The following is a 72,089-nucleotide window of genomic DNA, read 5'->3' as shown; positions in this document are numbered from 1 at the left end:
TTTTGTTGAAATAAACCACTAAGTAGTCTTGATTTCTATTTTCCTGATGACTAATGATGCTGACAATTTTTTAAGTGTTTTTCAGCTATGTTTATTTCCTCTTTTGACATGTGTTTCTTTAGATCTGTATGCCATTTTTAAATTGAGATATTTGTTTTCTTGATATATAATTTTTAAGTTCTTTATTTTTCCATTCAAAAATTTACACTTCCTCCCCTCCTCCCATTCCCCTCCTGCTCCCCCACTCATCCTCCTCCTTCCCCTTCCCTGCTTGAGAGAGGGCAGGAAATCCTGCCCTGTGGGAAGTCCAAGCCCTACATTCAGGCCTAGGAAGCTGTGTGTCCATATAGACTAGGGTCCCAAAAAGCCAGAACACGCTATAAAAACAAGTCCCAGTGCCTTTATCAATGGCTTCTCAGTCAGCCCCCATTGTCAGCCACAGAGAGGCAGGTTTGATCACATGCTCGTTCAGTCCCAGTCCAGCTGGATTTAGTGAGCTGCCATTCGAACAGGCACACTGCCTCAGTTGGTGGACCATCCCCTTGCATTCTTGACTTCCTTGCTCGTCTTCTCCCTCCTTCTGCCCTTCAACTGGCCTTTGGGAGCTCAGTCCATTGCTCTGATGAGGGTCTCTGTCTCTACCTCCATCCATTGCCGGAAGAAGATTCTATGGTGATATTCAAGATAATCATCAATGTGATAGTGGGGCAAGGAAAGTTAAGGCACCATCTTCTCTGCTGCCTGAGTACCTAGGTGGGGACATCCCCGTGGACACCTGGGATTACCCCCTAGAGCCAAGTCTCTTGCCAACCCTAAAATGGCTCCCTTAATGTAGATGTCTTCTTCCCTGCTTCTATATCTGCCCTTCCCCCATACCCACCCTCCCACTCCCCCAAGCTCCCCTAGTCTTTCCCATCTCCCCTCCCTTTCCCCCTCTTCCCTTCTCCCAACCTCACCCCCACCTCTACTCCACCCTTATGTTCTTTATATATTTAGATATTAGCCTTCTATTGAATGTGGAGTTGTTAATTTTTTTCCCCATTCTGTAGGTTGCCACTTTGTTCAAATGATGGTGTCCTTTGCATTATAGAAACTTCTCAGCTTCATGAGATTCCATTTATTAATTGCTGTTCTTGGTGCCTGTTCCAATTCTATTCAGAATTCTGTTCAGTTCTTCTATCCAGAAAGTTGCCTCCTGTGCCAATGAGTTCAAGACTATGCCCCACTTTTTCTTCTATAAGATTCAGTGTATCTGGGTTTATGTTGATACCTTCGACCCATTTGGACTTGAGTTTTATGCAGGTTGATAACTATGGATCTATTTTCATTCTTCTATATCCAGGCATCCATATTGACCAGCATAACTTGTCAAAGATACTACTCTCTTTATTCAATGTGTATTTTTGGCATCTTTATAAAAAAATCAGTTGCCCTATGTGTGAGAACTTATCTGGGTCTTCAATTTGATTCAATTGATTGACAATTTTTTCTGTGCCAACAAGACAATTATTTTGTAATAATTATTATATCTCTCTTGTGCAGCTTGAAAGCAAGAATACTGAGATCCAGTATTATTATTATTATTATTATTATTATTATTATTATTATTACTTTTAAGATTGTTTTAGCTATCCTGGGTTTTCCTTTGTGTTTCCATCTGAAGGTAAAAATTTTCCTTTCCTGATATGTAGAAAATTGTGTAGGAATTTGGGTAGGGAATTCATTTACTCTGCAGATTTCTTTGGTGGGATGGTCATTGTGATCACAGGATACCTTTTCATCTTCTGATAGCATCTTCAATTTCTTTCATCAATGCCTCCAAGTTGTGGTTGCTGTTGTTTTGATTTGTTTTATCATGCAAATGTTTAGTTTGCTTGGTTAGTGTTACTCTAAGATTTTTTTTTATATTTTAGGCTATATTAAAATGTTATTTCCCTGATTTCTTTCCTAGTCTATTTGTCATTTGCATACTTGAAGTCTACTGGCTTTGTGTGTCTTAATATAGTATCCAGCTATTTTACTGGAAATATACATCAGCTGTACGAGTTTCCTGATGTAATTTTTAGTATTACTTATTTAAGCTATCATAACACCTGCAAATAAAAATACTTTTACTTGGTCCCTTCCAATTTGTATTTCTTTCATTTCCCATATTGCCAGTACTATATTGACTAAATATAGAGACAATAGAAAACTCTATCTTGGTCCTGATTTTAGTGGAGATAATTTGAGTTTCTATCCATTAAATTTGAAGTTGAGTATAAGCCTACTGAAAATTGGCTTTATTTAGTTGAAGAATGTCCCTTGCACACCTAAACTCTCCAGGGTTTTATCCAAAAGAGGTGTGGATCTTGGTGAGGGCCTCTTCTTCATCTAAGGAGATGGTCATGAGGTTTTTATATTAAGGTCAATTTATAAGATAGATTACATTTATTGATTTATGAATGTTGAACCATCCCAACATTTTTGAGATGAAGCTTATCTGAACATGGTGGATGATCTTACATATGTATTCTGGATTTCAGCTTCCAAATAATATATTGAGAGTGTTGCATCTATGTTTTAAAATATATTAGTCTTAAATTATTTCTTTTTGGGTATTTATGTGGGTTGGATGCCAGAGTAACTGTCCTAAAATTAATTGGACAATGTTTCTTCTTTTTATATGTTGATATTCTTTGAGAAATATTGTGTGTTAGCTCTTCTTTGAAATTCTGGTATGATATTTAGCCCTGGTTTGCTTTAGTTGGGAGACTTGTATTTATTATTTCTATTAAACTGGAGGTTATGCACCTGTTTGAATTGTTATATAATCTTTATTTTTGGTGGTATATGCAAGAAAATTATCTGTTTCTTCCAGAGTTTTCAATTTGGTAAAGTCTTAGTAGGATTTCTGTTGTTGTAATGAAACACCATGACCAAAAGCAAGTTGAAAAGGGGTTTATCCAGCTTACACTTACGCATTGTTGTTCTTTCTTCCTTTCTCTTTACCTTTTAATTACTTTGTCTAAATGATTATCAATCTTCATATTTCCAAAGAACCAATTCTTTGATTTATTGATTCTTTTTATTGTTTTTGCTTAGTTGGTTGATTCTATTTTATCAATTTCAGCCATAAGTTTGATTATTTCTTGTTATCTACTCCTTTGGGGTGTGATTTCTTCTTTTTGCTTGAGAGCTTTTATGTGTGCTGTTAAATTACTAATATGAGATTTTTTGAATATCTTTATATGGGCACTTAGTTATATGAACTTCCTCTTCGAATGTTTTTATTATGCACCACACATTTTGGTATATTGTGTTTTTATTTCCATTAAATTCTAGAAAGTAATAAATTTTCTTAATTATTAGCTGGATTTTATTTTCATTAGTTTATGAGTTGCTCACTTTGCATGAGGTTGTCAGCTTTGTGTTATTTCTTTTGATATACAGCTTTAATCCACGGCAGTCAAATAGGATGGTGTTGTGTGATAATGGTTTTACCTGTAAAGATTCGTTTCTTGTACTTGTTGAATAAAATGCTGATTGGACAGTAGCGAGGCAAGAAGTAGAGCCAGGATAATGAGAACAAGAAAATTCTGGGAGGAGGAAAGAATCAGTCTGCAGTTGTTATCCTGCCACAGAGGAAGCAAGATGTGATTGCCTTGCTGAAAAAGGTACCAAGTCTATGGCTATAATAGACAAGAATTATGGGTTAATATAAGTTATACGAGTTAATAAGAAGCCTGAGCTAGTAGGCCAACCAGTTTATAATTAATGTAGGTCTCTGTGTGTTTATTTGGGACTGAACGATTATGGGACTGGGTGAAACAGAAACCTCTGTCAATAAATGACACCAATATGGACTGCTAAATCCACTTACAACCTGAGAGAGTTTGAGAAATAACTCTAGACAAAAATGAATAAAGTTAAGCTTGGCTTCTTGGTAGCATTTTCTCAGGTGGGCTCTGTTTTCTAGAGGCAAATGCATCTCATTTAAGAGAGGTTTACTGACTTAGCCCTCCCATCAAAAAACACTTAAATGGTGTTTATAAATTGGTGACAGCATGCTTCTTGGTGGTATCAGGGACTTTGAAAGTCCATAGAGTCGTGACAATAAACAAGGAAACAGTCAGTACCTCTGCCATGAAGCTAGGCTCTCAGAAAGTTAAGAAATGGGTTGGATCCAGATATTAAAGCCATGACTTTAACACTTCTCATATCACTTGGCAAATTAAAGACTCACACGGTCAGAAAAAGGGAGATATACAGTAAGAATAGATTCATAAAAAGAAAACCTCTAAATGAATTATAGTGTGTTTAAAAATATATATAGCCTTGGGAGAAGAAAGAAAAATGATAGATTCCTTAAGATAAAAAAGAAAGAAAAAGAGTAGTTGTGTGTGGTGGTGCACACCTTTCTTTAATCCCAACACTTGGGGGGCAGAGGAAGGCAGATCTCTGTGAGTTCAAGAACAGCCTGATCTACAGAGTGAGTTCCAGGACAACCAAAGATGCACAGAGAAACCCTGTCTCAAAATGCCAAAAATTAAAAATAAAATAAATAGAGTTTAAAATAAAGTCACGTAAAGATAAAAAAATACATATAGAGTATCTTTGTTATGTATAGTTATTGCTCTGATTATTATGTAAACAGGGGAATTATTTTTCTGTTCTGATCTATTTAGTGTTCTATATGCTTCTTGTGCCTTCTCCTTCTTTAAGTTGAGTGGAAATTTTTTTTATCATTTTGTTAAACATATGTTCTTTGCCTTTGACCTGGGCTGCTTCTTCATATTCTACTCCTACTATCTGTAGAATTGATCTTTCCAGATATTTTATGCCTGTTTTTGTTAGCCTGTCTGTGCTTTTATTTTTTTTCTTGAATAAACATTTCCCCTATCTTGTCTTCAATGCCTGAGATTCTCTCCTTCATCTGTCATATTCTGCTTGTGAGTCTTGTTTCTGAGATTCCTGTTTGAGTTCCTAATTTTTTTTTCATTTCCAGTTTTCCCTCAGTTTTCTTTATTGATCCCATTTCCACTTGCAAGATTAGGTCTGTTTTCCTCATCTCATTGCACTGTTTTTGTTTGTTTGTTTTGTTGGTTGGTTGGTTTTGTTTGTTTCATTTTGCTTTGCTTTTTTCGAGAGGTTTATCTGTGTAACCCTGGCTATCTTATAACTCCCTCTGTACCTCTGTCTTCTTGCTGGGATTAAAGTCATGTTCCACCACTGCTAGGCAGTATTCAGTATTTTCATAGATTTCTTTAATGGCTTTATTTATTTCCTCTTTAAGTTCCTCTAACTAGTCAGAAACGCTATTTTGAAGACTTGTATTCCAACTATATTGTATTTTTTCAGACCCATTGTAGTACACTTTGGGGGCCTCAGTGAAAATGTATTTTGTTGCCTGTTACTGATTATGTTTATATGCTGGCGTGTCTAGTCATCTGAATTTGGAATGATTTTAATTTTAGGTGCTGATATCTCGTGCTAAATTTGTTGTTTGGGGGTTCTATCCTTTTGTTTATCTTGCCTTTTCTGATTCTTTGTATATTATGGTGGCTGTGGGTGGCCTGGTAGGGGATGCTTCTGACATTCTACCAATTGTGACTATTGGAATTTCTGGTTAAAACATATTTATGGATATTAGGAAATGACACTTAAGTATGGAGATAGACTAGAGGGAGTAAGGCTGTGCATGCATAACAGGAAGGATGAAAGCAACATATACCACCAGGATCTGCTTAGTTCCTGAGACAAGCCAGAGAGAGAGGAGAGGTAACAGCCAGTAGTTTGTTGTATACTGGGGATGAGGCAACAGGATTGGATGTGGAAGAAAAGAGGGCATATGAAATTGTGAAGATTGTCTGCTTCCCTGGTCTCTATGCTTCCAGACATCAAGGATGGGGTTTCTTGAGGAAGGAAGATGGGAGTTGGAGCCTGTGACAAAAGGATAGGGTGTCCAATAATGCTGTAGTGAAGCTCTTTATAACCTGCTAAAACTTTGTTGGTAGGCCATGACCTCATGGTGATGCACAGATTAATGGAGATGGGTTAAATTAATATGTAAGAGCTACTAAATAAGAACCTAGATCTAATGAGCCAAGCAGTGATTTAATGAATATAGTTTCTATGTGATTATTTTGGGGCTGAACAGCTGGGAACAAACAAGCAGCACTTCCTCCAACAGTATTTTGCTACTTTACATCATATATGTTGATTCACTTGGGGTGATGATAGTGTGACCTTAAAAAAATTTGGGTATTTATCCATGTCCACGATTGGCTGTCATTTCCATAAAAGCAGACAGATAATGTTGAGTAAGAGCTAGGAGGGTGCTTAGCTATGCTGGTATTACATGGCTCCTTTTCAGTGTAGTTACCATTTATAATGATGATTTTTGACTCATAATTGGAATAGAGTTATAAAATACATGAAACTCTCATTAATTTGTTCTTGAATCTTCTTTATTTCTTATTTGAAAGAAAATCATCAATTTTTGTTCACCAGTGTGCATCCTGCTGTGTTTTAGAATTGATTCCTACTTTCCAGTTCAACCTTGCTTGCCATAATATTAATCACACTTATTTTGTCTCCGACATGGAAAGAGTTTAAATAACTTCACTTTCTATCCAGGATCCTGAAACTCTAATTGAGCTAATGACAAACCCAGTGCCACTCTGAATAATGTGCTCTAGAATGCAGGCACCTTGCTGCCTCCCACATATCTGCTGTCTTCGGTCATTCCTTATTTGTTTTCATAAAGAACTGCACTCTAAGACTGTCTCTTGGGCACAGTTATCTGGCCAATTCTTTCATCTAATATTTTAATAGCCAAATCTAGCATTATCATCACACTTAGCTTCCTCATTCTTTTCTAGTAAATAAAAAATTATAGCTAACATATTCATGATAATATTTATTATTACCACATAACTGAGAAGTGATAGCTTTCTTGAACTATATTTCAATCTCTCCTTTATGATAAATTTTGTTCTGACTCATGTTGAGGTTTTCTTAAAAATGGGAACCTGAAGCACACCTATACTAGAAAGTTAAATTATTTGGGTTCTGAAGAGAAGCAGCACAAAGAATAGGCAGAGAGGAATTTAAAGCCTTGTGGTTCATTATTCAGGTGTTACTCGGAGCACAAAAAGAAACCTTCCCTAGGGGTGTTCAGAACCTTTCCCTGAAGTATTTGCCTGCAGGTGGGAAATCTGAAATATTTATGCACTCCTCCATTTCTCTTTGGTCAAGCTTTACCTGGAGGAGGAGTTGGATGCTTTTGCCTTCTGGTCTGCCCTTTCATAGTAGACTGAATCATCAAAAGAAGTCCATGAGATAAAAAGAAGTTACCTTGGCCTGTACTGTGGGGTCAGTTCCTAAGTGTAAAGTGAGGCTGTGTTTGCAAAGACAATTGTTCACTACATGAAACTAAACTAAAATATGATTTAATGTATGTGAAGGTGGATTTTGTCAGAGACTGAAGAAAACAGGTCAATACTAGAATGTGGATAATACTGCAATCTTAAGGCCTTCTTGACAAAATTTTACAGATGAAGTTACCCCAACCAGGTGAACACTGGGGAAACTTAAGTAAAAGAATAACTAATGAGAAATAGATATGTAGTTAGGGATTTAATACTAACAATACATAAAAAAGAATGTGTGAATGTTGAATATCTTTTAAAAATAAAATAGCACAGGGTGGTGGTGGCACACACTTTTAATACAAGCACATTGGAGGCAGAGGCATAGGGAACTCTGTGAGGTCGAGGTCAGCTTGGTCTACAGAATAAGTTCGAGGACTGGCTCTATAGATACTAAAAAAAATTGATGAATAAATAAGTACATAAATAAATACAATAAAAATAGCAAAACCGAGTTACACATAGGATTCAAAGAAAACTATTTAAATGTATCCAGACACATTATTTGGACAAGAGTAATAGAATGAGAACCAATAATATTATGGGAAATAAGAAAAACTAAAAGTTTTCACTGTAGAACTTAAAAATGAACTATATAGGAAAATAACCCAGGTAAATAAGAATTAATGTGGTAGAATTCTGAACAAATCCTTCCATTCTGCTCATCAACTTAACTGGAGTCTGCTTGAACACAGAAGAAAGGGATTCTCAGGAAGTCCAATATAGAGAAAACTTCAGAAACACATTGTTTGCTCAGTCATTATCGGAATATGTTCAAGTTGAAAGTAACTGTCTTTATGGACTTCTTCATATCAAATATGTGCAAACAGGAATTCATGAAGAATCGATTAGGGGAGTGGAATTTAATACTTAAGAAAGTAGTGCAATAGTCCATAGTAATATTCAAAATCAGATTAGAGAACTGAAATTAGAACATCATTACATAATTCAACAATATGGAATACATCATCTATTGATTCTTAATCCATGAAATAAAGTGCTTTAGAAGCCAGTCAAAGATTGATTGCTATATTCTTTACTTATTATTTCCAAAATGGAAAACAAGTTTTATTATTATTAATATTTGCTGTACACTTTAAAACCAAGTGACCTGACCTTTTGTCGGAAACATAGGTGAAGCTGCCATTGTGTGATTTTGTGTCTCCAGGTGGAGTTAACATAAGTACTCCATCTAAGGAACCGTCTATGGTGCATCCTTGCCCAAAAATTTAAACAGAAGATAATTACTGAGAACTAGTTGAATAAGATTTTAAGTGTTCTACAAAATAATTAAAGTGGGATACTTTCAAATAGAATGATTATCATATTAGATGTCAAAATAATTAAGTCAGCTTTCCAAATAAAAATTTAAATACAAGGCAGTAAAACCAAATGCCACACGTGAATATTGATTCAATCCTGTATGCAAAACACAGACCTAAGGATGTATTTAACAGAACCTGAGATATTCAGCGCTGATTATATACTAGGCAATATTGCAACAATATTCAGATAATATTATTATCTGAATATGTCAAACATGTATTATTGTCAAGTGGGGTTGAATCTACTTTCTTATGGAATACACATAAAAATCAAGTTGTAAAATTTCAAAATGTTTAAGCCATTAAAGTTCCATCAAAACAAGTGTATGCACGTATTATATGTGTGTGAGTATCTTACAAAACTAATAAAGAGAAGAGAGAATGCTTAAAAGTTAACAGTAAATGAATGAAAGTAAAATGTGCAATCTCATTTATTATATTGGTATATTATTATATATTCAAAATTTCATAGTTGAGAAATTCAGAAATTATAAGGAATATTTCTATGTCAGGGAATTAGATCAATGACTAATTTGATTTATTCTGTCTTGAAAGGACAGCAAATATAACATTGTTAATATCTTCAGAAGATCTTAGTGTAGCAATCATTTGCTGAAATACACTACTATTTTTCTGCTGTTGAGGAAGGGTAACAAAGTATTGAAAACACTGACAGGAGTTTATCTGTTCATCAAAAGCAGCTTTTATTTGAAGGCGCAAGTACCAAAAAAGAAGACAAAATCAATGACGAAACTGAAAAAAAAAATCATTCTTTAATTTCTTAGTTGCATTATTGCTAAAGTATTTTATGATATTACTTTTATTTTTATTTTATGAAATATATTAGAATTTTAACATTTTATTGTGTATTTTATAAATTTTTAAGTAAATCAGGAGTACATTCATTTTTAAAGCCACTATAAACCAGAGTATATTATTAGATATATATTCTAGTGGATCAGTTTCTGTCGTGTGTAACCTTTCTGATTTATTTCTCCAAGAATTGTGGGTTAATCTTATTCTACACTGTAAAGATGTGTCTCTGTCTAGGGCGTCTTCTGATTGGTTTAATAAAAGTTGAATGGCCAATAAGCAGGCGGAAGAGAACAGGTGGAACTTCTGGGTAGAGAGAAGAACTCAGAAGAAAGAACCTAGGCTTACAAAGATGTCAGCAAGACATGAATGGAGTCAGACATACAGAATGAAGGAGAGGTAAAAAGCCACATAGCAGAATGTATATTAATAGAATCTGGTTAATTTAAGTGGTAAGGGCTAATGAGACAAGTCTAAACTAAGTCCAAACTTTAATCATTAATAATAAGTCTCCATGTCATTAATGGGGAGCTAGTGATGCAAAGAAAGTTAGATAAGAAAGATGTACTACATCCAAGCTTCATATTTTCAGCTGCAAAATTAAGATAATATTACCCATATTATGTGGTTTGGTACTTTAAATGGTTATGTTTATAAAATATACATTATTGATCACAAACCTATTAAGCATTAGTTTTAATTATGAGGAATTGCATGTGCATTATTTAGAATGTATTCATTTTAGGTTGATTCTATTCATATGTATCATCTTTATTAGTTTGTTTCCTGTTTACTAAGAACCTCTCCACAGATGTGTATCTTATAAATTATATATAAATATGTGTGTATACACACATAAATCATATATATGTATACACACACACACACACACACACACATATATATATATATATATATATATATATGCTTTTCATAGTTCTGTTTCAAAATTTGCATGTCAAATTTGGTGAGGCATTTCTTTTTGTTATTGTCCTGAGAAGGTGTAAATGTTCAAAGAAACAGGAACGTGTAAACATGTCTATTCCTTTTCCTCTCCACAACAAAATTTCAGAAAGTGTTATAAAGAGAATCACCTATGCTTTGTTCTTAAGACATCAGGGTATTTAATAACTCACTTTTTATCTGCAACTTGTGCCTGTTTCTAAATACTTGCTATTCTATGTGCAAACAGTTTTATCTAAAGGCTACTTAAAACACTCATTCTTTCCTGTTTTTCTCCTAATCTTGATCACATCAGTCTCAGATTGCACCAAATATTGGACACTAGAAAGAAGGCTGTGGAAATCTTGGAAAGCAGTTAATTAAGATAGAATGGACCTGTGGAATTGGAAGTGCCCTGTTAATTCGGCAAGAGGCTGAATACTTCACACCTCCCAGGAAGGCTCTCTCAGTGTTTCCCTCTGACAATTTGGAATCAGCCACATGCTGAGAACAATTACAGTGTTGCCTGGTATCAGCTGAAACACTCCTGGAGCTGAAGTGCTGCTCATTACCCTGCACTATCTCCTGGAGATGCTTGGTACCTGGAAGCAAATTTTCTTTTCTTTCCTTTCTTTTCTTTTTCTTTTCTTTGTTCTGTCTCCTTCCTTCCTTCCTTCTTTCCTTTTTTCCTTCCTTCCTTCCTTCCTTCATTTCTTTCCTTCATTCATTTTTCCTTTCTATCTTTCTTTCTGTCTCTTTCTGTCTCTTTCTTTCTTGCTTGCTTTCTTGCTTTCTTGCTTTCTTTTCCTTCCTTCCTTCCCTCCCTCCGTCTTTGCCTTCCCCTCCCTCCCTTCCTTCCTTTCTCTCTCTCTCTCTCCCTCCCTTCCTCCCTGCCCCCTCTTTCTTTCTTTGTTTTCCCTTTCCTATCCGAAATGAATGCTAACTTTTTCTTCAGGGTGACAAATTCATACATAGAATTTCAATTTGGAAATTTATTTAATGACTTTGATACAATAAATTGTTTATTATATCATGACTAAATTAGAATTTATATGCATTTGCATGGGCATATACACTTATGTGTGTGATATACCTCCTAATTTTGAAGAGGTGTTCATGTTCATGTAATTGCTGTAAGAGGAGGTTCCAGCTCTTTGATTAACTGAAAAAGTACATAGTAAAGAACCGCCAGTGCAGTCACAATGGGTTTTTAAACCTCATCCCAGGGCAGGTGTCTTATTGTCTGGAGCAGTTGGTCAAGACAAAATGGTCTTTTTTTTTTAATGGATCATTTTCTTTTTCTTCCTTTCTTTCTTTTAGAGAAAAAGAATATGAATTAGATGCGTAGGTGAGAGTATGGTAGGAATGAGGAAAGGGAAATATATGAACAAAATATGAAAAACTTAGAGTATAGTTTTTAAAATTAATTATGAAACATTTCTCATACATAGTCTAGTGAAGTATTTACTTAAGTAAAATATAGCCATTAATTAAATAATAAAAATCATTGATGATTTTAATCATCATTTGTTTTGTTTAAATTATTTATTTTATTTTGGTTAAATTTGGGCATTCCATATGGATTTAGAAATTATTCATTTCTTTGTATGTTTTCTAATTTTGTGCAGTAGAAATTTTTAAGATACCTTTTCTTGATCTTTTTCTTAATTGCATGGTAACCATTAGTCTCCTTTCCATCTCTAATTTGTTAATCATGGTGTTCTTTTTATTAATTTTCTAAAGATTTGTTAATTTTGCTTATCCTTCCAAGAACTGTTTGTTGTTTTACTAACTCTTTGGGTTTTATTTCTATTTTATTAATATCTGCACAGAGTTTGATTATTGGCATCTTCTGTCTTAGAATTTGGCTTGCTCTTGATTTTACAGGGCCTTAAAGGGATTTACTGATTTATGTGAGAGTTTTCAGAATTTGGGATGTAATCACTTAGTGCTAATACTGTCTTCATTTGTTCCATCAATTTTAATATGTTATGTTGTTATTTTCATTCAACTTTAGAACAATTTATTTTTTTTTCAGTGACTCCTTGAGTTTGTGTAATTTCTGTAGTTTCTTTTGCTGTTGATAACTGTTGTTATTCTTATATGTTCAGATAAAATACAAGAGTTTAGTTTAGTTATCCTATATTTGTTTAGACCACCGTTATTTCTTCATAAGTGATCAATTTATGATCAAATTTCATGGATGAGAATGATGTATATGCTCTGTAGATGTCTCATAGTTTCATTTGAGTTATGATGCTATTTAACGTCAATGTATCTTATCTTTCTGTAGCTGACATTCCTACTGGTGAGAATGGAGTTTCAAGGTCATCCAATATCATTGTATGGTTATTAAAACGTGTCTGTTTGCTTTATGGGATGGGCCCATCTGTAGTTAAGCTATGAGTGTCAGTTTTATGTCAACATAGCATAAGCTAGTGTTTTCTGTGAAGAGGGAATTTACAATTGAGAAATGCTCCCACTGAATTGACCTGTGGGCAAGCCAATGATTCATTTTATTGATTGATGGTTGATGTACCATCAATCCATGTATATGATGTATCCATATGTGGATAGTACCACATATGGACTAATGGTCCTGGTTCTTATTAGACAGCAGACTGAGCAAGTACTGAGGAATAAGCCAGTTGGCCGTACTCCCCTCTGAACTCTGCACCACTGTCTCTAGTCGCTGCTTTGGAGGCTTTCTATGACTTCTTTGTGTAATAGATTACAAACTGTAAGGTGAAACCTGTTTCTTCCCAAGCTGATTTTAGTCATGGTGTTTTATCACAGTAATAGAAATCCTACCCAAAACAATTATGTGCCTGTTTACAATTCTAAGGCCCTCCTAATAGTTTTGTTGGTGAATAAAATATTTCCCCTTTTGTCTTGTTTATTTTTGGTTTTATGTCTAATTTTTCTATGTTACAGTAGTATTACCTGTTTCTTTCTTAATTTTGTTTTCTCAGAGTACCCTTTTCATGGTATATCTATGTTTGCAGTTGAGTTAAATTTCCTGGAGACAACGAAAGATACAATTTACTTATAAATCCACTCTGCTAGTCTGTTTGTGTTTTTATTGTATAAATGAGACTGTTGTTATTCAGAGATAAGATTCAAAGATGAGTATGAATTCATTCAATATTGTTTATTTTACAGTGTTTTATTAGACCTCTTTGGTTCATTGTGCTGATGTTGGCTATTTATGTCCTGTGGCATCTTAGGTGTGTGTATCCTTAGTGGTAATAAATTCTTTAGATACAATTTTATCATTGGAGTTTTTATATTCCTTCAACTTCAGTAGATAATTTCTGAGTATAATAATCTAGATTTATGGCTGTAGTTTTTCAGCATATGTATTCTATATTTTCAGGCTTATGGCTTTAAATATTTCTTTAGAATAATTAGGTATTGTGATAATGGGTCTACATTTATATGTGACTTTAGCCTTCCCTCCTGTAACTTTTAATACTCTCTTCTATGTTTTAGATTTTTAACTATAATGTGTCATAAGGAGTTTAGTATGTTCTCCTGTCTGTGTGGGTCCTATCTGTAGGGCTTTATTTACCTGGTTGAGCATATCTTCATCCAGATTTGAATAATTTTCTTAATTTGAATTTTTATTTTTCTCAATATATTCTCCACATGTCTTACAAATGAATATGACTAATATAATTAAGTGAAAGAAATTCAAATTTTCTCTGTGTCTCTGTTTCTCTCTCTTCCTCTCTCTTTAAACCCTCTGTTTATCTATGATTTATATACCATCTATCAGTCTTACTTAAGATTTTACAAAGGAGCAGAACATGGATCATGCAGCTTATTAGTACAAGTAATATAATCAGAGCCTGCAATTCTTCACAATGACTTTTGGAGGACAGAGAGTCCTGAAAACAAATAGTTTCCCCAATCAAGAAGCAGGAAGTCCCATAACAAACAAGACTAACCATGAACACCATTACTGCAGTAGAAGGCATTTTGTGGACATACACTGTGTGAGGCTATGTGTGAATGACTGAAAGCTTATAGTCTGGTGTCTGCATGTAAGACCAGAAGCAAACAAAGCATTCACTCAATAACCAATAAAGGAACATGAGTGACTGGTGTGGGAGGTCTTTCTGTTTATGTGTTGTTTTTATGGGTTAATGAATAAAGAACTGCTTTGGTCTATAGCATGGGAGGAGGAAGACAGAGTCAGAGAGAAGCCATGTAACCCTGCCAGAGACAGACACCAGAACTTTTCTGGTAGGCCACAACCTCGTGGCGATACAAAGATTAATGGAGACAGGTTAAATTAATATGTCAGAGTTCACCAAGAAGAAGCTAGAGCTAATGGGCCAAGCAGTGATTTAATTAATACAGTTTCTATGTGATTACTGTTGGGCTAAGCAGCTGGGAACCAACAACTGCTCTCTCCTCTTACTTTTTGGTTCTATTTGTTCCTCTGATCATTAAAAGTAGCTATGTGTATTCAGGCCAGGCTTTCTCTCCTAAGATCAATGATCCAAGGATTAATTGCACATGGGGAAACAATCTTGCTTTGTCCATTTTGAGTCATCTTTAAATTCATTAAAATTGATATCTTTAAAGGTGTAGGAGGTCCTTCTGCTTATGTGTTGCTTTCATTGGTTAATCAATAAAGAAACTGCTTGACCTGATAGGGAAGAACTTTGGTATGTGGAGAAGACAGAACTGAATTCTGGGAGGAAGAAAGCAGAATGAGAGAGCCATCATGGAGATGTCAAGTCAGACATGCTAAATCTTTCCTGGTAAGCCATGACCTCATAGTGAACACAGATTAATAGAAATGGGTTTAATCAAGATGTAAGAATTAGCCAATAAGAGGTTAGAGCTAATGGGCCAGACAGAGTTTAAATTAATGCAGTTTCTGTGAGGTTAGTTAAGGTGTAAGATAGCTGGGCCACTAGGCTGACAAGCAGCCTGCTCCTGCTGTTACGATAAATCTATCCATCCATCATCCATCCTCCTAATCACTCATCCAACCATCCATCTACCCATGCATTTTCCCATCCATCAAATCTATCTGTGTATGTATCTTTTATTATCTACATGTATTTTCAATCAAGTAAGAAAACGAAGTAATCACGTATATTCTAAATGTACACTTTAAACAGTTTGTCATAAATGCTATTTCCCATCTCCACATAGTGAAAAAAAGCAAAATTAAAAAAAAATCCTTTCTTTTTTGCTTCCAAGAATCCTGGGCCATGACAAAAGATTGTTATATGTAGGGAAATGAAGTTTTCCTCTAAATATTGTCTTATATTCTAATTTTGTAAGAAAATAAATTATGGTATGCATATAAATTTTTCTGGATTAAGACTTATGTCATGTTCATTATTCTCCATCATAATCTGCTTTTATGTTTATGATTTTTATTGTTATAATTATCACATATGTTTTTATTAATGAACATTGCCTGAAATTTTTATACACTATACATTATTCCTAAAGGCCCAGCATTGATTTAAGCATATCAAAAAGACAAAAATAAAATGTTTGTTTTGTTATTGATTTTTAAATGACAATATATATGCATATATACATATATAGATATAGATACCCCAAATATTTATACCCACTGACATATGGGTTTTAATGTAATAACTGTGAAAAATGTTAAACATACATATATATGGGACTGCATATAATATGTATATAATACCAAATATAAAAGTCTGGCACATTTTTTTAAAAAAATTGGAATCTTATTGTGAGTTTTATTTTTACAATTTTAATTCAAGTATAATTATATCACTGCCTCTGCTTTTTTACTTCAAGTCCCTCCCTTGTCACCACCCAAAAATGGTAGCCTATTTTCTTTGATTATTATTGTTACCCCCACACATTTGCATAAATGTGTAAGTATAAGCTGTTCAGTTGATTTTTGTTGTTTTTGTATATATGGATTAGGTTGATCAATTTGTATTAAATAACTAGTTACAGAGCTCATCTCTGGGAGAGGCTGATACTGATTTTCAGTAGTCATTAGTTGTCTATCAATCCTTACCTAGGGGTGGGATTCCATGATTTTTTTACCCTTCTGCATTAGCATCTCTGTTGATATTGTCATTGTTCAGGTCTTGTCTATACTACCCTTTCAAAGAGAGTAATCACACAGAGGCTTCCTGCATTCTGTCACCTGCAGTCTTTTTCCCTTTATTCTATGACATATTCTGAATCATAGATGCTTGAGCAGCACTGCACATGTACCCCTGGGGCTGGGCTCCCCACAATCCATTGATCTTTGTATTTTGTTCTGTAAAATTTTCTGTGATGGTTTCCATTTGCTGTAGACGGGAGCTCTTTTGATATGGATAATAACCACATTAATCTGTGGTATAGGGACATGATTTAAAAGTAGTTAAGAATTTTTGAACCTTTACTGTAGCAGCTAGGTAGCATTCTATGATTTCCTTTAGATCAGTAATGTAATCAATGTCCTTTATGTTGTTACTGTTTTGATATTTTTATATAACAATGGCTAATTAATAAGGTTTTATATAACATATAAAAGAATTTTGTTAATATATAGCAGTAAGAAAAGAGTTTTACATCCATAAAAATGATAAACATATATATCACAGGAATCTGTGTTTGGGAATAATAAAGAGAGGACTATATGCATATGTTGATGAGTTATTTATTTATTAATTAATTCATTTATTTGATGTTCTTCCATGAAGTTACTCATAGTTAACAACTTGATGTGCTTCCGGATATATTTTTCAAACTGCTCATGTTCACATAGATACACATTTCGCCTTTTCTGATATCTTTATGGGATATATTGTATGAGGCCTCTGTATGAGATGAAACATGAGCTTTGTCCTAGTTAGTCCTACAGTCATTCTAAATCATGTTTAGTATAGTGTCTTGTAATGAAGAAGCAAAAGAGCTAACACTACCACTTTCCAACTCTTTGGGATTCTTATACGTTACAAGGATCATTGAGAAGAAACTGTATTCTTACAGAGAATCAGAGCAAATGGATTCACCACCAAAGCCTTAAAGAAACAAATGGAGTGGTTTTATTACTGCAATATCTAGATATGATATTTATGTACAAAGGGGATAGATAAGCGTTAGAAATAGGCATTTTTGAAATTTTAACCACATGATGAATCCAGTTTTATCTGTGTCAGGACATGTTATTGGAGAAAATCAGAAGATTACGTTACTGACAGATGGTGGTAGAGTCCATATTGCTGATTATATTACATTAACTAATAGAAACTGTCCAAAATAGTTGATTGTCCCTGCACCAATGTGCTTTAGGGTTGCGTCAAATTTTCCTTTTTGTGTGTCATTACTTAGTCTCCCTCGATAAACTATTTCAAGAAATGAATGAACATTATCTCTCAGTATTCTTTAAACAAATGCACAATCACACATCCATAAATAATGGATAATGTCTTAAAACCTTTGCCATGTAAATAGTACTAGTCTCTTACAGGATTTGTTTTCTTACTTTAGGCAATGTTTCTTAGAATAGTACTATTTATACAGTATTCAAATTTGAAAATGCATTTATAATTTCCATATTCTAGTGTGTATATACACAGATGTGTTTTAATTTAAATCATTTTAATACCAGGATACATATTTATTCAAAGATCTTGACATTATGCTTATAATTTGAATAAATATTTATATTTACTGGGCACATGTGAAAAATTTCTTCCAGGTTAAATATGTAAAATAGACTTGTTGGCTCACGGGGTGTGTAAATATTCATTTTACTATACATTCAAATTGCATTCCTAGGAAGTTATCTAACCCTAGTTTACTGGCTCATAATACAAAAGTACCATTCCTCCAAATATTGCCAGTATATTGTGTTCTGAACCTTAAATTATTTCCAATTAAGGCATAAAATTGCATTAATTACATTCTCTTTATGACTCTTCTGGTAGTAAATCATTGATGTATAGTCTGTTAGAAATATTTTTGTATTTTTCTTGGTACAGTATCTCTCACTCCCCATTGGCTACCAGATCATGAGGGCAAAGGGCACAGAAATTCCAGGTGAGGCCTTGTCCAGCCACTAAGTATGGGGGTAATAGCCTTCTGGGATAGATTCAGTGAGGCAGCTCAATTTTATTCCAGAGTATAGAGGATATATAGAATTTGGAACCGTAGCTGAGTTGCATTAAGTGCCCTCCTCCTATCATATAGGTGGATTGGTAGCAGCATAGCCTTATCAAAATAGTTACAACATGTCATATAATTATAATATGGACAGCCGGGGAAGATCATTTGCAGGGAGCTGTGCCAAGAGCTACACCAGAGATAAGTCAGCAATTCAGGCCTAGAAACATTCTTCTGATATGGTCAGATAGAGAGCCGGAAGCCCTGCACAGGTGGTGGGAAAGGCTCCCATACTGCAGAGATACAAGAGAGTGTTTAGTCCATGAGCATTGACCAGTCAACCTCTGACTAGGAGACCTCCCAGCATCTTGCATTTTTTTCAGCTTTTTTAGAATATCATTTTTTAATTTACTTTTTAAAAACTATCTTTTTTTTTCATTTTACATGCCAAATCCATTTCCAATTCCCTTCCTCCTGCTTTCTTCCCCTTCCCCTCCTCCCACTCTGCATCTCACCCCCCATCCACTCCTCAGAGAGGGTACACTTTCCCATGGAGAGTCAGCAAAGTCTATCACATTGCTTTGAGGCAGGACCAAGGCCCTCCCCCCTATATATCTACACTAAACAAGGCATCCTTCCAGAGAGTATGGGTTTCAAAAAGCCAGAACAAGCAGTAGAGATAAATCCTAGTCTCACTGCCAGTGGCTTCACAGACTGACCTTGCCATACAACTGTCACCCACATTCAGAGGGTTTAGCTTGGACCTATGCTGGTTCCCTTGTTGTCAGGCCAAAGTTTGAAGGCCTCCATTAGCTCAAGTAAACTGTTTCAGCGGGTATCCCTAGTTTAGATCAAATTGACCATACTTTCCCAACTCCTTTTTAATCCATAACCCTATTCCTACTTATCTCAGTTTGTGGACTTTTTATTTTTTAATTGTTTCAGTCCATCAAGTACAATTTGTACTGTCCATACAATCTTGGATACATGGACTACAATGGAGCATCAACCAGGGTATATGATCCTAAGGAAAACTTAATCTTCTCCCAATAGCTATCAGTTATATATAGCTCCTTGGCCAGGAATAGGATGCTTTGTCTATCTCCTCTCTCCACATTAGGATTTTGTTTAGCTTGCTCTTGTGAAGTTCTTATGTAGTTTTACAACAACTATAGGTTCATGAATACAACTTTCCGGCTGTGTCCAAAAAACATTGTGTCCTTAACATCATCCAGTTCTTCTGACTTTTATAATCTCTCTGTCTCCTCTTTAACAACACCTCTAGTGTCTTGGGAATTGGAGAACTGATATCTCTTTCTCTATCCATCTGTCTGTCTGTCTGTCTGTTTGTCTGTCTGTCTGTCCATCCATCTATCCATCCACCTATCCCATTTATCCAGTTATGTCTGAGTTTTCCATAATCCCTTATTGTTTTCATCCTGATCATTTGGGATCTTGGTGTTTACCATCATCTACATTAAGAAGTAGTTTCTTTGGTGAGTTCTGAGTGATGAAATAATTTATGGGACTAATGATAAACCATTACTAGTCAATTTAATGTTATGTCTATTTAGCAGAATATTAGTAGCAGGTTGTGCTCAAGGGCCGTCTATGATCTGTCAAGGAATAGGCTCTTAGTCCCTGAAAATCATATCAGATATGGGTTGCAAATTGTGGAGCAGGTCTTAAAAGCATTTGGAGATTTTTTTCTAGGACATCTGTGCCATATGGCATATTAGACTGGTCTTATTTTAGTTCAAGGATTTGCAAACAGGTAAGATTAATGATTACTTTTCTCTTCTGCAGTGTGTAAAACACCTTCCAGCATTATGAAGAATAATTAGTGGGGTTAAAGGGCTAAGTAAGGACCAGCTTGATTTCTCTGTGTTCTATTGCTTTTTTCTTGAATTTTTAAAAATTTATTTATTTATTTATTTATTAAAATTTCCACCTACTCCCCACCTCCCTTTTCCTTCCCCCTCCCCCTTTCCCCCTTCTTCTCTAGTCCTAAGAGCAGTCAAGGTTCCCTGACCCGTGGGAAGTCCAAGGTCCTCCCCCCTCCATACAGGTCTATAAAGGTGAGCATCCAAACAAACCAGGCTCCTACAAAGTCAGTCCATGCAGTAGAATAAAAACCCAGTGCCAAATGAGGAACAGAAGGAGGAAAACATGAAAAAGGAAATCAGGACCGCGAGGGGTGTGATCACCCACTGATACAAGGGGACTGATTTAATGAGAGTTCACCAAGGCCAGTTGGACTGGGACTGAACGAGCACGTGATCCAACCAGATTCTCTGAATGTGGCCGGAGTCTCTGAATGTGGCTGGCCCGGAGTCTTTCTGAAAAGTCATTGACAATGACACTGGGATTTGTTTCCTCTGCATATACTGGATTTTTGGGATCCAGTCTGTTTGGATACTCACCTTCCTGGACCTGGAGGGAGGGGGGAGGAACTTGAACTTCTCACAGGGCAGGAAACCCTGACTGCTCTTAGGGATGGAGAGGGAGGAGGAGAAGGAGGAGGAGAGGGAGTTGGGGGAGTGGGAGGGTGTTGGGAGGAGGAGCAGAAATGGAAACTTTTATAATTTAATAAACTTTGAAAAAAAAAGAGGACCAGATATTCAGTTAACATAAGAACAAAGCAAGGTAACAGTGAAATGCTGTTTGGATACTCAACTTCCTGGACCTGGAGGGAGGGGGGAGGAACTTGAACTACCCACAGGGCAGGAAACCCTGACTGCTCTTAGGGATGGAGAGGCAGGAGGAGAGGGATTGGGGGGAGTGGGAGGGTGTTGGGAGGGGGCGGAAATGGAAACTTTTATAATTTAATAAACTTTGGAAAAAAAAATCCAGTGCCATTGTCCTTGGCTTCTCAGTCAGACTTCATTGCCACCCACGTTCAGAGTGTCCATTTTGATCACATGCTCCATCACTCCCAGTTCAGCTGGCCTTGGTGAGCTCCCATTAGATCAGTCCCACCGTCTCAGTGGGTGGTCGTACCCCTCGTGGTCCTGACTTCCTTGCTCATGTTTTCCCTCCTTCTGCTCCTCATTTGGACCTTGGGAGCTCAGTCCAATGCTCCAATGTGAGTCTCTATCTCCAACCACCGCCAGATGAAGGTTCTATGGTTATATGCAAGATATTCATCAGTGTGGCTATGGGACAAGGCCAGTTCAGGCACCCTCTCCTTTGCTGCCCAAGGAACAGTCTGGGGATCTCTCCTTGGACCTGGGAACCCCTCTAGAGACAAGTCTCTTGCAAACCCTAAAATGGCTCCCTTAATTAAGATAGAGAGTGTCACCGGACATATGTAAGAGGAGATGGGTAGAGAACATGCCAGGAGTACTTGGAAAATCATTCTTTTGTTGGCTCTTGTCTAAAATAATAAGAATTTAAAAACCTAAATTCATTTAATAATCAAAATCAAAATTAAAAATCAAACCTAAACAAAATCACTCAAAAACTTTAGTGCAAAACAATCCTCCCAAACTGCATTTTTTGGTCTTTTTTGTTTCTTTGTTTTCTTTTTACTGTTGTTGTTGTCATCTTTTTTTTTTGTTTGTTTTTTGAGGCAGGGTTTCTCTGTGTAGCTTTGGTGACTGTATTGGAACTAGCTCTTGTTGACCAGACTGGCCTCAAACTCACAGAGATCTGCCTGCCACTGCCTCTTGAGTTCTGGGATTTAAGCTGTATGCCACCACTGCCTGGTCAAAACTGCATTTGTTAACCAGTATTTATAATGGAAACACTTAAAAACTTGATGAAAGCCACGATCTTTTGTGTAGGACTTTAAAAGCAAATGCTAAAGAATGAAATGTGGCAAATACTGTTACGTCAAGAAGACAAGCCTTTATAAACAAAAAGAAACAACAGAATGGAAGCATACCACACAATTGAGAAAATATTTACCAATTATTACCTGATAGAGGTAAACACACACTGTTTAAAGAGCTCAAATTACTACCAAACAAGTAACAAAAAAGGACAAGTGTTCTTAAAAGATGCTTCCTAAAGAAGAAGAGATAAAACCAAAAGCTCAACATTATCCATCAAGAAGATGCTAATCCAAATCCAGACCCTACCAAGATAGCATCATAGCACAGTTACAGCATCTATTTTTCTAAACAGGCAAACACAAAAAAAGGATCAAAGACTCTTAATGATGTTGATAAAAAAGAAGCTTTATACAATATTGTTAGAGATATAATTTATCAGAGTTATTGTGAAGGACAGAATGTAGACTCATGGGAAGACTGGCATAAGCCTCTCATTTGACCCAGCCAATCCACTTCTGTATCTTTATCTAGAAAAAATGAAATAAGCATACCACTAAGGTTATATGTATGGCCACCTTTCTTACAGAAGAAATCTTAATAGTTAAGAAGCCACTGAAATCTATTTAGAAATCCACAAAGTTGATGCATAGTAAAAATGTGGTCTATGTATAGAACATAGACTATCTTTTCCATAAAAAATTTAAAACCCAAAATTTATCCTCAAAATGACAAGAAATAAATATAAATTACTACATGAATGAAAATAATCTGGACGAGAAAAGCAAGATCTCCTTGTTATGTAGGAGATAAAAAAGTAGACTCAAAACTTGATAAGGGGACAAAACTATCCCTTAGCAACAGTAGGGTCACAAAACAAGATTATCCCATAATGAGATAATTTCCTCCAGAAGTCAGAGCAGGTTTCCCTACATGAACTGACATTGTACCCCTTCTAGAAAGCAGATGTTTTAGGAAAAAAAGAAGCAGCCTCCTCAGTTGATGAAACTGATAATTTCTCTACAGCCAGAAACAGCAGAAGGATGAAGCAGGTCAGCCCAGAGCAGATTGGCTGTTTTGTCAGCTCAGTCATTCCCTGAGCTCCACAGTTCTTCAACCATGGATTTTACTCACCTCTTATATGAAGATAGTGACCCAGTCAGCTGCTCAAGACAAAAAGAGAAGACCACCAACTTTGTTATCTATTTTTGTCAACCTGGTCACATTGATTGATACTCTTCTTACTGTCCTTCACCACTTCTCCTGCACTGTTCTAGTCGGTGGCCATGCTTCATATGCTACAACTACAAAGCCTAGGGTTTTTGCTCTGAATCTCTGGCAATGCAAAGTTGTAACAGGACTTTTTTTTATTATACATTGCATGACTGCTATTCTTCTTTTAATTTATTATTAATTATTTCAAACAACACAATTGCTTTCTCTAATGCATATATTATGTATGTTCTCAGATCAATTATACAATGTAATATAGTAACCAATATGTTTTATGACTTTCATCAGTCACTTATAAACCATATATCAAGTTTAAATGTCTTAATTTTGATCACTTAAAGTCATTCAAATTTCCCGCTTTGAATTTGTAAATCCTGCTTTTACATTTTGCTAATGGTAAATTACCATTCTTGACATTTTAACTATATATTTATTTTCTCCTGAAGAAACCATTGACTGGAATGATAAAAACATTAGTTTATGTCCCTAGAACCTAATGATGTGAAATCTATGAATCCAGATGTGTATTCCCAGCACTAGATGTGGGGGGTCAGAAGTAGGACGATTCAGGAACTTGTTAACCTACAAAACTAGTGAAATAGAGTGAGATCTGTGATTGATATGAGACCCTGTCTCAAAACATGAATAGTGATAGAGTGTAATGACACCTGATATGAACTTTTGCCTTTGCCCATGCACAGGTGAGTTATCAGGTATGCACAAACATATAGAGGAGGAAGGGGAGAGGAAAAGAAAGAGAAATTTAAATATTGAACTGTAGTAGGAGGCCACTTGTTTGTTCCCCGCTGCTCAACCCCAAAATAATCACACAGAAACTGTATTATTTAAATCATTGCTTGGCCTATTAGCCCTAACTTCTTATTGGCCAACTCTTCCATCTTAATTTAACCCATTTATATTAATCTGTGTATTGCCAAGTGCCTGTGGCTTACTGGGTAAAGTTCCATCTAGCATCTGTCTCTGGCAAAACAACATGGCTTCTCCCTGACTCTGCCTTCTTTCTCCCAGCATTCAGTTTAGTTTTCCCGCCTATCTCTGTTCTGCCCTTTTCTGCTATTGGCTCAAAGCAGTTTCTTTATTAACCAATGGTATTCACAGCATACATAGGGCTATCCCACATTACCTCCCCTTTTCTGTTTAAATAAAAAGGAAGATCGTAACTTTAACATAGTAAAATTATATATAGCAAAACAGGTATCAAGTAAGAATTATAGTTACAATATTTATACCTACTTTATCTTTTATCATAACTAACAAAAACTATAACTATCTATTCTTCAACTCCATCAAAGACCACAGAAGGATATAATATTATCTAAGTAAAAAGGAAGTACACTGTAAGCAACTTCCAAAACTTTAGAATTTACAGAGACATCTCACTGTCTGGACAGTCACCCAAAGTTCTTTCGTATCATTGGGGTGTTCATATTCAGCCGACAGGCCCATAATATCTAGCATACTTTCCCACGAAGCAGGACATTCAAAGACAGTTCCACCTGTATTGGCAGTTTGTTAGTCACTTTCTTCTGTGTTCTGCAGAATATCTGGTAGACTCTTTCATAAAGCAGGAACTCCCGAAGGACCATCTCACCTTAAGGCAAGTTTAACAGTCATTTTTTTGTGAGTCCCTCATGTCTAGCTCAAATAGAATAACATTAAGCAGTCCAGGCAAGAGCAATTTCTTGCTCAAATGGCTAACCAACACCATAAGGAGCCTCTTCAGTGCCCATCATCCTCTTGAAGTAGATTGGTACTGTCAGGCACAGATGTGTCTCACTGTCATGAAAAGTCCTACATTCTTAAACATTATAAATACCAATATAAAATTGTAGTCTTTAAAAGGTTTGAAAACTGCCTATCCATCTGAAATATATCTCTGTACATCTAGAAAATCTAACTGACTACAAATGACTAATATAAATGATTATCTATTTGATGTGGGATTACACTTTGTATGCTGTGATTTTCATTAATGATTAAAGAAACTGGCTTGGCCTGATAGGGTAGAATAGAGCTAGGTGGGAAAAATTAACTGAATGCTGGGAGGAAGAAGGTGGAGTTTGGGAGAAGTCATGTAGTCCCACCATAGCCAGAGGGAACTTTGCTGGTAAGACACTGCCACATGGCGATACACAGATTAATGGAGATGGATTAAATTAAGATATTAGAGTTAGTCAGTAAGAAGCTCGAGCTAACAGGCCGAACAGTGATTTAATTAATACAGTTTCTGTGTGAATATTTTGGCGCTAAGCAGCCAGGAACTAACTAGCGGCCTCCTCCAACATCTATTAACCTATTTTTTAATTATACATTACATTTTAAAATAAATTGCACAAACTTAATACCTTATAGACAAGACTTATCCTGTTCCTGTTTTTTACCTTAAAATTTTAATTTCAATTTAAATTTATTTCCATGCTATTCTTTTGCAGCCATGAAACTCATGATATTACCGTCCTATTTAATAATACCTAATCTGAAGGCATCAATCTTATGAAACTCCAGATTGGCAAAGAAGATATAAATTTTAAGAATGAAATCATGTTAATGGGTTTACATTTTGTGCTCATATATTTATATATATCATATATTAATGTCTTATTAACTAATTTTATATTTTATTTTCTTAGAAATCCTAAATATATATAAAATGAATTAAACTTTTTGTGCCTAAAGATACAGAGTTGGCCCCTATATTTACATCCAGGGACAAATAATTTTAATAATTTTCTCTGTGCACCTTAAAGAAAAAAACTGTAGAAATACTGTAGAGGAGATCTGAAAAATACTTAATAAAAAAGATAGAAGATAGTATAAATTTATGCATGATCAATTTAATTTCAGACTCATAGAAGTAATTTATTTTTACAAATGTTAATCAAAATCTTATGATGATTGTATATTAGATAAGATGTAGCAATGACTCACATTTAAAATTATATATGTGCATGCATAATTTTGAGCCATTAATTTTAGTAAGAGGTTAGCTAAGATATTTTCTAAGGACATAAAAAGTATTGCTAAGATTGTATTTTAAGGTAACATTAAAAGCAGAAGCCAGAGGCATAGCTTAAGGGCAATAACACTCATCTTACAGACAAATAGGAAATGAATTCCTAACTATTGCTAATAAAAGAGAATGCAACATTCATTGATTAATGGTTGCCATTATTGTTGGAAGAAAAAGAGCCCAGAATATTTTTAGGAAAATATTAACCTATTTCTCCTCAATTGTTGATGAAAGATCTGGGCCACAATGAGTCATGCCTCAAGACTTGCTTAGCACGCAAATTATGAAAGCAATATGTCTCTGTCTGCCAAAGACATCAGTAAACTCTGCGTTTTCTTCCAAGTTTTATCACTTAATATAATATTACAGCTTTATTTTAGTTGAAAAATAAAGTGAGAATTTTAAAAGTATGCATGATCTGTAACATGTGCATGCCTGTTTTTTTTATTGTTTTATGTTTGTGTTTACTTATGATGGATGATAGATTAAAAACATCTACATTAATTTGCATAAAAGATATTTTATCTAATAATCATGAATGCATATAATATGTACTGATCTAATCTATTCCACATTTCTTCTCTTCTAATTCTACCCCATGCCCATTTTATTCAACATTTGCCTCTCAAATTCATGTCTCTCTCTCTCATCCTCTCTCTCTCCTATTCTCTCTCTCTCTCCTATTCTCTCTCTCTCTCCTATTCTCTCTCTCTCTCTCTCTCTCTCTCTCTCTCTCTCTCTCTCTTTCTTTTTAATACACACTCCCACCAAGTCCAATGCCTGGGTGTGCAGGCTGTGTGACCAGATACTATAGAATGGGTGACTTCTGAGGAGCCGCACTTCTGAAGAAAAGTGTCTCTTTATCACCCACCATCAATTAATTTCTTCTAACTCTTCAGAATAGAGACTTTGTAAGTGCCTCCCCATTCATGTTTGGACTTTGGCTGGTTCTATTTTGTGCATGTATTACACATTCATTCCAAGTTCACATGGAATTCACATGTTCACTATTATGTGGAGCAAATACTTCTTTACTACAGATACCACACTTCCAATATTATTTTATTTTACTTTTAGGTTAAACTTTGTTTGTAAAACAATAGAACCAGAAGAAATAATATATCTTGGCCTCATGTATATTGAGACTACCAACCTACAAATAGCTAATTCTTATTTCAAACATACAACTTTTTAAGTTTTATATGGTTTCCCTACGTGTCAATGAAAATAATGATAGTTAGATTTCATTTTTTTCCTGTATACAAGGAAACCTTTAACGTGGATAGATAAAAGTTGCTGCCACAAGTAAGTTGATAGGATAGAAATGGTATCATTCTTTTGTTAAAGAATAAACAGTCCACTGCTGAAATTTAAATCTCGTTACAAAATCATGAAGTATTATTAACCAAATGAGAAAGAATCACAGAGTTTGCATTTGAACTCCAACTTTCCTAATCTGGTTGTCCTTATGAACCATATTGAATGCTTCATTGCGAGTGTAATGGAATATGAGTCATACCATTTTCCTCAGCTGTGACTTTTGTTTCCCCTTATGTGCACATGATTGTGTATAAGCACAGGAGAATTGTGCAGTAGTAGGAGTGAAAACTCAAACTCTACACAGTTTCCTCTCTGTCTCACTCTCTTTCTAAGTCTCTTTCACATATATGCACAAATGCACACACACATTCTCTCTCTCACTCTCTCTCTCTCTCTCTCTCTCTCACACACACACACACACACAGACACACACACTAACACACACACACAGAGGACATAGAGAGAATGGACGAGGGGAGAAGGAGAGAGAGAGAGAGAATCAGAGAAAGATATAAAGAGAGAATATGTTAATAATCAGAGTTATTAGTTTTACTGCCCAAATACTACCAAGGACCATTGTAAGAGCGAGGAGTTCATTTAATTAGAATTCACTAATTATACACCCACACTAATGAGCTGGAATTTAAAAAAAAATAGACTTGAGAAGTATTTGTGAAAGCAGGAAATTTCTTCACCATTCACTGATTAGTACCTGAACTGAGATGTGAGACCTAGGTTTTGTTCTTCACCTGTGTTTATTTTTACTATAAGTATAAACCAAGCTTCAAGTTATTCATTTTCCCAAGGATACCACGATAGTACTTTTACATAAATTTTTAACCTTTTATTAAATTACGGTTATTATTAGTCCCATACTTTACATTTATGCTTAAGGTCTTTCTGACGATTTGAATAAAAATGCCCCACTATAGACTCATATGGAGTGGCAAAACTGAAGGTGTGGTCTTGTTGAAGTAGGTGTGGCCTTCTTGGAGGGCGTGCCAGAGGTGGTGAGCTTTGATTACTAGGAGACCAGGCTTGTTTGGGAAGATCAAAATTTAAGTTATGAAAAGCTACTCTTCTCATTCTATGACAAAATACCTGACAGAAGAGAGCTCATTTCAGACCACACATGAGAGTTCAGTCCATCATAGCAGAGACAGCATGTTGGCAGAAGTGTGAAGTGGCTAGTCACAGTATGTCCACAGTCAGGAGAAGGAAAAGAAAATGTTGATTGTTCATTTGAATTCTCACATTCTACTCAGTCCAAGATCTGAGTCTTTAGTAGGATAAACCCAAATTCAACATCCTCTTTCCTTAGTGATATCTCTGTGGAAACACTGTCATAGGCTCACCCAAAGGTACATTTTCCTAGCAGTTCAACATCCAGCAAATTTTCAATGAAGATTAATCTTTATATGGAGCTATCCTGTAGAAACTTAGAAAGTCAAATTAGAGAGATTACATTTCATGAGTGATGTGTAAATGGAAGGTAATGTGTTTCATGCACAGGATTGTGGATTTTGTCATGACCTTGAATAAATTAATCAAGAGAATGGGTGAAACTTCAGAATAGTTAAGCTCTGTATACAGTAAATTGGAGACACCAAAACACTGAGACAAAACTAGATAGAACAACATTTAAAAGTCTGATGTCCCTGAATTTTAAGTCTGAGTTTGCATGGTACCTAATACTTATGCTTTGAATATTTAATCACTAACTATGTCATGAAAAAAGTCACCCTTGAAAAAGAGTCTACCATCTAAAAAAGAGAAGTTTCTTTCTAATTTGAATATTCAAAACTCTCAGTTGATATTTTTCTTTTCTCAGTAGGCAAAGCTAAATCATTCTTTTGGAAATCTTTATTTCCTAATTTAAATAATCCTGTGTTGTTAAGAAATCCACTGAAGCGTAAATGTGTAGTACTGTAGATAGTGTTGGCTGCTGGCACCTGAGTGGGTGTGGGTTAATCAGAGGAACCTGAGAGACTCATGGATGATGATCTTGCAGAGCATGCATTATCTAAGAAACAACTCGAAAAAAAAAAAAGCAAGTGTATGGGAAGACTTTTTTGTTTGTTTTGTTTTTGTTTTGTTATTTAAAGTGGTTTCACGGAGATCAGAGTCTAGAATAGTCATCATCAGAGAGGTTTCATCCAAAAACTGTGCGGAGCAAATGCAAAGACCAACAGCCAAATCCTAGGCAGAAACCAGGGAACCTAGAAGAATATGGCCCACAGAATCAACTAAGTAATCAGCTGCCTCATAGAGACTCACAGAGACTGGAGCACAAGCAACGAACATTTATGAATATGACCTAGGTCCTTAGAATATGGATTATAGTTGTGTAGCTTGGCATTCTTGTGGAATTTCTAGCTAGTGTTCCCAGAGTAAGGACTGTCTCTTATGCCTGCTTTTGGAACTTTTTTCCTCTTCCTGGGTTGCCTTATCCTGCCTAAATATGAAAGTATGTTGCTTGTTTCATTGCGTCCTGTTTTTCTAGGTGTGGTTGGTATCTCTGAAGCCAAGCTCTTTTTTGAAGGGAGATAAAGGAGGATTGATCTGTGGGAGAGAGAAGGTAGGGGGAGAGGGACTGGGAAGAGAGGAGGAAGGAGAAACTGTGAATGGGATGCAATATACGAGAGAAAAATAAACTAATTATTTACTATTGAAAAATTCCTCTGTATGCTGTGAATATGTTTTCCTCTCAATGGTTAATAATAAAATTTTTTTTGTAGAATAAGGTTAAGCAGGAAAGCCAAATGGAGACACAGGGAGATAGAAGGGCAGAGTCAGAGAGAGAGAGAGAGAGAGAGAGAGAGATGTAAACCAACCTCCAGAGGAACAAGATGCGCTGGAGAACAGGTAAGGCCATGAATCCACATGACAAAATATAGATGAATATAAACGAGTTAATTTAAGTTGTAAAAGTTGGTTAGTATAACTATAGGCAAAACATTGTGTAATTAATAAAAGTTTTTGTGTCTTTACTAAGACTGGGCAGTTGGGACAAAAGAAAAGTTTCACCTCCATTTACAATTAATTGAAAAAGATCACATAGCAGAGATGCACGTGTGACTGAGAGAAGCTGAACTATAGATGAACACAATGACTGCATGAGGTATTGGTGGAAGAGTCAGGCCAGTTATGAATCTACTGAAGAGAGTCTTTAAAAATTGTGCTAAAGATGCTTAAGTGCAGCCCTTTAGAGTTGATTGTTTTGGGCAGGGGATGGGGTTGGGGAAGTGGGGAATGGATTGGGGAAGGACTCGTTTATCTTTAAGGTACTGGCTTCTTGTGAATATATAGGCTCTGAAAGTTGGAATGTTTTTAGGGGGAGGGCACAAAGTAAAAGGGTGGATCTGGAAGTAATGGTAATTGAGTGTGATCAGGGATCAGGATGCACTATATGAAATTCCAAAATAATAAAAATACTATATAGGGGAAATATTTCTATTTTATTTATTTATCTATTTATTATTTACTTATTTACATACATAGTCTCTCTATATATATTCAATAGATGTATATCTCAATTACTTTTCTATTGATGTGATGAGTTGCCATAACCAAGAAACTTCTAGAAGAAATAATTTATTGTAATTACAGTTTTAGAGGGTGAATTTGGGATCTTCATGGCAGGAAGTAGGAGGCAGAGAACACTAACTGGAGTGGTGTGGGCTTTTGAAACCTCAAAGCTTACCCCTAGTGAAACACCTCCTCCAACAAGACCCCACCTTCCAAACCATCCTAAACAATTCTACTACGTTCTACTAACTTAGCATTTAAATATATGTTCCTATGGGGCCATTCTCATTCAAACAATCAGAATGTATTTATGTGAAATCTTTTATAGGAACGAAAAATTACTATGTTTTTGCTAAAGTTTGCATTAACATATTATTTTAGAAAAGCTACAATTTTATAATTAAAGTTTGTGTAAGAATAATGCAACTAATAAAAATATTATCAACTTATTAATCTATGAAACATTGTGATAAAAGGAACTTGATATGAATTGCTTCACATAAAAAGAAATAACTCTTGAATATGTTCACAAAAATAAATACCATAATTAAGATGGTCCTGAGAAGCAAATTTCAAGAAGCAAAATAATAATACCATAGAAAATATTTATAAAAATATATAGTATAAAGTGTAATTTTCAACAATATGCAAGAATTTTTCAAATTTAGCAGTAGAAAATAAACCAATTAAGGTAATGAACCAATAACCTCAACAGATGCATCCCCGAAGATACTACAAAGATGGCAAACGTGAGAAAGGCCACAACTCCACAGCATATGTTATCAGAAAATGCAAATTAGAACAATGAGGTATCATTATGTACCTATTAGAATGACCAATTTCCAGATCACTTACAACATAGAATGCTGGCGTGGACATAAAATGTTGACTGTCCTCAGTCTCTGCTAGTGGGAGTGTAAACTGATACAGCTGCTTTGTTAGATAGCAGGTCGGTTTTGTAGAAACTAATTTTAAACATAAAAGAAGTAATTAATGAAAAATTTAAAGCAAGAGAACACTGGATTTCAATGCAGCCAGACCTTTTTAATTAGAAATTTCCTTAAAATCAATATAACTTTAATAGAAATAAAGGGGGAAACAGACTGAAGTTATCATTAGAAGGGATGAGCAAGGAGCTGTTTCTGTTGGCGCTAAAGACAATGAAGCAATAGAAAAAAGTTAATGCTAACATCTTTTTATGAGCTCAACAAATTCCTTGAAAGAAACCATTAATAAAACTCAGTCAAAAACCATTAGATATCTGAATATTTCTCATTTTACAATTACGCGTGTGTGTGTGTGTGTGCTTGTTGTGGTGTGTGTGTTTGCACAATGTGTACGCATTCATGCCAGTAAAAGTGTAGAGGTCAGACAGAAACTAAATAGATAGAGTGTGGAGATCTGAGAATAATTACATGTGGAGTTCAGAGGAAAACTTGTAGGCACTGGTTCTAGGCTCTTTCCTAATAAAACTAAACTTGTAGATTAATTTTTTTCTAAAAAAAATTAAAAACTAAATGACTATTGAAGAAGTCAGAGATCTAAAAGAGTTCTAAAAGAAAAAGCTATAAGTCTCAATTCTACAAAACTGAAAACTGTTGACTTAACATATATCAGAGTTTCTCATTGATTTAGATTCAAAAGTTATCGGTGATTTAAAATGTATTCATAAAATAAATAAAATAAAGGAAGAAGGTAAGCAAGGAGAAGAGAAAAAGTAAACTATGTTTGTCCTGAATGAAAAATTAGTGTCTTCCCTAAAATTCAAGGACAAGACAATAACATTACTATCATCATTATCATACTAGAAGGCTTACCTAATTCACTAAATCCAAGAAAAACATGGACAATCATCGAATTTACAGGATTCAAACCTTAGTGCTTAGATGCAAAATATCTATAAATTGATCTATAGACTTTACACAATTTGTTTATTGTGGAGACACAGAACTGGCTTAGAGCGCAGGCTCCTCCTGGGACAGATGAGGCGAAGTTGAGAAACAGTTGCTTGGCAAACCAAGCAAAGATGAAAGCAAACTCCCTCTGCCCATTTCTCAAACATTCTGTCAGAATCTGTACCATGCATAGGGAAGTGGTCTTTGAGCTCAGTTCTTCACGCTCTACCGGTTCCAAACAAGTGCTTTGCTTTTGTATACATTTTGCCTTGTTTCTATGCACTTCTTTTCATTTTTATTACTGTTATTAATTGAGGTATTGTTTCTTACAAGGTGAGGCAAGAGTTTCTCATGATCATGTACGTGAGTAAAGGGGGGTTTCAGAGTTGAGGAAATGCTTTTTAGTCTGTAAAGCCTACTTTGTACGTAAGCCGTACAAAATAAAGCTTGCTGCGCAGTTATTCATGCTCTACATCCCCTGTGTCCTGATTTGTGTGAGAGCCTTACCCAGGGACCCCAAGGCACTAGACAGTGACAGTTTATACATGGTCACATTTTATAACATTTCTATAGGAAGGTAAATGAAGAAATAATCATCTTAGTTCTTACATGTCACCATTTGCAGAAGCAGATATCACCTGAGAAGAGGGCCCACCTAGACTACAAGCATTTTATGTTAATGGAGAATAGTATGTTGGGAGGGGGAGTCATCAACATCAAACCACAAGCCTTTGGTGATTCTGATTCTCAAAGTCTTTATCTCTAAACCACACTACCATCTTTATAGTTAAAGTCCCGTGAATACTTAGTTTTAGTCTCAGTCACCTCAAAGGATCTCCAGTCTCTCTTCTCTTCATCCTCTCTATTCCTCTTCGGTTTCTCACTACTAAGAATAATTGATTGATGCTCAGAATTGAAATACGAGGATTTGCTTTTCATGAAAACTTCTGTTCTCCTCTCTCACTGTATTAGCTTTGTTTTAAGTTCCTAATTTATGATTCTCTTCTTTTGCCCTCCCTTTTGGTTATAACTTTATAGAATCATTTATTTATTATCAATCTTTACTTCTCATAATTTTGATAATTGTTTCACTTGGGGCAACAAGAAGGAAATATCTTTTTAAAAAATCATAGTGAGATCAGGCTAGGCTGCCTGAAAATTAAGCAAACTAATGCCAAAGCTAAGTCCAGCAGCTTCAGAACTATGAAACTGTTGAGTCTAAAGCCAAATAAGTAAGATTATGTACAAAACCTGGGTTTGAAGCTATGAATCATGAAGCTCTGGTTTCCAAGATTAGAAAATGGGATACTTGGCTCTAAATGATCAATCATCTACTTTTCCTACATTTGTTCATTCTGTCATATCTAGGCTCCTGTGGTGATTAATTATTAGTCAATTTGTTTGGATTAATATTTTCACAGGTGTACCTTTCAGAATCACTGGATCATTAGGGTTCTGATTTCATGGGGTTTAACATTCTGTTGGATAAGATTCACACCTAGGAATGGTGTTTCTTACCTTGGTCCCTTTTTGTGCTTCCTCTCTGATTCTTAGATTCCATGAAGTAAACACTTTTTCTCCGACATACCACCTACCATGGCTTTCCTTCATTTATAGAGCCTAAAATCAATAGAACTAGCTAAGTATGGAGTGGAATCATGAATCAAAATAAAGATTTTCCTCCTTTAAGTTATTTATCTAAAGTATTTGCCATAGACAGGAAACAAAATAGCAAATGTAGTTACATCGAAGGTGGAACCTACCAACAGTATTAATTGATCTTTTCTACTCAATGCACCTACACAATCGCCAGTGTCTTTGGGAAACACTCTTACACACAAACCAGCAACTGCTTAGTCATTCTGATCATAATAAATCCACTAGAATTCCTTTCCATCAGAAGAATGATTTGGTATTTATGATGGCACCGAGAATAAATAAGGCTTTTGAGATATCTGAGAATCCATGATTGGGTCAAGCTGACACTCAAAAACAGCCATATCAATGTTCCTCCTAGTTGTGAATTTATTTTCCACTTACTGAATCAAGAATATTTGTTTTACACACACATGAGAATTTCTTTTTAAACTAAAATCCAAGTCTGCAATTCTACACTTTAAATTCTTCAAGAGAATACGGTCTTTTCCAAAATAAAATTTTTGTCATGGCAAAAGCATTATATTTGGTAAACTCCCTGTCTACATTTTCATGCTTCACTCGTGTGTTTGCTCATATTATATCCACATCTTTAATCATGAATGGAGTTCTCTACCTATAGAGAAAATTAACCCTAATATAAGAAGAATATTTTATATATTAAACAACTTCCCAGGTTGTATTATTAGAAAAGGTTTTTGTTGTTGTTTGTTGGTTTTGTTTTGGTTTTAGTTTTTTCCCAGTGTGTTCTAAGAGGGTTGATTAATGGCTGTGATCTTAAATCTGGTATCCATTAGGAGAAGGATCCATCAATGCAGTGGTTACAATGGGAAGTTAAATGAATATTGACTGAAAATTATAAATTATCCAGTATGGTATATGATTTTTTTCCAATAACAGGGATAAAATTGAAAGGAAAACTTTTAAAATAATAATTTACTTTCCAAAGCTTTTTTGAATTATAATATAATATATAATATATATTATATAACATATATAATGTATAATATATAGAATGGATTGATCGAGGATGGCACCATAAAGATATGCAATCTGCTCTGTACTTTGAAAGAAAATAAAAGTTTTATTGGGCAAAAGTTATGACAGAAGATTGAGCATTCAGGAATTACATAGAAATTACAAGTGTGCTTTATTTATTAAATGAATCATAGATTGGAGATAAAAATTTTCAAATTTTATGTTTACTGAATATGCTAAACATCCTGTTGTGTATAAAATGGTTATTGAAAATGTCTGTGTGTGTGTGTGTGTGTGTGTGTAGAAAAATCAAGAGAAAACTCAAGCATAGGACTTGAAAAGTGAAAGATAGAATGTGAATATATCTAATATGAATAACACAAGTTCCCCAAAATTTATGGAATATAATTAAAAGAGAATTCCAAATGTCTATTCTCCTGATACAATGGGGAGATAAAAAATTTAAGAAAGTTGAAAAAAATAGCATTAATGATTCTGACAAAATCAAAGACATTAAGGATGAAAAGAACATTAGCTTTACCAAATGGAAACGGGAATTTTGAACATATTCTACTAGAGATAGGGATGATTAACAAGGCAATGAATTGACCAAGAAATTACTACCACTTGGGGTGTATTAATGTGAAAGGAATGTTGGAAATATGATAGACAGCCAAGAAAGTTAGTTGAAAATATTTCATTTGCTTTATAAAATTAGAAATATCTATTTAATTTTATAGTACTATAAGACCATGATTTACATTGTGATTAAGTTAAAAGGATTTACTAGCATTAATATCTTGTTTGTTTACATCCTATGATATTTCAATGACATTTTAAGATTTATGCTGCTTAGAACACTATTTTTCCTTATTTCCCTGGTTTTTGCATGTGTAATATCTGATGAGTCTCTAATATGTCACAGTTATTTATAGAGTTTGGTATATCATCTCATGGCCAAAAACTTTTGGAAATCTTTCAAATTTAAAACAAGACTCAGTGTCAAAGACATAAAGAAATTAGATGAACATAAATTTTTACACTAAAGCAGAAGAGCAAGTAGTTGACTTCAAAGAAATTCATCACAACTGTATTAGAAAGAGATTTGTACAAATAAGACCATTTAGGTTAGTTCTGAAGCATGTTTACATGTTGCGTTATACATATTTTAGCATTATTGCAGAAAAACTGTTGAAGATTTTAACAAAAATATTATGAAAGATTTTTTTGGTTATTATAGGAGAAATTATTGTAAATTATATATCTGAAGAGGAGATGCTTCTGAAGTCGTATTATAGTATATAGATTAACAAATGAAAAAAATAAAAAAACTGTATCCATTTCAAATTTTTTTGGAATAATTTTAGAACTAAAGTTTTCTGTTACAATATAATTTTAATATTACAAATAAGGTAAGATAAAACAAAAAAATCACATCAAAGTTGGAGAAAGGAAACCAACAGAAGATAAAGATCCCAAGAGAAGGCACAAGAAACAGATATAGATACAGAGAACCTCTTATCTGCACACTCAGGAAGCTCATAAAAATTCCAAATGGCAAGGCATACCATATATGCTGAGGACCTGGTACATACCTGGGCCCTGTGCTTTCTGCTTGGCTCTTTGAGTTCTTATGAAATTTTCTCATGTTGATTTCAAAGGTTTTGCTTTCTTGTGGTCCTCCATCTTCTCTGAATTTTATATTCTTTCTGCCTTCTGTTCCCCAGGATTTCCTGATTTCTGAGAGGCTAGATTTGATGTGAACATCCCACTTAAGACTGAGTGTTCAGAGATCTCTCACTCTCTATGTAATGTCTGGTTGTGGGTCTCTGTATTTGTTCCCGTTTGCTGTACAAGGAAGCTTCTCTAATGATGCCTGCACAAGGGATTGATCAGTAGACATTTTATCACTGTTTCTTTCTCTCTCGTTTTATATTTTTTTAAGGCCAAAAGTATTTGTTTACTTTAGATATCTGTGATGTCTAGTTTCTGGTTCATGGTCACCCAAGCAATGTCAGATAGGGTTTGAACTTGTGAAATGGGTCTTAGGTCAAATCAACATTGGTTGGCTACTCTCTCAAGCTTTGTGCCGCCATTGCCCTAGCATATCTTTCAGGCATGAAACTGTTGCATATCAAAGGGTTTGTTGCTGAGCTAATGATCACGTTTCTGTCCTGGAAGCATATAAAGCACCTTCCTGTGCCTAAAATCCTATAATATAGGTATGAAGGCTCCATGTAGTCACCAGCTCAAATTTACAATATTTAATGAGTTTTGTAGAGATTGTCTTCAGCATTGGGACGATGCAGTCTGTTTGTGGAGAGCCACCTAGAACACTGACAATAGCCTGGGTTATTTGGGTATTATACCAGGACACTTTTGACCAGCAACTCAATTAGATATAACTCAGTCTTGATATTAAACTTCAATTGATGATAAGAGATGGCCAACTGGGACTCTGTTGCCCCTATAATTTGACAATTAAAATGAGATCACCTTCATATCTGTACATATTATAGGAAATTTGTACTGTATTATGTTTCTATACTACCCCCAGATGCCTCTTAATTTTAGCTGTCTCTTCTCAATCACTTCCTTCAACTATCTCTCCCTCACTACATCCTCCCATTCCAACTCACCCCACACACACATAATTACATATTCTCTTTCCTTTTCCAAAGGACATCTTTCTGTACCTCTCCCTCCTGCATGCTGGAATTAAAGGCGTGCACCACCAACACCGGCTTCTATGTAGTTCTAAGGATTGTAGCTAGTTTATCATTGACTTAATAGCCAATATTCCCATATAAATGAATGCATGTCAAATTTGTCCCTCTGTGTCTGAGATATCTCACTTAGGGTGATTGTTTTCTAGTTCCATCATTTGCATGCATATTTCATGATGTCATTTTTAAACAGTTGAGTAATACTTCACTGTATAAATAGACCACATTTTCTTTACCATTCTGTTGAGTAAAATAAAGGTTGTTCCAATTTGTTGCTATAGTAATGAATATGCTTGAGCAAGTATCTGTGGTAGAATGAAGTGTCCTTTGAGTATGTGCCTAGGAGTGGTATAGGTGGATATTAAGTTATAACAATCACCATTTTCCTGAGGAACTGCCACACTTATTTCCCTAGTAACTGTACAAGTTTGAACTCCTATCAGCAATGGATGAGTGATCCCCCTACTTCACATCCCCACAGCATAAGCTGTGACTTGTTTACTGACTTTAACCCTTCTCACATGTATAAAATGAAATCTAGAACTAGTTTTGATTTGCATTTTCTTGGTGACTAAGGATGTTGAACATTTATCGTAGCATTTCTCAGCCATTTGAGATTCCTCTACTGAGAATTCTCTGCGTAGACATGTAACCAATTTTAAAACTGGATTATTTGTTTTCCTGAGATCTAGATTTTGACTTCTTTCTATATTTTGGAAATTTGTCCTCTATCAGATGTGGAGTTGGCAAAAATCGTTCCCCATTATGCAGGCTATCACTTTGTCTAAATGACATATTCTTTGCCATGTAGAAACTTCTCAGTTTCACACTGTCTCATTTATTTAACGTTGATCTTAATGTCTGCATTAATGATGTTCTATTGAGAAAGGTTTTTCCTGTGCCAATGAGTTCAAAGCTATTCCCCATTTTCTCTCCTATTGGTGCGGGAGAATTGTCTGTATTCTGTCAATTATGTTTTGAATAAACGCTGATTGGCCAGACAGGAGGTGTAGGTGGGAAAACCAGACAGGAAGTGGAAATGATGCAAGGAGAGCAGGAGGAATTCTAGGGAGGAGGAAGCTGATTCCTCACACTCCTGCCTAGATCATTGAAGCAGCAGGATGTGAGGTGCCCCACTGAAAAGGGTACTGAGCCACATGGCTAACATAGATCAAAAAAATGTGTTAATCAAGATGAGAGAGTTAGCTAATAAGTAGCCTGACCTAATGGGCCAATCAGCATTATAACTTACGGAGTCCTCTGTGTCATTTTCTTTGGGGCTAAACAGCTGGGGGGCTGGGCAGGACAAAAATCCGAACAAGCCAGCCCCCATCATGTTACATTCTATCAGGTTCAAAGTATCTGGTTTTAAATCGAGGTCTTTAATCCAGGTGTTCAGTAGAGACCTTATTTGCATTCTTCCACATGTAAACATCCAGTTTTACCAGTACCATTTGTTAAAGATGCCGTCTTCTCTTTTTTAAAAAAGTGTTTTTTATTTATGCATATAATTGCTCTATTTACATTTGTGCCTGTATAACAGAAGAGGACATCAGACAGAACAGGTCGTTGGATCCCACTGTAGACATTTGTAAGCCACTACTCATGACCTCTTAACCACAACGCCATTTCTTTAGGCCCAAAGATGTTGTCTTTTATCCAGTGCATGTTTCTGGCTACTTTACCAAAATTAGGTGTCCATGAGTATGAGGATTCATGTCTGGTTCTTCAATCAAAATTTACTGATCTGTTTTTAGGATAATATCCTGTTGTTTAATCTTACTATAGCACTGTAGTACAACTTAATATCAGGGATGGTGAAACCCTCCAGATGATGAACCTACAGAAGTTCTTTTTTTATTCAGCATTATTTTAGCTACCCTGGTTTCTTTTTTGTCTGTTTATGTGTCTGTGAGTGCATATGTGTCTGTTGTGTGTATGTTTTCATGAGACCAAAAATTGCCTTTTAAAAACATGTGCAAAATAGTACTGGAGTTTTTTATGGGAATTGCATCATGAAAAGATATTTACTTATGAAAGATGAAAGGTTGTTCTGAAGGCATGATTGAAAGGAGCGTCAGATTAGTTTTAAAGAAGCATGTGTAGAAAACTCCATTCTTTTATAGCAGTGAGAAAGGTTTCTTCTTCCTAAGTAACTCAGTCAAAGGAGGTATGTTCTTACAGTATCTTGAAAGTCTAAAACAATGACAGTCTCTGAAGATAGTTGTTTTCATGATTTCCATAAACAACTAGTTTACCTTTTTTTTGAGGTTTTCCATTACATGGGTATCACCTCTCAAATAGACAGGAATTACCCAAGAGACAAGTCTCTAGGACCATCTGTAGGTACTTGTTTAAATTGGCTTAGCATTGGTTTAAATTAGTAAGGTATTATCTTGTTTGGATTTTTTGGGGGAGTTAGGGAAGACTGACATAAATTCTTTCTCCCTTTTTTAAATTTAAGTTTATTTTTTAGTATTTATTTTACCTTCATGCATAGATGTGTACCTATACCTGATTATTTAATATTCTTAAACATGGTTTCACTATGAAGCACAAGAACTTACTCTGAGGACCAGACCGACTATGAACACACAGAGAACTATCTACTTTTCTGCCTCTTGAGTAGTGGGAATAAAGGGATGAGTCACTAGACCCTGCTGAACCTGGTTAATTTTAGGCACATAGCGCTAGTTTGAAAATTTTACCTTAATTAGAAAAATTGCATTTCTTATTGTTTGGGGTCTGTTGATGATGTAGTATCAAAAATCGCATTTTTAATGCAAAGACATGTAACACCTTGTGCATGATTATCCAAAACATGTCTGAAACAATGTAAAAGCTAGTGAAAATCAAATTTCTCTACATTTTGATCAATGGAATATTTAAATACTTGAAATGACAATAGTTGTACAGGCATGGAATACTTTAAATACTATAACATATGTAAATTATAATCAGTGGTTCAAATGAGTAAACTATTAAATTCAGCAGGCAGAATTCTACATACCATCCTCAATTTTAGCTGTGTCCTTGTGCAGGCATCAATGTCTGTTCAGCAACAAAGAGACTAAGTGATTACGGTGAGAATGTGGCCGACTGCAGAAAGCTAGTCCCTTTATAGAGTTTGATAATTTAGGCTGCTCTGCGCCAAACATGAAATTCCAAAAACAAAATGTGAATTTACTTGCCGAAGGGGGTGAGGTCACCATTTTTGCTTTAGTTGAGAATGTAAAATATGAAGGCAAACAATTCTATAAAACTTGGATTGCTGTATTTTAATGTGACTATAGAGCAGTTACGGAGGCAGGATTGAAGTTATACATTTCTAATAACACATCACATATTATGGACGGCCATAATATTGGTCTGTGTGCTGTGTAAAACAACAAGTCCATTCATTGTTATTTTTATATTTGGTCACCTGTGTTGAAATCTAACACATCTAAAGAGGGGGAAACCCAAAACAGAACAGGGCAGTTAAAATTCTTCCTGTTCTTTCTGGATTTGTAGCCTTTAGCAGACTATATCCAAATCATTCTATGACATGGAACAGAGCTAAAAACTCCAAATGCCTGTTTGAATAATGTGCCTAAATTCAATCTACACATATTTAAAATTAAAGTTACTGTTGTCCACTCAACATTTAATTGTATGACATATTGTTCATTAAAAAATTGAGGTACAAAATATTTTTGCATGTATGTGTATTTTTATGCATGATCCAATAAACATATAGCAACACTTATTGAAAGTGGGGTTATACTGTTTTATAATTGGGGTTAACATCATTGAGGACAAAATATAATAGGATTCTGAAGAAGTCTAAATTTATCTTTAAAATGATTACATAAATCCTTGCCACAAGTTTTTCAGAAAAGTTGATAACACTTTTTTAAGCAAGTTACTTACAAAGTGAAATTATTTAAATGTTATTTAAAATGTTATTTATCTCAGAACTTGCTATTTTATTTATTTTGAAAAATAAGAGTAAAAATTTGAAGCACAAAAAATTTAATTTTTAAGTGAAGAAATATCATAAATTCTCTTCACTCCAACTTAATGGTATGAAACAATAAGATTATCAACTTTAGGACTCCAGGTGTTGTCTTGACTCAATAGGAGAGTTCGTATGTGGAATACCTAGGTTGTGGGACAAAGTGGCTGGTGGTAGTGTCAAATAAAATGCTTCATCTCTGTTTCTTGCTGAAAGCAGGAGTTGTAAAGCCATATTGTTAGCTGGAACATGCACAGGCCTGACCCTCTTCCACACAATCCACAGCTGGAGCTCTAAAACAGAGCATTGCAAGAGGAAGAACCAAGCAGACCTTATGATCTGGCCTTGAAAACCATCCAAGTTAATTTTTCCTTCAGTGCGGTCATTACAAATGTGGTCCTATGTCTATCTCATGATTGTGGTGAGAAATAAATGAACTTTTTGATATAAATCTATACTACCACCTTGAGCAAATTATAACTAATTTGCCTAAGAACAAAAGCAGGCAGATAATAAAATATTGAATTTGGAATTAAGCTTCATGAAATCTCACTTTTTAAAACATTACATCATCTTGTCTATTTTATTAAATATTTAGTGTGAAATATAAGATAGTCGTTAGACCACTAACCAATATTAAAGGTAGCACAGATGGAATAAATTTTATTACTCTGAGAAGCTTCTCAAATCATTATATTTAATATCTGATCTTGGTATTAAAAAAAGCTGTCACAAATAATTTCTAGATATTACTATCTCCATTTTTAGCATATTTACTGCATTTGGGCCTCACTCATTTGTTAAATGAAGTCCTTGGTACAAGAGATTATTCTGCAAGACACAAAAATAGAAACATAAACACCTACCCAGCCAAAAACTTTTGATCTATAATCTGTCCTGTCTACAAAATGTGTTAGGAAATTGGTGGCACAAAACTTGTGGGAATAACCACCCAATACCCGATTTGACATGAATTAACTCCAAGAGGTAGAACGCAGACTTGAAACTGTTCGGGAAACCAAAACCAAGGAACTATATAGCTCAGAAACCTAGATCAAATACTACTGATCTAAAAGTAGAAAAAAATAACTCCTTACTTCTAAGGATAATCTGCTATATTCATAGATGGGTGCCTTATTCACCCGTAATCAGAAAAGACTCCTTCTAGGCACATCTCATGCCCTTTCTCACCCAGCAAAGCTCCAGAGACCTGGAAACAGCCTCCCCATACCCACAACCATTCCGAACCATCTGAGTTCCTAGGCACCTGAGGCACATCCCATGCCCCACCTCACCCAGCAAAGCTCTAAAGACAAGGAAATACTCTCTAACACCCATAACCATACCCCACCACATCTCTGACCACTGGAACCTTAGCTCTGATTACCCCTGGAGAGGTAAGACTGTGGATTTCGAGCTGGAGGGCCTTATCTTTCTAAGCCCTTCTAGCTCACAGAGCAACATCCCATGCCCTACCCCCAGCCACAGAACTCCAGAGACCCAAGACACTGATTAATGTCCCCATATGTGCAACCATCCCCCACTGCACCTACAACTTCCCAATCCTTGACACTGACCGCAAATGCAGAGAAGCCCACAGGGCTGCTTCATCAGTGAGGATCAGAGGCAGGGTAGTTCCTCCTGCACCAGGAAGGAGGCAGACTGACCACCTAAGCACAGGCCCCACCTGCACCCCTTGGAAGAAGAGATGGGTAGGTGCCAATGCAAGAATACATTCAACAACCGTAAAGAGAAATATGACAAAACCTGAACTAGTGGTTCTACACAAGGAAGACCTAAATATCCTAATCAGGAAGAAACATAAAAAAGTACTTAAATATAACTTTTTGAAAATGATAGAGACCCTTAAAGAGTAAATGAAAAATTCCCGCAAAGAAATGGAGGGAAAAACAACAAACAAACAAACAAAAAATGGAAGAAACCAGTAAATCTCTTAAAGATAGCCATAACATGATTTTTCTTTGTAATAGTAATTCCCAAGGTGAATAACAAAAAGAAAACCAGGGGATAAATTCACAAAAAAATTCTGTCCCTTTATGGATGAAGTAGAAGCAGGTAAGCTTTAATAGGACAGGTATATTCCATAGGTAAATATATCTTATTTCCTTTAAGAAATTTAACCCTTCTATTGTGAGTAACAGAAATATAAAAAAGAGATGTGACCACATGGCGAATGAACATGAGAGCACAGAGTATAAACAAGATTATGGTTAATGACAGGAATATGACATTTATGAAGGGTTCAAGGAAGAGAAAAGAAAATAATAGGGTGGACTTGTTTTAGAAGCTTTATATGACAAATCTAACATGTTGAAAACTCTATAAAGTTTCATTCTTTGTATACTTTTTGTGAAGGATTAATATCTGTGGATTATTTATACAGTACTGATACTTGATTCTCCTTGAGAAGTGTTTTAATAAGGTTATTCCAACATATCGATAAATAAGAAATGATGTCAAGTCTTCTGTGTTGCTCTGTGTGCAGAACAAATTTTTATCATGGTTTATTTTCTATTAAAACCAAAATAATTTAAAACATTCTTTCTTTCTTTATTTTGTTTGCAATATGTACATTTCTGTAGGTGAGCAGTGTCCCACATGTAGCTGTAAAAGAACAAATAATTCATGGAGATTGGTTCTTTTTCTCTCCAAGTGGATCTATATTAAAACACTTTCCAATGGGCTTACTATTGGTTTTCTCTTAGGTTATTTTGTATAAAGAACTATATTCGTTGTTCAGTATTCTCAAGCTTGAACTGTATTTGTTAACATGAGCACTTATTCGATGTCCTATGCTGCCTTGAATTATTTTGTAAGCTGCAATGTTTAGAAAATGACTGAAAAAGCTAAAAATTTCACAAGGATTCTCCCGAATCATCATGTTTTGTGATTTTTTTCCCTCCAGGAAGACAACATATTCTGAAAAATCCATTGGGAAATGATTCTAGTCATGTTCTATCAATTCTGTGTAATTTGCTTTCTTTTTTGGGACTACATCACTTAGACTGTTGCTATTGGAATTAATGCTTTGAGTGCTTTTTTTTCTTTTATCTAGATCACATAGCCTGCTTCATTAAGTGTATTAGACATGGAATTTGATGTTCCTGACGTAGAACAGTGAACAAATACTTCAGCTTGTCACCCACGGTTTATCTCATTGTTTCAAAGATGTGCCTACTATACCATTAAACTTGTTTGATTTTCTTAATTCTCTAGTTGAATTCTCTCACTGAAAAGCCTTGTTTTCTATGGGAACATCATTTTACATCCCCTTTAGTTTTCTACCAGGACCTACCTGACTTATTTATTCATCAGAAAATCAAAACTTAAGCTAAACAATGATGACTAGATTCAGAGTTCTTGTTTTGAAAAAAAATCAAGGGGAAATATTGAGGGATAATACTCTTGTACCCTGTAAAGATTTGTCACTTGTATTGGTTTAATAAAACATTGATTGGACAGTAACTAGTCAGAAAGTATAGGCAGGGTGAAAGGAACAGACTAGGATAATTCTGGGAAGAGGAAAGGCTTAGTCTGCAGTCACCACCAAGATGCAGAGGGAACAAAATGAAAATGCTACACTGAGAAAAGATACCAACCCACATGTCTAAACATAGACAAGAATTATGAATTAATTTAAGTTGTAAGAGCTAGTTAATTATAAGCCTGAGTTAATAGACCAAACAGTTTATAATTAATATAAGCCTCTGTGTGTTTCTTTGGGAATAAATAGCTGTGGGACCAGGCAAGACAGAAACTTCCGTATACGGACTAGACTCTAATTTTGGCACAGTACTGCAAATACAAGAAGAATGAGATCTTCTCTATGTACCATGACTAAATGTATAATAGGAAAATAGTTCACGGCTGTTGAATTTCTCATTATGACCGCCGTTGCCTTTCTCCTGATTAATTTTTACTCACTGAGCACACTGTGGTGTAATGTGGTATTTTTGTTTTCTAATGGCACCAAGGTTATTTCACTTTTATTGGTCTCTAGTTATGTAATATTCGTTCTCACCTTTTATAGAACTCTTATTTTTTTCTTCTAAGTTCAGTGGACACATTTTTAAACCATATCCCTCTTTTCTTTTCATCCTGTTTATATGTCATTTTAGGAAAAGAAAACATTTCTTTCAAGACTATATTTGAATTAACACAAAACAATGTTTAGTATGTTAATCTGTGATAATTATTTTTATTTGTCCTGGAAACTTGACTGGGGGTAAAGATGGAAATAAAAGAGACAGACAGACATACAAAAAGGCAGGGGTCATATGGCCTCGGCACACGTGTTGAGTGACACCACCTACACCATAATTAAAACCTCAGCACACTATTATAGAGAGCAAAGAGGGGAGGGGTTAGCTCATATCAGTAGGACATCTCTGTGAGCAAGCTCTCTAAGGCTGTAACTATCTAGGAGTGGGAAGCTGCAGCTGCTATTTTTTTTCCTCACACCGCTCAATCATTCATAAACCTTGAATTTGGTCTGGAGTAAGTCTGTGACAATTTTGAGTCTTACCAGTGTGGGGAAGGTTTTGTCAATTTCCCATTGGTTTGAGGCATTGTTGTAGAATTGGCCATCCTCATATCAACAGTACTTTTCCCCTCAGACCGTCTTTGTTCTTTGTACGTTTACTCAAGGCTAACTTGCTTCTCCACAATCCCTACCATGAATAGTAGTATATGCATACATAATTTGTATAAAATAATACTTAATATTGATCAATTTGTAGACTTTTGGCTACTATCAAATATTGTATCTATTCCTTTCAGTTTTATATTTGATAAGTGTTCTAAATGAAGACAATGTATTAACTGTATTTTGGGGGACAGGAGATAGAATAGGGGCTTGCTCCATCTATTCCACGCATTGACCTGGCGTTGCAATACCTGCATGATCATTGTACCAAAATATTTTCCATAATAAATAAAAGTGAAAAATAAATAATTTGATTCTGAGGAACTTTGAATTGTATTTTATAGGGGGTATATGTTATAAGTATAGGGTAGAAGTCTGTGTAGGTACATGGGCACCTTGAAGCCAGTGGAAGACATAAGCTGTTCTGCTTTGTTTCTCTCCTCAATATTCTCTTGAGAAATAGTGTCTCTGTCAAGGGCCTAGGCTAACTGCCAGCAAGTCTCGTGATCTTTCTGCCTCTCTCCACATAAACATAATATTTAAAGGATGTGTGGTCATGAAAAACCATTAATATAGGTGCTGGAAATTTGAACCTAGGTTCTCATGCTTCCAGAAAAATGCTCTTACATACCAAGCCATCCTCCAAGCCTTAAGTATATCATATTTTAAAGCATTATTAGTTAGCTTCACTGTATTCTTGAAACAAAGGAGTTTAAATTGCACACAGAAAACCGTGAACAACTTAAAGATAAGTTTTAAAAGATATTCTCTTTTCTTAACATATTTATGTAAATTATTTATTTACAACAATTTGCTATATTGCTGGTTGTATTGAAGTTCACGTTGTGCCGATCATCAGCTTCTTTGGCAAGAAACAACTTATGTTCAATTTATCTTTAGAAAATATCATATAAAACTTAGGTTTTTTAAAAATATTTTATGGAATGCAAAGAAATTTGTGACTGAGTGTCTGGGGGAGAATCAAGCAGGGCATATATTTCACAGCTCTGAAAAAAGCAATGTCAACTTTTATATTTTAAGATAAACTTTTGTTTATTTGTAGAAACTTAAAAGCATTTAAACAACAGAGCACATAATATCCCATATTCTTCTTCTGTGATCATGGATACTAACTAGGAAAAGCTCAACTGAATCACAGAGAAGTCTTCAGCAGAGACAGGAATTCACCTAAATTCTGCAGCTTCATAAATAAGACAAGGCAAGAAATCTCTGGAGAGCCAGGGGATGCTTTGATATAGAACATTCATTAATGAAGAAACAGGGGCTTGGGATTCTCAACACAAAATTTGTCACCCAAGGCTTTGATTTGTTGGTTCTTGGTCTCATACATAAAAAATTTCAGAATAGAGTCAGTAGGAGACAACGACAATTTTGGTTTTGGAGTTTGAAAGGGAAAAAGCAGGACAGCCAGGCAGATCCTGCAGCTTCTAAGACGAAGGGGATAGAAAGTATAGAAGAATTGCAAGTTATACTTTCTGAGTTATATGTCAGCATGGCAGGCTCAGCAATGGATGTCCTCCAGTTATCTCATAGAGTTGATGGGTTCTTCAGAGACATGGGGAACGAACTGACTGAATAGTCAAGCAGGCATAGGATTTCAGTTTGTCTGTGGAGAAGAGATGGCAAGAGGCAGGAAGACAGAAAAGGTTATTTTTACCATTAAATTGCGGAAGTGTAACAGTGAGTCTACAGTCAGCTACTGAGGCAAGGACTTTAGGGTATCTAGATACACATGTAATTAAGGTGATTTCCTTAACATGCCTTCAGGTGTGTTATAGCTCTTTCCATATTTTGTAATCAGTTTCTGAAGCAGGAATCCTTCCGTACAACAGGATGTCTTTGGCATTGTTTGGAAAACACCTGCTGTCTATATCAAAGGTAATTATCAGTTCTTGAGCAAGCTTTTTCTAAAGTGATACTGACAATACACCAAGATATATTTTGGAAGGAACTTCACCGTGATGACAATTATAAATTTGTCACAGGTCATGTCTTTTGTTCCAAAGGAAGTGAACATAGATATTTATATCCCATTGATGTATGGGAAAGTCTGACTGCAAATGTGTAACATGAGGGGCCGGCTTGTTGGTGTATCTGTCCCGCCGGGCACCCTACAGCCAGCATACCCCAAAGAAAATCATACAGAGGACTCCATAAGATTATAAAACTGATTGTCCCATTAGGTCAGGCTTCTTATTAGCCCTTATTTGTTTGTGTATCTGTCCCGCCCAGCACCCAATAGCAGGTAAGCCACCAAGAAAAATCACACAGAGATCTCTATAAGTTATAAAGCTGATTGGTCCATTAGCTCAGGCTTTTTGTTAACTCTTATAGCTTATTATAACCCATCATTCTTATCTATGTTAGTCATGTGGCTCAGTACCTTTTCCAGCAGGGAAGGTTACATCTTGCTTCTCTGTGGTCTGGGCAGGAATGGAAGAATGGGCTTCCTCCTTCCTAGCCTTCTCCTGTTCTCATTGCCCCGCCTCTACTTCCCGTCTGGTTGACCCACCTATACTTCCTGCCTGGCCAATCAGCGTTTATTTAAACATGATTCACAGAATACAGACAATTCTCCCGCATCACAAATGTTTTCTTTTACTCCCCTTCTTGACTGACTGTCCCATCAGGTCTTTATGCTAATGTTCTTCAGGTTCATTGAACCTGAAGAATTCTGCAGAATGGAATCAGCAAGCCTTAAGGGATCAGAGTTTTGTCTACTACTCTGATCCTGACTTAATTCTGACTTGAACTTAAGCAATCTGAAATATAGTTTATTATAACTCCACTATAGTGTAGACACATATAGATAAAACATGCATATTCAGAAATGCAAGTTTTATTCTTCCTGCATTGATTTGTTAGAATTAAAATGTTTGACTAAATTTTATTCCTAATTATTTGAAAACAAACTCATTTATAAAAGCAACTGTTATGTGCCTGTATAAAAAAATGTTTTAATTACAAACTGCATTGAAGATACATTTTTCTTCTTAAACTGTGTTTCTGTATGGCGAAAGAAGTAGTTCATGTACATATATATGTGAATGTGTTAGGATGTGTGGTCCCATGTACATGCATGAAGGCCACTGGATTTCAGGTATCCTACCCTGTGGCTTTTTCTGTTGAAGCAAGAAATATTTGATTTTATTTATCTTCTTGAAAAATTATTTGGGGAAACATTTTATAATAAAAAATTATATGCAGGAATGTATTGATTATTATAAGTTTGGATCCAAAAGCCACCATTTTGTGTCGTATAAGGATCCCATGGGAATTTTTTTTTTCAATTACCAAATGAGAGTTAAAGGCCAATGTCTTGGAACATGCTCAGCCACACTGCATGTGCAGATCACAGCTATGCAGCTCCTCATGACAGAAAATTAATAGACCGTCTTAATGACCCTCAGATTTTTCCCGTTGCTCAAGCAGCTGACTCAATCCCCAACAGCAATAATTAAAGAGAGCAATCTGTCAGGGAAGTTAGCTGTTCTTGTTAATTTGGTGAACCACCATACTGGCTTTTCTGATTAAGCATTGTGGCGGACAGTTTTGCAGGTTTTTCACCAGAGCCCTCTGCCAAGCAACAGAGCTCTAAGCCAGCAGTTTGTGGAATGAAGCTAAGGATGATGGAAAAACTGTGGTCTCACCTCTCTATTTTCACTTTTAATACCAGCTTCCATGGGATGAATAAAATACAACTATTCTATTGTGCTTTTAAGAATGGGAAATAACGAGAAGCCCAAACATTCGAACACACTGTCCTTGCCTTGTGAAATGGGAGCTCACACTGCATCCATTGGTGGCTACTCTGTACAGCAGTACGGATAGACGCTGCAAGCAGATTACTTTCCTGAAAACTATTGTCAGAAAAGTCAAATTCTTTCAGGTGCCATCTTCATTTCTTCCATAATAGATCAATTCCCATACCTAAAGTTCTTGGTCAAGCAGACTTTCAATGTCTGAAACTGATTTATATGACATACAGAAGCAGTTCAATTCAAAGACATGTCATGCATAGCTGTTGCAAGTAACAAAGCACTCTAAACAGCGTAATTACTATGTAATATTTGTGCATGGTTTTGGTAGGTAAATATTACTGCAAATGCAAGATCTCTAAGAACACATCTAAGAATATATATATTGTATAATTAGTTAATAAGATTTTTACTTTGAACCTAGAGTTTTGTAGCACCTCTCTCCTTCTGACTGAGGTCTATACAAATAAAATAAGAATTGCCAAATCCAACTCTTTCTGAATGGACTTGTTTTTAAAGACACGGTTATTATTATACTTGATTGACATGGTTAATTGTTGATATCTGCATTATCCATTTGTCCTTTTTATGTGATATTTAAACTCTTAGGTGATTGGAAATGTGGCATCAGCCTCATTATCTGCTGCTATCATAGCAGGTATGGAAACTTGCTAACTACAGACTAATTTTCAAGAAAAATAGGAAAATTACTGTGTATAGAAATAAATTCCACTGTCCTCGGCCTTGAAATTTTAGTAATCACAACCAGAAAATACAAACATCAGTTCCTCTCTGTGGGAAATATGTCTTCCTAACTGTGGAAAATCAGAATGCTCAGCCTTTTCCATTTTGAGACACCTTCTGATTACCAACCATATTATTAAGGACATTCCATTATAGAGGCAGAAAATCAGCCAAATGAAATATATATGTATATATATGCATATATATATATATATATATATATATATCCCATACATTTTTATCATCAATGAAAAGAGACAGAAAATCGATATTAATGAATATTTTCAAGCATTACTGGGCCATCTTGAGTGCACTTTGGATGTAAGATCTGGAAAACGTATTGGCAGACAGAAAGTAATATATAAGTTCACTTTTTATAAATACTTTCAGATATGCTAAATTGCTAATAAGACAAATTTCCCATAAAGCACCTGATATCCTGACTGACCAGACAATAAATCTCTTTGATTAACAGGTGGTTTTTTGTACTACCACTGTGCTCCTTAATGTTTCATAAGCATCCAGGATGAGGAGGAAATCTTTTTTTTGTTTTTTGGTTTTTTTTTTAGAAAGTAATTTTATTAAATTATAAAAGTTTCCATTTACGTCCCTCTTCCCAAAACCCTCCCACTCCCCCCACTCCCTCTCCTATTCCCTCTTCGTCCCTAAGGGCAGTCACGGTTACTTGCCCTGTGGGAAGTTCAAGTTCCTCCCCCATCCCTCCAGGTCCAGGAAGGTGAGTATCCAAACAGACTGGATCCCCAAAATCCAGTATATGCAGAGGAAACAAGTCCCAATGTCATTGTCAATGGCTTTTCAGAAAGACTCCAGGCCAGCCACATTCAGAGAATCTGGTTGGATCACGTCCTCGTTCAGTCCCAGTCCAACTGGCCTTGGTAAACTCTCATTAGATCCGTCCCCTTGTATCAGTGGGTGATAGCATCCCTCGCAGTCCTTATTTCCTTTTTCATTTTCTTCGTCCTTCTGCTCCTCATTTGGACCTTGGGGGGCTCAGTCCGGTGCTCCAATGTGGGTCTCCGTCTCTATCGCTATCCATCGCCAGATGAAGGATCTAAGGTGATAAGCAAAATATTCATCAGTATGGTTATGGGCCAAAGCCGGTTCAGGCACCCTCTCCTTTGTTCAGAGAACAATCTGGGGATCTCTCCTTGAACCTGGGATCCCATATATAATCAAGTCTCCTGTAAACCCTAAAATGACTCCCTTAGTTGAAATATATTCTTCCCTGATCCCATATTCATCCTTCCTCCCTCCCCCCATCCCGGTCCACCGAGCTTTCCCCATTCCTCCCCTACTCCCTTTTCTCTAACCCTCTCCCCTTCCAACAACCCTCCCACCCCCACCCCCATGCACCCGAGGTTACCTGGGACTCTTGTCTATTTCCTACCTCCTGGCGGATAGCTAAATAATCTTCATCAGGTTCATCTTCTTATTTAGCTTCTCTAGGATCACGAATAATAGGCTCAAAGACCTTTAATTATGGTTAGAATCCACTTATGAGTGAATACATACCGTGTTCCTCTTTTTGGGTCTGGCTTACCTCACTCAGTAAAGCGTTTTCTATTTCCATCCATTTGCATGCAAAATTCAAGATGTCATTGTTTATTACCGCTGAGTAAAACTCTAATGTGTATATGTTCCACACCTTTTTTAACCATTCTTCTATTGAGGGGCACCTAGGCTGTTTCCAGGTTCTGGCTATTACAAATAGTGCTGCTATGAACATAATAGAACAAATGCTTTTGTAGTATGTTAGGGAATCTTTAGGGTATATTCCCAAGAGAGGAATTGCTGGGTCCTGAGGGAGGTTGACTCCCAGTCTCCTGAGAAACCACCACACTGATTTCCACAGTGGCTGCACAAGTTTGCATTCCCACCAACAATGGATGAGTGTTCCCCTCACTCCACATCCTCTCCAGCATAGGCTATCAGTGGTGTTTTTGACTTTAGCTATTCTGACAGGTGTAAGATGATATCTCAAAGTTGTTTTGATTTGCATTTCCTTGATCTCTAAGGAGGTTGAGCATGACCTTAAGTACCTTTTGGCCATTCGAAGTTCATCTGTTGTGAATTCTCTGTTCAGATCAGTACCCCATTTTTTAATTGGGTTAATATAGGGTTTTAGTGTCTAGTTTCTTGAGTTCTTTGTATATTTTGGAGATCAGACCTTTGTCTGATGAGGGGTTTGTGAAGATCTTCTCCCAGTCAGAAGGTAGCTTTTTTGTCTTACTGACAGTGTCCTTTGCTTTACAGAAGCTTCTCAGTTTCAGTAGGTCCCATTTATTCATTGTTTCTCTTATTGTCTGCACTCCTGGGGTTCTGCTTAGGAAGTGGTCTCCTGTGCCTATATCTTGTAGACTACTTCCCACTTTCTCTTCTATCAGGTTCAAAGTGGTTGGATTAATGTTGATGTCTTTTATCCATTTGGACCTGAGTTTTGTGCATGGTGATAGATATGGATCTATTTTCATTTTTCTACAGTTGACATCCAGTTATGCCAGCACCATTTGTTAAAGATGCTTTCCTTCTTCCATTGTATACCTTTAGCTCCCTTGTCAAAAATCAGGTGTTCATAAATTTGTGGATTAATACTCGGGTCTTCTATTCAATTCCATAGGTCGACTTCTCTGTTCTTATGCCAATACCAAGCTGTTTTCAACACTGTTGCTCTGTAATAGAGTTTGAAGTCAGGGATGGTAATGCCTCCAGAAGTTCCTTTATTGTATAAGATTGTTTTGTCTATCCTGGGTTTTTTGTTTTGCCATATAAACTTGATTATTGTTCTCTCAAGGTCTGTGAAGAAGTTTGGTGGGATTTTGATGGGAATTGCATTGAATCTATAGATTGCTTTTGGTAGAATTGCCATTTTATCTTTTATCATTTTTTTTTAGAGTAAAAATTTATTTGGAATAACTTGAAAACGCTCTCTCTCTTTTTCTGTCTGTCTGTCTGTCTGTCTGACTCTCTCTCTCTCTCTCTCTCTCTCTCTCTCTCTGTGTGTGTGTGTGTGTGTGTGTGTGTGTGTGTGTGTGTGCGTGTGTGTTTGGAATCAACTGGAAGTCAAATCTGAAATTTAAACTGCTTACTGTAACTTATTTTTGGAACCAAATCACTATTTTTTCTTTATCTCCAAAAATCCTTCAGTCAGAAATAACCCCCTCAACGTGAGGGAATAGGATAGTCGAGATGGAGGAAATACAGAAATGAAAGCAAGAATAGAGATATTTTGAATGAGGAAGCCATTTGGGACTAGTATGAAACCTGACACTAGAGAAATTCTCAGGAATCCACAAGGATGACCCCAGATAAGTCCCTAAGCAGCAAAGGAGAGGGTGCCCGAACTGGCCTTAGTAGTCAATTGATGACTTTCTTAAAATGTCACCATAGAACCTTCATCCATCAACTTATGGAAACAGAGGCAGAGATCTGCAGTGGAGCACTGGGCTGAGCTCCCAAAGTGGGAGGAGTGAGAATATGAGCAAAGAGGTCAAGACCATGATGGGAACACCCACTGAAACAGTCTACCTGAGCTAATGGGAGCTCACCAACTCCAGCCAGACAGGGAAGGAATCAGTGTAGGTCTAAACTAGACCCTTTGAATGTGGGTGACAGTTGTACGGCTGGGACAGACTGCTAGACCACTGGCACCAACACCAGAATTTATCCCCACTGCTTTGCACTGGCTGTTTAGGAACCCATTCTTTTTGGATGGATACCTTGTTCAGCCTAGATATAGTAGGGAGGGCCTTGGACTTTTCCCAAAGCAAGGGGTGGTGGGTGAAGAAGGAGGGAATAGGAGGAGGCAAGGGAGTGGGAACTGGGATTGGTATGTAATATTCCAAAAGATAGTTTGTTTCCTTTTTTAAAAAATAAAAGTAAAATAAAAATTTAAAAATGGTATCAGATACTACATGGTCACTGTAAATCAGACATAAATGACACTAAATTAAATGATATTTTCTATTTTTCTAACACAAAATGCACAAAATAGCATTTAATATTGACTAGCTCTTTTTTTAAACACCAAATGTAGGATGAATTTAAATGCAAACACATCCCTTTCTCTTATTGTTTAACTTAACAGGACTTGTAAATTCTGTATCCATGGAAAAATCAAATACTGGTTTTTTTTGGGCGTTTGGGGGCGGGAGCAGCAGCTGATGCTGAGATCCAGTAAGTTCTGTGTGTTCTTGTTTTCTACAATAATCTTGAGAAGATGAGTTAAGGTCAAACAGAAGCGTGAAGTGCAGCAAATATGCTGCATTCACTCCTAAGACCCTGCTGTGATGGGAAACTGTGGCGCTTGAACTCATACTCACAGATTCACACATAGGCGTTATGAGCACAACGGTGGTAAAATGTTATAATGGCATACCAATAAAAATCATTAAATAGAATAAACATATCATTGGGAAGATAAAACAAGGTGTCCTAAAATTCCATGTCCAGATAACGATATGGTAACGTTAACATTTTATAGTTACAAACTAAAATAAAGGAATAAATAAAGAACTTGGAAATGAATGGAGACAGAGACATGGGGGAGAGGAACAGAGAGAAAGGGAATGTGAAAGATTTAAATCAAGGAATTAACATAGTATATTTTTCGTAATATATGTAGTAGTCCTCTATACGTCATTATCTACTGAATGCACCATTGGCGACACTTACTGTTCTTAAATGACAGCTTGGGTATAACCAAGTATAGCTCCCCCTTCAGTAAGCACTAGTTTAAATTCTGAAGAAAGATTCGGGTTTTGGGAAATGTACTGATAGGGTGTGTCCTTCAATTTTGAAAAAGTGACTTTAAACTAAAAATTCATTTCAAGGTTTAAAGTAAAAGTTAAATTTTAATTTATTGTTATATAGTTTCTGCACAGAACAAATAATACATAATTTCCTTTAGTGTATAGTCAAACATCAGAGAATAAGATGATTTTAATATGGTGATATGATGTGAAGAAATGACCGATTTATAGCATATGATTCAAAAATTCTTGTTAAATGTGAGTAGAAACAAACTATATTGTTCTGGGATCTTCTTTCAATAAATTTTTTAAAAATGGTTCTTCAGTAATGTACCTTTTTAAAATTCCTATAAATTAGTTTAACAATTTGTATTAATCACTATATTAAAATAAAACAAACAGAAGCTGACTCAGGATTATGAATTTGAAAAATACTTTAAATTTGAACATTTATTACAGATAATTAAAGCTTAGGCACTTCTTATTTTTATTAATTTGGAAAAAATATATATTATATATTATATTATATGTAATTAAGTGAATGGAGATCTAGGGCAAAGTGTTTTATTGAACACTTTAATAAGTTATTGTGCAAAATATTCTAGGTGGTAACTTATTTTATACACTTTATATTTATCTTGTGACCCAAAAGGAAAACATTAAATCCAGATACTTAAGAACACATTTCTTACAGGTGTAAGATGGAATCTCAGAATTGTTTTAACTTGCATTTCTCTGATGACTAGGGATGTTGAACATATGATGTGTGCTCAGCTATGTTCATAGCAGCATTGTTTGTCATAGCCAGAACCTGGAAACAACCTAAATGTCCTTCAAATGAAGAATAAATAAGGAAAATGTGGTACATTTACACAATGGAGAACTACACAGCAGAAAAGAATAACAACATCTTGAGTTTTGCAGTAAAATGGATGGAGCTACAAAACATCATTTTGAGTGAGGTAACCCAGACCCAGAAAGACAATTATTACATGTACTCACTCATAAGTGGTTTTTAAACATAAAGCAAAGAAAACCAGTCCACAAATCAACTTCCAGAGAACCTAGACAACAATGAGGACCCTAGGAAATACATACATATATCTAATCCACATGGGAAGTAGAAAGTAGAAAAAGACAAGATCTTCTGAGTAAACTGGGAGCATGAGGATATTGGTAGAGGGCTGGAGGGGAGAGGAGAGGCAGGGAGTGGAGCAGAGAAAAATGTAGAGCTCAATAAAAATCAGTTTTAAAAAAGAAATACAGGTTAGTAGTTAGTCATCTACAACAATGAAGCTTAAATCAGTTTTTAAAAAGAACACATTTCTTGATGTGAGAAATACAAAACCAGTTCATCACTACATCACCAGCAATCATTAACTCGCCCTGTGTACAAGGCTTGTTATCCTAGGAGCCGAGAGCAGTGGTTTCCCCACCGTCTGGAGGCAAATGTACTTGATAAATGCTTCTATTAATTGATTCCACAAATTATCCACTAATCCGGAGCTTTTGATTATGAGCACTGCTAATCAATTTATTTGATAGCAGGCTTTCAGCAGTTAGTGAATTAAAATTTGCGTACATTTTTCTGGGCTGGCATAATTAGCAGATTTATCCTGGTTGCGAAAGAGCGGAATCTTCACTTTTCATTTGCTCGTGACCTGCTTTTGCTCTCCGCAGGGTCTCCTTTGGAGGTTCTTCAGAAGGAGAAAATTAAAAGGTTGTCAACAGATTAAAACATTGTTTAACCCAAAGGAACATTTTTCTCAGGCTTGTACATTTCGATATGACTTTTATGGGGAAAACCGTGTAGATAGCTGGGTTGTTCTTCACAGTAATAGCTGTGGATGAAGCTATTATGCCTCCCCAAATCAAGGCAGTGACGTCATTAGTCATTCTCCTTCCCTGCAAAGGGAAACCCTCTTTCTGCTTCCTGAGAGAGAAGATTCAGGGAATGCGGTTCTTTGAAATTAGAGGACTGTCTTACAAATTTTGTAGATTAGACATTAGGCAATGTTGTTCCTTCCTTCCTTCCTTCCTTCCTTCCTTCCTTCCTTCCTTCCTTCCTTCCTTCCTTCCTTCCTTCCTTCCTTCCTTCCTTCCTTTCTTTTCATTTGTGAGACAACTTCAAGGTGTTTAAAGCGCCGTTGTTTAGGGAGGTAGTAAGAAGAGTCAGCCCTCCCAATGTTCCACAGGCCAGCATTATCCTCAGCATAACCTCTCCTCTTTCAGTGTTCAGAATACAATCAATGTGGCTCAGGATGTGCCAACATCTACAGTGGCCGCGGAACCAAGACATGCAGTTAGACTCATAAATAAGACTTGCGGGGAAGAAGCTAAGCCACAGAAGAGTCTCAGGACGTGTGACCTTGCATGGCACTCCACAGCAAGATTCTGTAGGACACACTGGATGTAACACAAGGTTAAGGAGAGAGATTAGCCTAGGAAATTTATGCTGCCATTAGCAATAAACAAGATCATAAAAGATAACAGACTTGGAATGAGATGCGTGCATTTGTTTCATTTTGAGGTGACAGCTATCTACCCAGCAGGCATTTGGCTAGAGACTACATTTTAACAACTGAGACAGATAAACCATAAAATGAGAATCTCCTTCCTGCAGCAAATCTCTTAGACGTAAGTGTCGTCTCTGAGAAAACAAGTCACGTAATTTTGGAAAAGATCAAATTATACATGTGCAAACCTTTAAATGGAAAAGGATAACTCTAGAGGATTAAAAAATAAGGATATTCACACAAATACGTGTGAAACTCCTTAAAGTTAACTCTAATAAATACATTAGAATATCTTTCTCAAATAAAATTGCCTGTGATTGTGAATTCAGAAAAATATTTGAAAATTGACCTCAACAAACATATTCTTTACATAAAATGTCTAAAATTTGATAATAACAATTTTATTATAAAAATACAATAACAACAAAAAATCTAATAGGCTTAATAAATTTTTACTATAAATATAAATAAAAACAAGATAATTGATGGCTTTAACTCTAGAAAAATACTAATGCTATTTTTGGCTCCATGAGTAGATATTTATAGACATTTCTATATGCATTTCATGAGAGAGGCAAAGGTAGGTTCTTAGTTTACATAATAGTGACTTAGAGCATTTATTTAAGAACACAGAGTTCTAATGTTATTCTGCTGTATTAGCTTATCTGTTTTTCAATTAACATAAAATTGGATGATTGAAAATATCACATAAAATTTATTAATACAATGAATCATCTAGACAGAATCTTCAGGAATGCAATCTGTTTTATTATTATTTTTTAGTTTTAATTATCCTCAAAATGTTTACTAAGAGCAAGCCAATATTTTAAATATTTTTCTTACTTTCTTTCATTTTTTTCTTATCAAATTACAATAGCTTTTCATGTAACCAGTCATCATATCATTTTTAAATTGACATTAAATTTTATTCTATTTTAATTTAGGTTCAGTAAAGGGATCTTTTAATAAATGTTAACACTCAATTTTGACATTAAAATAATCTTATGGAAGAAAAGTCCTTACATTTATCTGTAAATGCTCATTAATAAGATTTAGAATTTGCATCAATTAATTATAAGAATACTGACAGACTTCTCTTAAATTTTGTTTCAACTAAATGTAGGTTCAATTATTGCTGTGTAACATTTATTCACTGACCACTTAATATAGAATCAGTGTGCTTACATTGAGCAAAGATATAATATGCAGTACACAAAGACTCCCATTATTCCTTTCTGCACGTGGAATTAGTGAAGCAGCAACCAGAGTGATGCATAGATGTCGTCAGGTGGAAACAGAATCACTTGTGAGTGCTAGCAGAGGTTATGGATAAGCAACAAGGAAAGAGATGTTGACTATATATATGAATAACAAAGGGGTAGTATTAAGGCTTTGGAATGAGTATTGCAGAAAGTATTTACCTATAGATATTTCACATTCAGTAATCAAACACACACACACACACACCTCTAGGTTTTCTACTGGCCTAGCATAGAAAAAGTTCTGTAACCCTAAAATAAACAAACAAAAAACAGAGAAAGGAAGACATAAGAGAAGGGAGAAAGGAAATAAGAGAGGCAGAAGTGCTTGAATATAGAATTATAAATTGAGAATAATACTGAAAAAAATTGTTTTAAAATGTTTTATTTAGATATCCTATTTTTCAAGCAGTTCATATTTATCATGTTTCCCTCCCCAAGTCCTCTTATATCCTCCCTATTTCACAGCCCAATCAACTTTTTTTTCTCTTTCTCTCTTTCTGCTTTAAGCCTGTGAATCAGATGAAAACCCTCAACTACTGCTCCAGTGCCATGCCATGCCTGCCTGATGCCTTGCTCTGTGTGGTGAGGATTATGGACTCTGGAAACTCTTTAACATCTACCCCAAAATTGAATAGTTTCTTCTGTAAGCCCCCTTGGCCATGATGATTTGTCTTGGCAGTAGAAAATTAACTAAGACATATGAATATTATATAAAATAATTATTAAAAGGTAAGAGTCTTGCATATAATTTTTTTCAGGACAGGATTTCTTTTTTTGTATTCTTGACTATCCTAAAACTAGCTATGTAGACCAGGATGGCAGTGAACTCAAAAATCCACCTTCCTTTGTTTCCTGAGTGCTGGGATTAAAGGTGTGTACCACCACCACCAGGCAAAGTCTTGCAAATTTTATATTGCAATACAACAAAATTCTCTGTAGTCCATAACATTGAGTAGAGAGTTCACTAAATAATGCTTGGGAGGCAACTATGCTCAGCACTACACTACCAATGCTGCACCTCACTAAACATATTGTGAACGAAGTAACAAAATTTGTCCTCAACTTTAGCACATTGATTTCCCCAGATTTTTTTTGAAAATAAAGTACTACTGGAGACGATCTTGAGAAGTCAATAGTTCATGTGGATTCCCTGTGCTAAGTGCACTGTGTCTTCGATGGGAAATGACCCAAAAGAGAGGACAGGTGAATGTCCTATGTAGAACTGTGCCTTAGATGGGAAGTGACCCAGGACAGAGAGCAGATGAACGCCCCGTGCTGTGATCTGTCACAGAGATGGAAATGACCCAGGACAAAGGAGCAGGGGAATTGATTGCCCTCTCCACAGAGACAGGAAGTGACCCAGAATATCTCAGTGTGCTGGAGGGTGGTTGAGAGATTTGCTAAGAAGAAACATGCTACTGCATTTAGGCTGATTATCATCTTTGAACAAAAGTAAAAGAGGAATGAAGGTCAGAAAGGCAAATATTAATTAAAATTTAATGATAATATTAGTACCACAGAATGAGATTAAAACTAGAGAGACTTTATTTTTCTAAGTACTAGCTGTAAACTTTTAAGTTGATGAATTTCTTATATTCTTCTTTTACTTTTTCTCTCATACCATGCAGAGTGGAAAAGTAAAGTTTCCATTCAAAATCTACACATCCTATAGCCTATCTCTTAATAATAATTCACACATTATATAGCCTATCTCTTAATAATTATCCACACATTATATAGCCTATCTATTAATAATTATCCACACATTATATAGTCTATCTATTAATAATAATCCACACATTGTATAGCCTATCTATTAATAAAAATGTTCACAAATCCCATGCATTCAAGGCTGCTGCTACAGATGTGGATGTTTTAAATCTGCAGGTCATTTGGGATATTGACTGCTAAATGAGGATAGGGACAAACTACAAGTTAAATACTGCGTTTGTACCAATCGACAACTGAAAGCATTTCATATTCATTGTAGAAAGCATACAAGTCATAAACCTCTCCCCAAGCTTCTGTTTCTTAAGAACCTAAAAGTTTACAATCTGCATAGTAGTTTATTTACATGTATTTTCATATATTTTTAACATAGTTATTTGAAAAAAATTGCTGGTTAGACAAATCCAGTTAGATTATAAAATTGTGTCTGAAGTGCTCCAATTGTAGATGTTTCCTCATTCTTTTCTAATGATCTGGGCCTACATGAAGGCTCATGTCTGTTTTCTCTCATTTCATTATTCTCTTTATCAAATCCTCTTTGTATATTCTTGAAAAAATGCTGATTTGTCAATAATTACAAGTTTAAATATACCTCACTCTGTTAATATTCGTTTTGCCATATCAGAATTTTATTATCATTTGGTGAAGATTAAAAATAAATATTTGAGGGTATACACACACACACACATAAATACATAAAATATATGTTCATACCCGGATCAACACATTTTACTTTTTAATAAATATTTTCTTACATAATTACATATCTTTTGCATAGTTACACAATACAGCTATAGATAAATTGAGCAGACTCTCTAATCATGGATTCCAAGGCAAATATTATATCTTGCCTTCTTAAATTGCTTCTGCCAAATTTGTTTATAAAATTGTGAAGGGACTATATGTTAACTAATGACTGAGCTATCCAAAGAAATTTGTGAAATAGTAAGCACTCAGTAGAATGCTGGGCACAAAACTCAAACAATAAATACAACCTATGCCTTATGTAAACTCTGTATAGCAACTACTTGCTACTACATTATATCAAAGAAATACAGGTTTATTGTATGTACAAGTTACACATTCTAATTATTATCTATCTACATGAAAATCTGAGTTGTGTATTACAACTGAAAATATATAAATTTTAATTACGTGCTTAGTCAATTATTTTAGAGTTTTGTATACTTATTTACAAAAAAATTATTAAAAATTGTTTGATCCTTTTAAAGTATCTACTTGTGTCTGTCACTGTCTAACTGTTTGCGGTTGTGACTGTCACACTATTGAATGGTGTCAGAAGATAAGCTGAAGTTTATTTCTGTTTTAAAATTCAATATTTCTGTCCCTGTCTTCTAACTTCTGGCTGCGCCACACTTTTATTTCTTTTTTTTTTTTACCTTTCCTCTTGAGTATAATTTGTCTCTTTAATCATATAAATTGGTCTTTTTTCTGTACTTGCTCCAAATCCCTGCATCATTTAGCCTATTGTGCTATCTGACGCCGGCTACAGGATTGTACAGCTGCTTCCTGATTTCGGAGAGAGTAAGTTAGCAAATAAGGAAAACTAGAAATAATACAAAATAAATCTTTCAGTGAAAACTGTCAATATTAAGTTGACTATGCCTCCCCCTTTTAACCTATGACATTCATTATTAACATTAACTTTCATTTATTTTCTTTTATCAGTTACTTTCCCATTAATGCTAGGCATTTATGTATGTAGTCAGAATTTCATTCTCTATCAAGGTACTGAATAATTTTTTTTTTTTTTTTTTTTGTAAATTTTATTAAATTATAAAAGTTTCCATTTCCGCCCCCCCTCCCAACACCCTCCCACTCCCCCTACTCCCCCTCCTCCTCCCTCTTCGTCCCCCAGGGCAGTCAGGGTTTCCTGCCCTGTGGGAAGTTCCAGTTCCTTCCCCCTCCCTCCAGGTCCAGGAAGGTGAGTGTCCAAACAAACTGGATCCCCAAAATCCAGTATATGTAGAGGAAACAGGTCCCAGTGTCATAGTCAATGGCTTTTCAGAAAGACTTCAGGCCAGCCACAGTCAGAGAATCCGGCCAAATTCCGAGAATCTGGTTAGATCACGTCCTCGTTCAGTCCCGGTCCAACTGGCCTTGGTAAACTCTCATCAGATCCGTTCCCTTGTATCAGTGGGTGATAGCATCCCTCGCAGTACTGATTTCGTTTTTCATGTTCTTCCTCCATCTGCTCCTCATTTGGACCTCGGGGGGCTCAGTCCGGTGTTGCAATGTGGATCTCCGACTGTATCGCCGTCCTTCGTCAGATGAAGGATCTATGGTGATAAGCAAAATATACATCAGTATGGTCATGGGCCACGGCCGATTCAGGCACCCTCTCCTCTGTCCAGAGAGCAATCTGGGGGATCTCTCCTTGGACCTGGGATCCCATATATAATCAAGTCTCCTGTAAACCCTAAGATGGCTCCCTTAGTTAAAATATAATCTTCCCTGATCCCATATTCATCCTTCCTCCCTCCCCCCCCCCATCCCAGGCCACCAAGCTTTCCCCGTTCTTCCCCTACTCCCTTCTCTCTAACCTTCTCCCCTTCCATCGACCCTCCCTCCCCCCCATGCACCCGAGGTTACCTGGGACTCTTGTCTATTTCCTACCTCCTGGTGGATAGCTAAATAATCTTCATCAGGTTCATCTTCTTAATTAGCTTCTCTAGGATCACGAATAATAGGCTCAAAGACCTTTAATTATGGTTAGAATCCACTTATGAGTGAATACATACCGTGTTCCTCTTTTTGGTTCTGGCTTACCTCACTCAGTAAAGCGTTTTCTATTTCCATCCATTTGCATGCAAAATTCAAGATGTCATTGTTTTTTACCGCTGAGTAAAACTCTAATGTGTATATGTTCCACACCTTTTTTAACCATTCTTCTATTGAGGGGCACCTAGGCTGTTTCCAGGTTCTGGCTATTACAAATAGTGCTGCTATGAACATTTTTATAACTGTCATAAATAGTGAAAATTTTGCTGCCAAAGCAAATGTACCATTCTGTTGATTTTTATTATCTATACATCACACATGTTTTAATACATATAAAACAAACTTCACCTTAAAATGCAATACACTTAAGTTATCCATTAAAGCTTTAATTATTTTGGGAAAGATACAAACTATTATTTGAATTTTTATTATAATATCATAAAATTATTCTGACAAATAAAGAGAATAATTATAGAGATCAGTTACCCATTAGAAATTGCAAATTGTTGCTAAATTAATGCTGATGTAACATATTAAACATCAAGAACCATCAAGACCAAAGTAAGGCCTAAAGGAAAGTAATAAAATATAAATCTAAGAGTTAGAACTGTCTAGACAAACTCTAAGGAACTCTCTATTAGACTTTGTGGTCAAAGATCTTGCTAGCATACTGCAGAGATTTTGCTTTAGGTACCCTCTGTCCAAATCTATTTCAGAAGTCTTGAAATATAGCACTAGGTTGAGTAAGATTCTGAAATAAAATACCTTGGTCATTTCTAACCTTGGTCTGCTTTAGAATGCCAATAGTAATCACTTATTCTAGAATACTCCATCATTGAAATCATTAAATTTAACATTGTTTAATAAGCATCTAGAGTGATAAAATATCAAGAACTTGTCTCTTTTTTATCTACAAAGATGTTATTACTCCATGAAACAGTAGACACACCTCTTATTTATGAAACACAGTCCATATTCTACAGAGAGAAATTCTGAGACTATATTACTCAGAATAGAAACTAGGGGTTCCAACTCTCTTTTCCCACTGAGTTTGCACTCTTTATATTGTTAAATATATTCAAATCAGTAAAGTTTTCAACAAATGACATTACAGATGCTATTTCAAAGTCATCAAATATTTTTCAGAGAATTATAGAAGGCAGGTACAGTACACTGGAGCTTACACAAGGGAAAAGTGAAAAGTCCTCAAAGTTAAGTATCAGCTATTATAAAACATTTGGGATCAATTCATCAAAGACAGGGAGTTTGTGAACATAGCAAAGAATGTGATATTTTGATTTTCATCAAGTAGTACTCTGACTAAACAACAAGACTACAGCAAAAATAATTGCAAAGGAAAACTCTGGACCAAACAAATCATGTCCTCCAGGGTACTGCAATGGCACTCATGGATAGAGAGAAAGTTCCAGAAGCTTCAATTTGACCAACTCTGTTGCTCTAGGTTATCCGATGCTTTTCATCATCCTGGAAATGGTATCATATTCTAGATATCTGGGTGATTGTCCAAAATACATCTCAAAACCAACAATTAACTCTAAAGCTGCATTTGAATCTCTCTAGTCTCAATTCCCATATCCTAGCTATGATGTCATAGTATTCCCAACGAAGCCAGAATTCTATTTAGCAGATACCAAACTGAAACTCTTTTTTATTAACCTTATTTTCATGTGTAAAATGGTATCTCCTGATATGGGTCCTCAAAATTTCTTTGGCTTTATTATAAACGTAATATTCTGTGTTCAATCGTCATCTTAAGTGGTGTCTCCTGTGTTACTGTTGATATCTCTCCAATTACTAGCCACACATATCAACATGAGTCTTGTCTGATCACAATTTAATCTCTATTCTTATCACTTCATTCACCTCTGTCCACTATCAATGTGTATATATAGAATACACACACATGTAATTCTGGTATTTATAACAACTTTATGTGTTAACCATTATTAGTGCCATTATCAATTGGCATGTGATAAACAAAAGCAGAGACTAAATAAGCTTGCTCTGTTCAGATAAACAGTATATGATCAACCCGAATAGTTTATTGACTGAGTATGAAGCCTTAATTATTACGCAGTTTAATCTAAAAAAAAATCATGGGTAATTTAACCAAAAAGAATGTTGAATATTTTTTAAGGTTGAGTCTTTAAAGAAAATGTAATCTGACTGAAGGATCAAGTTATAACTTCTTGTCAAAAAAAAAATTCAGGGAGGTGTAGGATGTAGAATTTGTGAAGCATTTGATGCAAGCAGTGAGCACAACTTTAGTCCAGTCAAGCCACATAGAAGTCTTGTGGACAGGAAGTATGTTAGGTGGTTGAGGATGAGGAGGTGAGGATGGGATCCAGACAAGTGATTTCTAGGAGACCACAACAAACAGAAGTCACATTTAAGTTTGGAAAATAATTGAAGAGATAACTATATTATATAACATTTACTATAAACCAGCATTTGATTTGGAGGGGTGGGGTGGGAAATTTACTGAGCAACTAATCAGGACCAGGTGGTTTTCATTAAAAATTACATACGAAAAATATGTCAGTAATAGGTAAATATTTTGAGACAGTTGAAACTTGTATAATCAAAAATACTTCTCCACTTCTGGTGGGAATGAAAACTGGTACAGCTGCTTTAGATATCAGTACAGTGATTTCTCATGAATTTAAAAAACAACCTATCTCAAGACCCAGCAATACCACTTTTGAGTATATATTCAAAACTGCTCAATCATACCACAAGGACATATGCTCAACTATGTTTATAGCAGCATTTTTTGTAAATAGCCAGAACCTGGAAACAATCTAAATGCCTCTTGACCAAAGAATGGATAAGGAAAATGTGGTACGTTTACACCAAGGAGTACTACACAGCAGAAAAAAAAAATGACATTTTAAAATTTTCTGGCAAATGGACAGATCTAGAAAACATCATATTGAGTGAGGTAAACCAGATACAGAAAGACAAATATCATATGTACTCACTCATAAGTGGCTTTAAGACATAAAGCAAAGAAAAACCAGTCTATAATTCACAATCCCAGAGAACCTAGACAACAAGGAGGATCCTAAGAGAAACATGAATGGATCTAATCTACATGCGAAGAAGAAAAAGACAAGATCTCTTGAGTAATCTGGGAGTGTGTGGACCATGTGAGAGGGCAAATGAGGAGGGGAGAAAAAGGGAGGTGAGCGGAGAAAAATATAAAGCTCAATAAAAACAATAAAAAAACAACAATAAAAGATTTGAAACTTTAAAAAGTAGCTATTCAAAATGACATATAATAAAATCAATTTTACAGTGCAAATTAAAAATAAAATGGCAATTGACCATCAAATCCAGAGCTGCAAGTGAGTCAGGGAAGAGAGGAAACTACTAACAATTGTTATTAGAATAGGACCACACATCATGGGACTGGGAACCAGGAGAGGGGGGATTTGGAAAACATTTGGCAAAACCTGGAAAGCTTGTGTCACACTGGAGTAAGTGAGACAGTTTTTTTTTCTCCTAAAGCGTACATTTATTGGATCCCATGAATGTGGATCTGTTCTACCTTGACCAACGGTCAGAGAGTTCAGGCCTGTTCTTGCTCCTTCAAGGTCATGGCAGGAGCTGTAACTTAAGTGTGACTACTAACAGGATGTCTTGACCTAGGGTATGGTTACTTGTTGTTTTGGATATTAAGATGGTAATTCCTTTGTTTGTTCCTTATATCATGGTTAAAAAAAGTCTTTTGCTTTCTTCCTCACTTTTGAATTGGGGTATTTAAAGGTCATAAGAAATAAATACAGGCAGATTCAGTATTCACTGGGTTGCCCTCCCATCTCTATTTTATGTCTCTGTATTTCTTTGGTATTTTTGTTTATTCTGTCTAACACTTCTAATCCACATGCCTTTATCCTGGAACATCCTAACCTCTTGAGGCTGAACCTCAACAGATGTTGACCCAACGTGGGACCCAACAACATTTATATTTGGGAAACTGTTCCTTATTTCAACATTACCCCTTCACAACAATTGCAATTGCTTTCAATTTGTTACAAAAGTTTCACTTTTTGAAATGTAATACTCCAAATTTTCAAATGGTCATTTTATAACCCATCTTCATACTGATTAATCTCTGAGGCATGAAGTGGTTTCTAAATAAATTGTATAGCTGAAGGAATATGGAGAACCAGAATAGGCAGAACACAGATATTCACTAACAAAGAGAAATCTAAATCTCAAAGCTAGACATCTTTATATGCTATTAATAAATTCAGTTAGTCTTGGCAGATAGAAATTTCTATTTATTAATTCCTTAATTGAGTTTTTGAAATTAACACATAAAAGGCTTTTAGTGGAATTAAGGTTAGAACAAGTGCTACTTTACATTTTCTCCTGCAAAGTCAAGTGATTGACACAGCAAAGGAAACTGCTCAGCACCTAGAGACACACAAACACAGAGGGTTATATTTAGAGCCACTGGCATCACATGATCTTGTAATACATGATATAATGTAGAATATGAAAAAGATTGAACTGCAAAGCATGCGTGCAAAAATATGAGACATCATAATAATAAAGAGAATAAAGTAGTGCAATTTGCCAGCGTTTTACTGGAAAGGTATGATCAGAGCTCAGGTAGACACGGCACTAAAAGCACAGAAAAGAATCCAGGGAATCAACAACTCTGCATCCTTAGGTACTGATGTGCCAACCGCTTTTTCATGTTCTTCTCCCCTGAGGATGTCCGAAGGCTTTCATGCATGTATGCATTAACACTAGTGAAGGGAATGTCCCTCAAGGGGGCACCAGGATGAAAACAATCGTGGTAAGGCTGATGTTGCAGGATGGAATGCCTAAAAATACATAGCTGATGCTATTGCAGGATGGGAAGTCATCATTTACTTCCTCAGAGAATTTCAAGTCATTAAATAAATGTGATTCTAAGGTAAGTACTTACTGTTATTTCTAAGGTGTTCCTAAAATAGTAAAAATTAAGTTAAGCCTGTGCAAACATCTGTTCATTTAATCTTGTATCCCATTCCTAAATAGAGTAAAGCACTTTTAGTGGTGACCAAAAGCCTATAAGAAAACAACAAGCCACAGCAATGTTCTTTGGATAATTGCACATTGCAGCAAGGCATAAGACTTATTTTCAGTGAACTGAAGCCTGAAAGGCATTTGTTAGGAGAAACTAAAGCAGAATACAGAATATTAATGTGTCAAAAGAAGTAGTATTCATGATGCATGTCTTTAAAAATAGGAGTATTGACAAGCAATGAAGCAGAAACTTTATAGTTAAGGAAAAGAGTGTCAAGAAACGGCTGAATTTAACATTGATCAGGCAAACATTCATCAAGTGTCCATTATTATTCAGTCACTCCACTACTGAAAATTCAGCAATAAACAAAGCAGATGGGAGTCTATGGTCACATGGTAGATCACTTACTATAAACATTAGTATTGTACAGTGTAAAGGAATGGCCAGAGCACCAGTTCACTGGGAATACATCGAAGATTATCAACTGCATCTGGGGAACCAGTGAAGCATGATCCCAAAAAGTACATGATGAGAAATTTAAAAAAAATGATTTACTTGGGTCTAAATGCAAATGTAAGAAATGGAAATGATAGGGGATATGGGTAAAGTTGCTATCCAATAATAATAAATATTCTGTGGACACAAAACGGGACAAATAAATGGAGCAGTTCTGGGATGTACAACTTTGGGTAGCACGTGTGGAATTTTACTGAAAAATATAAAGGGTATTGATTAATGATGTTAACTCATATTTCCCCTTTTTTTCCATTTATTTTTCATCTAGATCACAATTTCCCTTCCCTCCCCCAATCCTATTGCCCTGCCCCTACCTTTCCTTTGATGCATCATGGGCAAGCCTCCCATGGGCATCAAAGCATTGCATATCAAGTTGAGGCAGAACCAAGTTCTCCCCCTGCATCAAGACTGAGCAATATAATTTAGCACATGGAATAGGTTTCCCAAAAGCCAGCTAAGTGCCAAGGACACTGCTAGGATTCTGAGACATAGCTATACAACTGTCACACACATACAGAGGGCTTAAGTTGGTCCCATGCAGGTTCCCTAACTGTTGGTCCACCGTCTGTGAGCTCTTAGAAGCCCAGTTCAGCTGTATTTGTGGGTTCCTCTGTTATGACATTAACATCCTTAGCTTGCACAGCTCCACCTCCCTCTCTTCAACAGGACTCAAGGTCCTTGACCCAGTACTTGGCTATGGATCTCCACAACTGCTTTCAACAGTTACTGGTTTAAGACTCCCTAATGACAATTAGCATGCTCACCAATCTGATTACAGGAGATGACCAGTTGAGGCACTCTCTCCACTATTGCTGGGAGTGATAGTTGGGGTCATTCTTATGGATTCCTAGGAGTTTTGCTAGGACCAGGTTTCTTCCTAACCTAAAAATAGCCTCTCCTATCAAAACATCTTCTTCATAACTCTCCCCTTCAAACTCACACCCATCCCAATCCCTCATAGTCCCACCTGCATTACCCACTCCTGCCCCCTTTTATCGAGGAGATCTATTACCCCTTCACAGGAAAACCCATCTGTCCTTCTTTGGGCCCTCCTTGTTATCTTGCCTCTCTTGAGATGTGGGTTGTAGCCTTGTATCCTGGTAGCCTGTTTATCCTTTATTTTACAGTTAATATCCTCTTATGCGTGAGTACATACCATGTTTGTTTTCCTGGGTCTGGGTTACTTCACTCAGAATGATTTTTTTTAGTTCCATCCAATTTCCTGCCAATTTCATGAGGTTCTTGTTTATACAGCCAAGTATTACTCCATCATGTAAATGTAGAATATTTTCTTTATCCATTCTTCAATTGAGGGGCATCTAGGTTGTTTCCAGGATCTGGTTATTAGGAATAATGCTGCTATGAACACAGTGGAGCAAGTATCCTTGCGCTATGTTTGAACATCCTTTGTGTATATGACTAAGCTTGGTATAGCTGGGTATTGAGATAGATTGAGTCTCGGTATTCTGAGGAACCTCCGAAGTATCCATACAAGTGTGCACTCCTACCATCTGTGGAAGAGTGTTATCCTTACTCCACATCCTCTCTACCATAAGCTGTTATTAGTATTTTTGATATT

General features: G+C 35.7%; 1 non-coding gene across 1 annotated transcript; it reads left to right on the top strand.

Annotated features, from left to right (window-relative positions):
- Nucleotides 1-47,492: 47,492 nt before the first annotated feature.
- On the top strand, nt 47,493-47,683 carry LOC125388100 (U2 spliceosomal RNA). Its single transcript, XR_007228114.2, has one exon. It is a non-coding gene; the product is annotated as a U2 spliceosomal RNA (small nuclear RNA).
- Nucleotides 47,684-72,089: the final 24,406 nt, after the last annotated feature.

Source organism: Myodes glareolus, chromosome 11 (genome assembly GCF_982192425.1).
Source record: "Myodes glareolus chromosome 11, mMyoGla1.1, whole genome shotgun sequence".
NCBI classification, from domain to species: domain Eukaryota; kingdom Metazoa; phylum Chordata; class Mammalia; order Rodentia; family Cricetidae; genus Myodes; species Myodes glareolus.
This window is presented reverse-complemented; position numbering and strand designations above follow the sequence as displayed.